Source organism: Delphinapterus leucas, chromosome 21, assembly GCF_059928025.1.
Source record: "Delphinapterus leucas isolate spDelLeu-1000000601 "Yukka" chromosome 21, BTC_Dleu_Yukka2, whole genome shotgun sequence".
Taxonomy (NCBI): domain Eukaryota; kingdom Metazoa; phylum Chordata; class Mammalia; order Artiodactyla; family Monodontidae; genus Delphinapterus; species Delphinapterus leucas.
Window position 1 is genome coordinate 11,620,490 of NC_143149.1, and position 72,089 is coordinate 11,692,578.

The following is a 72,089-nucleotide window of genomic DNA, read 5'->3' on the forward strand; positions in this document are numbered from 1 at the left end:
GGGGGAGGGCAGTGAGGAGACGTCAGACTCTGGCGTCGGGCGAGGGTCTCAGGCACCGTCCACTCCACTCCCTGGTGCCGCCTGGCCTCCTGCGGGGCACCTGGCCCATCGGGGCTCCCAGAGGCAGTGCCACTGTGCCCGTTTCACAGATGATCAGAGTGAGGCTCCGAGGGTGTTTGTGCCCAGGCACTTGTTGGACCAGGAGCTGAGATCCAGGTGGGGAAGCCGGAGGCACCTGCTGTTCTGAGGGGTCTGACGTGTCCCCAGGACTGGTTGGGGGTGCAGGGCCTGGCTTCAGACTCACAGGGACGGGGTCTAAATGCTGGCTTAGACCCCGGGAGGCCACACAGTTTGTCCCTCGTCGCAGAAGGCGTGGCTGGATAGGGTGTGGCTGGCGTGGAATGCGGTGGTGAGGGCCAGGCGAGGCTGTGGGGCGTCTGGGCAGGTGTCCCCACCTGGCGGTCCCTCCTGGACGGGTGGAGCCCCCTGCCCGTATGCACCGGGCAAACGTTTTCATGAAGCGGACGGAGCATGGGATTCAGTGGGGTGAGGAGGCTGTGTAGCTGGTGGACGGGAAGCTGAGAGGCTGGCAGAGTTTGGGAGATGTTCCTGGGGCAGCAGGGGTGCCAGGGCCTCGGAGCGGGAAGTTACTCCGGATCTGCAGGCTCTGTGAGGCTGGTTCAAGGAAAGGGGCTCCTCCTGGACTAAGCTTTTCGCACCTGTCAGCCACCCAGGGTCCTGATGGTGAAGAAGCCAGCGCCCAGCTTCTGTGCATTCACAGCTCATCCAAGAGAAGACCCATCCCCAGTGAAACAGTCATTCTCCTTTTAACAACAGGAAAGGCCACGCTCGGCTGTGAACAAGAGTCCCCACACCTCGGTCACTCTGTGGGTCCTGAGGAATTGGGGGCCCCCGGGTCTCAGTGTGTGTGGGAGTGTTAAGAGTTGTGCTTTTTCTGTACAGCGTGTGCCACTCCTGAGCCTGGTAGCAGCAGGCATGTGCAAGGGAGGCCAGATTACACCTAAACCTCTAAGTGGTGGTTATTTTTCATAATTAACCCGGCACATTTCAATTTGGAAGTGACAAGCATTTCAGTTTTTAAAAACTGTATTATGGAAAAAATCTATGCAAAGGTAAAAACAGTGCAGTGGGCAACTCAGCCACTGAGATTCCACAGTTGCTGAACGTGTCATATTTGCTTCACATGTGTGTTTACCTGATAAACGATTTCAAGGCCGAGATATATATATAAGTAAATTACAGACATCATGACGTTTCACTCCTGAATGCGTACAGCATGCATTTCTAAAAACGAAGCTATTCCCCCAGCATAACTAACTACTACGTCAATAGCACACCTCACAAAATTAACCATTCCCTAACATCATCCAATACCCATAGATACAGTCAGGTTTTCCCAATTGTCTGGAAAATGTCTTTTTAGCTGCTTTTAACTTTGTCCTCAAGACCACGACATGGTGTATGGATTGTGCCTGGCCTGCTGCAGGGGCTCAGCCGATACTAAGGTAGGTGTGAAATGTGGGCATGGTGATGACAAGTTCCCTCCCTCCTCACCTGCCTGCAGTTGCCTCTCTCCGCCTGCAGGAATGTGTGTCTGGGGACTTGCTTCTGTACAAGTCCACCGCTTTGTGCTGGGTTCTGATACTCAAGAGTCCTTTCTCTGGGTATCGGCCAAGTTTCTGATTCTGTCCCAGGCCTCTGTCATCTGTCTGCTGGTCGCCAGTCTCCCTCCAGGGTCTTTGGCCTCAGTGAAGTGGTGGACAAGTTTATGTAATTAGAAGTTAATGTCTCAGCATGACTTTTCAGAATTGCAGAATTTAGTGATAAAGGCAGGGTAGAATTTTAGCTTTCAGGAGAGTTGAATAAATCTGGAAGGGGGTGGTGATGGGAAAAATACCATTTGCTTTGCGTTTTCTTTTTGAGAAGTATTTTTTCTTTAGAGGCTAGGGTTTCAAAATTCTCTTCTCCCTAGAAACTTAGAACTGGCTCAGTAAGCTAGCAGGAGGATGCCAAGAATTTTTGTTCTGTAAGAAATCTCCAAAGCTCAACATGCAGAAGCACCTGGAAGACCAGTTTCCCTTGGGAACCAGTGAGCAGGACCCAGATGAGGGCATTGCTCTCCCCCAGGAGATACGCAGCTCTATTCTAGTACTTCGCTGTTTCTCTCACTTTATAATTTGGGGTGCTTACAGGTCTTCAAAAGGCAATGTGAGATAAAATACTGGAAAGATATCAAAATTTAAGTAATTACCTTGAAGTAGAATTATGGGTAGCATTTTCTTTTTTTTTGTATATTGGCTTTTTAACAAAACTTTTTACAGTGAATATACATTACTTTTGTGATAAAAAAACAGGGCGACGAATGTTGAAAAAGTAACACCTCAGTTTTTAAATGGAAAATAGCAAACATATCCAAAAGAAGAAACAAAATTATATAAATCATGGGTTGGCACACTACAGCCTAGTGGACAAATGTGGCCGTCCCCCTGTACTTACTTATATGGCATACAAGTTAAGAATGTTTACATTTTCAAATGGTAGAACAACTTAAAAGAATAATATACTGTGACACATGAAATCCCACAGAGTTTAATTGGAACACTTGCTATCAATGTCCCCCCCCACGCAGTCCAAGTCTGAGTTAAGGGTATAGATTGTCTATGGCTGCAAGAGAGAATGTGGGCCCTGAAAAGCCAAAAATACTTAACACCTGCCTCCTCACAGAAAATCTGCTGAACCCTGGTGAAAACTCCTTCATGTACACATCCTTCCCCTCTACAGTTTTCAGCTCCTGGCCAATCTTGTTTTATCTTTAGTCACCCCCTAGCCTCAACCAAGAGAATTAATTATGTTAAAGTAAATCCCATAATCCTGTAATTTCATCATCTTCATGTTGTTTAAATTTAAAAGTTGAGAATTTACCAAGAAGATGTAATAATCATAAACATACATGAACAAACATTAGAGCTTCTAAACATATGAAGCAAACACCGAGGAAAGAAGAGCCAGCTCTGTATTATAGTAGGAGACCCCAATACCCCGCTTCAAGAAGAGACAATATCCACCATTAGATCAATCAATTTAATACACGTTATTATACACAGAACAAAGGAAAAACATGATCATTTCAATTGATGCAGAAAAAGCAGCTGACAAAATTCAACACCCTTTCACGATGGAAATACTCAACTAATTCTGAATAGAAGGAAACTGCCCCAACATTATATATACAGCCATATAAAAAGTCCCAGCTGACATCCTCTCAATGCTGAAAGACTGAAAGCTTTTCCTCTAAGATCAGGAACAAGACAAAATGCCCACTCTCACTACTTCTGTTCCACACAGATTGGAAGTCTGCACCAGACAGAGCCATCTGGGCAAGAAAAAGAAATAAAGCATCCAAATTGGAAAGGAAGTATTAAAATTTTCTGTTTGCAGGTGGCATGATCTTACATGTAGAAAATCCTAAAGACAACAACAAAAAATCAACATACAAACATCAGTTGCATTTCTGTACAATAACAATGAAAAATCCAAAGAGGAAATTAAGAAAATTCCATTTTTAATGGCAACAAAAAGAATAAAACACTTAGGAATGAACTGAGTGAAAAAGGCTGAAAGAAAAAGACACAAATAAATGGACGACATCCCATGTTCATGGATTGGAAAACTTCCACCCAAAGCAATCTATAGAGTCAATACAATCCCCACCCAAGTCATAATGGCATATTTGGTCAAATGATTTTCAACAAGGGTGCCAAAACCATTCAGTAGGGAAAGGACAGTCAACACACATTGCTGGGAAAACCACATATCCACATGCAAATGAATGAAGTTGGATCCTTACCTTATTATGCCACGTGCAAAAATTAAAACTATAAAACTCTTAGAAGAAAACATAGGGAGAAAGCTTCATGACATTGGATTTGGCAACGAAATCCTGGATATGACACAAAATGTGCAGGCACCAAAAAAAAGAATAGAGAAATTGGACATCAAAATTAAAAACCTCTGTGCATCCAAGGACACAATCAACAGAGTGAAAAGGCAACCTAGGGAATCGGAGAGAACATTTTCAAGTTGTCTAGCTGATAAGGACTTAGTGTCCAGAGTTGTAGTAGTTCTTTCTATATTCAACAACAAAGCCACATACAACTCAATTAAAAAGAGGGCAAAGGACCTGAATAGACATTTCCCCAAGAAAGACACATAAACAGCCAACAAGCACAGGAGAAGATGCTCAACATCACTTCTCATCAGGGAAATGAAAATCAAAGCCATAAAGAGATATCACCTCCCAACCATGTGGACAACTACTATAAAAAACAAACAAAAAAAGCCCAACCCCACAAGATAACAAGTGTTGGTGAGGATGTAGAGAAATTGGAGCCCCTGGGCACTGTTAGAGGCTGCACCATTTTACACTCCCACCATGGAAAATAGTATGGTGGTTCCTCAAAATATTAACTACATAATTAGCACATGATCCAGCAGTTCCACTTCTGGGTATACATTCAAAAGGAAATGAAACCTTTATCTAGAAGAGAGATGTGTACACCATGTTGACAGCAGCCCAAAGGTGGAAGCAACCCAAGTGCCCATCAACAGACAAACAGAATGTGGTCCAACCACACAATGGAACACTATTCAGCTCACAAGTGAAGGAAGTCCTGAGCGATGCTACAGCACGGGTGAAAAGACAACTACTTTATGATTCCAGTTACATGGTGTGTCTACAGCAGTCAGATCCACAGAGACAAAGTAGATGGTGGGGGCCAGGGGCTGGTGGATGGGGAAGGGGAATCAGTGTTTAATGGGGACAATTTCTGTTTGCAGAGATAAAAAGTGTTCTGCAGGTGACGGTGGTGGTGTTTGCACAACAACGTGAATGTACCTAATGCCACTGGACTGTACACTGAAAAACGGTTAAGATGGCAAATTTTATGTGTATTTTACTGCAATTAAAAATTTTTAATGACATTTGAATTTTCTATGTAGATTAAATAGTAAAAAGCTACTTGCATTTGTCTGTGCAAATTTCTCAAATGACTGTCAAAGAAAAGTGAAAATTTTATCCAAATAAAAACAACATAGTTGAGGTGTCTCTCCTGTCTGACACAGAAGAACAAACACTGTGTGTGAAGAATCTCGCCATCCTGAGCGAGACGCACGTGAAAAGCCCTCTCGCGTCCTCAGGTGGCTGTGCTCTGAGCACCTCTGTTCTCCATGTGGGCCTGAGTCGGTGCTGGGGGCGGGGAGGGCAGCAGGACCCCCAGGAATACGCCTGAGAGATGCATGTGCCGATGACACCCAGAAGGTGCTGGCGAGGGGGCACTGCAGTCACACCTGTGCGGTGGGAAGGAGCAGGCCACACCAGCCATAGCAGGGGTCGGGAAGGTGCACGTGGCACGTCCCTGCTGGGATTCTGGGGGACACCCAGGGGACACTGTTCTCCAAAAGTGAGGGTCTGCTTCCTCTGCAAAAAGGGACAGAAAGCAGAGCTCGTCTGGAGTGAGGTCAGAAGACGCGACCACACCCAGATAGGAGCAGGGGAGTGCGAGCTGAGAAGCAAGTGGATGTCGGGCCTTTCAGCCGAGCAGGTGTCGGCAGCAGGAAATCACTGGGTCCCTCAGGGTTTTCCCTCCCAGGTTTGCAGATCCTTGGGTATCTCACCGGGTGGGGGTGATGCTGCGTTTGGTGGGGAATACAGGAAAGGGAGAGGAGTGAAGCATATGCATTTTCTCACACCGTTAATGAAAGAAAGAAATGTCATAAGCCAAGACAGCTTCTGCCTTTTCATCTATGGTTTTCAGCACACTTCCTTCTGTAACTATGGAGGAAAGCAGCAGATGAAGTTTACAGCCCGTTTATTGCTAGGTTAGGGCCCATGATGAAGAAAATGAGCTCTAACCAAGATGCGTCTCAGCTAAGACAAAACTACCCTATCCCGTTAAAGGCAAAGGATTTTCCAAAAGGGAGGATGTCACTAAACTGAAAACAGACGCTTCTCCTCAGTAACTTCAGTTTCCAAGGAATTATCCTAATGCTTAAAGGAGGACACACACCAATTCTTCACAAACCCTTCCCAGAAAATGGGAGGGAACGCTCCCAAGGCAAGCTCCTTCTAGGAAGCTGTTTTCACCCTGATACCAAAACCAGACAAAGACTCACCAGAAAAGCACAGCTAATCTCTCTTGTGAAAATGCTCAGTAAAACCAGCAAACTAAACTCACCAACTGTGTATGGAAACCACATGGGACGTGGGCCTGAAAATGCAAGGTTGGTTCAACATACAAAAGTCAACACACGACCACCTCTGTAGACGTAGAAAGAGCACTCGACAAAATCTAACATCCTTTCATGGTTAAAAAAAAAACAAAACACGTCAACAAAGCGAGGCTGGATGGGAGCACCTCACCCTGATACAGGCGTCCACAGAGATGCCCAGCATGCACCACACCCACAGGCGAAGGGCAGGGAGCCTCCCAGGAACATGCTAGGATGTGTGTGCACTGCCATCCACGTGCATGGGGGTCTGGCCGGAAAGCTGGGAAGGAGAGGAGGGAGGGAAGAAAGAAGGAAAGGTGAAAAGCCACCTCTATTTGCAGAGGACACGATGTATATCCACGTCCTAAGGAATCTACAAAAATTACTGCTAGGTTTAATTAGTGATTTCAGCAAAGTTACAGGATACAAAATCAGTATACAAACACCTTACATGAGCATTTTGTTTGATTCTGTATGTTTGTTAGAATCTATATGATTCTAAAAGCAGCATTTACAGCAGAAATAACATCAAATCCTTCAATACGGTCCCTAAAGGAGACATGGTTCTCCATGGACAGCCCTGAGCAAACGCACAACAGATGCCATGAAACTCCCAGACTAGCACCGGGACCTGCTGCAGAACCTAATGTGGCTCCTCCTGGCCCATGAGTCACAACCCGGGGGAGAAAATGTACCTCAAGGCAAAGGAAGACGCCACAGACTTCCAGATGCCACTTCCTGAGGGTGGCAGTTCCCGCAGGGGCAGCTCTGGGCCCACTCCTGGCCGTGCTGAGAGGGTAGAGGGCGTGCAGATGACGCATCGTGGGGAGTGACACCGTGCAGCCCGAGTCTGGTGAGCCCTCTGATGGAACCACACTCAGAAATGACACATGAACCTGCAGCTCAGGACGATCCCTCTCTTCCTGTTCACGTCATCTGATCTTCCGTAAATGAGTGATCAGGACCCAGGAACTGTGTGCCTGGAACTCTCTGCCTGCCCCCAAATGTATCCTGCTCACGCCCCCTCCCAGTGCTGCGGGCCTCAGGCACATCTGCTAATAGGTTTTGCCAATGCCTGTGTGCGGTTTTGGGTCCAAGCACATCTGCTGCCTCTGGAAACGGGCTAATTCATAGGGGGAACAGCTGGACTCTTCTCCCAAGACTTTTAATGTTATCTGGGGAAAAAACTCACTTCAAGAGGTTAACGTCCTCCTAAGAAGAAACTTATACAAAAAAGACTAACACCCAAAAAGTAAAACAGGCAAAGAACACAATTAGGTAATTTGCCAAAGCAAAACAAAATACAGGGCTTCCCTAGTGGTGCAGTGGTTAAGAACCCACCTGCCAACGCAGGGGGCACGGGTTCGAGCTCTGGTTGGGGAAGATCCCACATTCCGCAGAGCAGCTAAGCCCACGTGCCACAACTACGGAGCCTGCGTGCTGCAAACACTGAAGCCTATGTGCCTAGAGCCCGTGCTCTGCAACAAGAGAAGCCACCAGAATGAGAAGCACGTGCACCGCAACGAAGAGTAGCCCCCGCTCGCCTCAACTAGAGAAAGCCCGCACACAACAACAAAGACCCAGCTCAGCCAAAAATAAATAAATTTATATATTAAAAAAAATACAGAAACAACTCGCCAATAAGCTTTCAGAAGACATGTCCTACCTCACAGCCTCTTCACGTCCATCTTCGGGGGAGAAAGATGCCGCCTTCCATCCTCGCCAGTGCTCTGGAAACATCCTTACAAACAACTGACTCGTTTCCCTGGTTCTGCTTCTCGTTTATCGTAAGATCATCAGAGGCACAAAGGTGCACATGTGGTGATGCTGATCACAAAGTGATCTGTTCCAGCTGTGTGGTACCAGGTCGCCAGTAAAAACCATATTTTCACAAACACTTTTGAAAAAAAGGCTGGTTATAAAATGAAAACAGTATATATGATGTTTACGGTTTTACGAAAAGCTTTCACCCAATACACACAGAGGGAAACTCTCATTTGACAATTAAGCATAGTCTTGGCTGTGTCAGTTCGGCACAATGTAGTGAAAATACACTCTTTATTTACAAATATGCAAAACAGCAAATTTCCATGTGCTAAGAAGGAAGTAGAAATGACTTTGCTTGGGTCCTTGACCCTGTTCAGTCTCCCCTACACCTGCCGGGGCCATTCCTGCATTCCTTCTGGTAAGCACAGCTATCTCTGGGTGGCAGGGTCATATGCAAGTTTTATTCTTTTATAAACCTTTATTTTCAAAATTTTCTAAAACGTACATGCAATATTTTTAAAATAAAACAATCTTTGAAAGGTTTCAATAGATGATATCAAAATCATTGATACTACTTCCTTCCGTAAGATGCAAAACTGATGAAGTTAAAATCGGTAGATAAACATGATTTATTACTTTGCCTGCAAACGGGGATTCAGAGCACTACAGTGCAGGTCACGCTGGGCTGGCCCCCAGGTCAGGGCCCCTGCCTGCCAGCATCGGGCCATGAGCCCAGGATCACAGCCCCAGACTCACGCCTTTGTGGGTCTCGGATGTCTGCACAATTCACAACCCAACGCTGAGCACCCAGAAGACATGCACATACTTCCCTGGGTTCCTTCTGTACCCAAGAGGATTCATATGGACACGACCAATACAGTTAAAATACATCTCAAGAAAAATAAATATTCTGCACAATGTCCTTACAAGGACCAACGATCTATCCCCGCCCCCGATCACTACAAAATCAGGAAACTATCATTTGACAATTAAGAAGCGTGTGCTTGGCTGTTAGTGTCAGTTCAGCACAGGATGCGGTGCTGAAAATACAGACTCTTTCTGAACCACATTCACAAACATGCAAAGTTGCACATTTTAATGCGCTTAGAAGAAAAGCATTTTTTAAAGAAGGAAGTAGAAATGATTTTCCTTGGGCTCCCTGGCCCCACTTCATGGGTGGAAACAACAGATGCTCCCGCCCGCAGGTGCCAGGGCACTTTTCCACGTCCCTCCACGCCCTCCAGCCTGGGCACCAGGTCACGGCTCGGTCACGGAGGACGCGTCCTACCACGCTGCCCAGGCCACGGCGCGGTTGGGCCCTTAGAACTTGAAGAGGTCGATGAAGTGCTGCGGGGACACGGGCGTGAAGCAGCTGTCGGGGTCAGCAGCCGTGCAGGGGTGGCCCGAGTCCTGCGGGAGGAGTGGGTCGTTACCACACGGGGCGTGTTTCTGGAGGGAACGCAGCTCAGAAGTCGCCAGCTGCTTGTTTAAACACGCCCCGGACCCCACCACAAAGGTGCGTGGACAGCAAGCGATGAGAACTACGAAAATGAAGGCAGCCACACGGCTCCCCAGGGGAGAGACTTCCCGAAGGAATTCCTGCTCCAGTGGATGGGGAGACGGGCCGCCCTGAGTTAGGGCCCCAGAGGGAGCCCTGGGCTCTGCGCCCCCGTCCTGGCCGCGCTCCTCCCCTCCCGCCGTGGGTCAGGGTCCACCCCGGGACCTGCTCTCGGCACCGCCCACCCCACTCACCAGAGGGCCCAGCACTGCGTCCCGCAGCAGAAACGGGGCTCAGGTCAGGAGACAGAGCAGCCTCAGGACTGGGGGCCAGTAAGGCCGGGGACCCGGCGGCCAAGTCTACACCCTCCCTCTGGTCTACAGGGCAGCTCATGGGACCCCCGGTCGTGGTGAAGCAAGCAGGCCAGTCGCACATCAGCAAAGGGTGCGGCCTGAGGGGCACCAGCCTCCTGGGGACGCGCGCAGACGCGGGCAGAGCAGGAGGTACCTCGAGTAATAAAGCAAGGCGGCAGTCCTTGGAGACGGCGGAGAAAGGGTCAGGAAGGAGTGCAGAGAAGGAAGGAAAAAAGGGAAAACAGGGTTATTAGGAAGAGCCAGACTGTACTTAGCATTTAGGCTGGATGTGTATTATTTACGAAAATGGCTAAAATCATCGGGCAGCTGAATCCGAGGCAGCGTCCAGCACCTGGAGGGCCACCTGGGACACTGCCAGTTTCCACTTCCTCGAGTCTCGGACTGACACCTGATGAGGCTGCGGAGCTAAATAACCGTCGGAACTGTTCACTGGAAGTGCACAGAGCGACACTGACACATACGGTTTACACTGCAAATATTTATGGCAGGTTTCTCGGAAGCTCCCTCATTCCCTCTTTGCTGTCTGAGAGTCAACTCCTTGGAATGCAGAGCACGAACCAGACTCCACGCAAGCCCAGGCACCCCAGAGCCTGGATCCCGCGCGGACCCCTGCGCATCCACGGTTTTCAGCTCGAGGTCAGCACCAACCTGCCGCTCTCGCCTCTCGCCGGCCCGGGCACCTGGCCCGGCTTCCCCACCCTCGCTGGAGATGGGAGCTGGCCATCAGCGCGGGCTGGGGCCAGCAGCCTCCCTGCTCCGGCCACAGACCCACGGTGTGGACCTGCAGTGGACACGCCGAGACAAAAAAGGACACGGGGTCCTGATTCCCAGCCTTTAACTGGACTCATTCTGTCCGGCTTCCAACTCACCCAACCCCCAGTGTTGGCCGAAGTTCAATGAAGTCGAGAAACTCAGCTGGAGGACGGTCAGGCGGAAGGAACACGGCGGTCTCGCGTCACTACTCAGCAAGCCGGGAGGGCCGGCCCACGGAAGCCAGACAGACCCCGAGCCGGCACCTGCGCTCGCCTGAGTGACTCGGCTCAGTGACTCCAAGACCGTGGTGCACAGTTCTTAAGCCCAGTATTTCCCCTTCTTTCACTTTGGAGGAGTTACCACAACGGCAGGTAGAAAACTAACCCCCAGACTCCAGAGAGTGAAGCCAGAACAGACAGGACGGCTGGGGCAGCTGAGAGGTCAGAGCCCAGGCCCACGTGGGCGGAAGAGGACGAGTCTGGCAGCGTGCGGGAGCCGGACCATGGCGGGTCCCCACCAGCACCCGGCGGCATCCGATGGTGTCACGCTGCTGTCTCCCCATCAACAGGAAGTGCTGGCGAAGGTGAGTCAAAGCGCAGAGGCCACTTCTGAGCACCAGCCCCGCGCAGGGCAGGGCACTGCTTAACCTTCACGGCTCCACGCGGCAGGTCTGCCCCGACAGGAGGCTTCACGAGGCTGGGAACTAGGGTGAGGCCATGGGATGGTGTGGGATGAGCCGGGGGGGGGGGGAAAGTGCGGTCAGCTGAGGCAACGCAGGGGGCCTTCCTCGGGAGCTGACACTGCAAGCAGTTTCCACCAGAAATTCCAGAGACTCATCTTTTTTTTTTTTTTTTAATTTCCACCCACAGATTCAGAATAAAGTTGGAATGGCCTCTAGGAGAAAAAGCTACAGTGTGACCCCACGGGTGGACCGAACCAGGCCCTGAGGCCTGAGGCTGCATGGACATCGAAGTGCTCAGCTTTCAAGGCAAGACTGAACATTTCAGAGCCAAAAGACCAGCAGGAGACACTTGTTCTGAATTTTCATAAACAAAAGAATCCATAGGCCAATTCTTCTGGAAACCTAAAAAATCACATCTCAATTTTAAAAAATCCAGAACTTCCGTGCTTCTCGATGCCTCAGCATCACATTCTTAAGAACACCAACAGCAGGGAGACTAAGGAGGGTGCGTCTCTGTTCACGACTTCGGAGACAGGGCTCCCACTCTCTCCACACTCTGCAACGGCGTTCTTCGAGGAACGCCCACCACATCCGCCCCAGGAAGAGACACCACTGCTCCCAGCCTCTCTCTGGAATAAAGTGATCTGCTCAGGAGCACAGAAAACCCCGGGGAGGAGCATCAGTTCAGAGCAGCAACCAGACGGTCTCATCTGCTCTGACTCAGCCGTGAAGATGCCTCCTCACGTGTTTTCCACGGGCACCTGCCCGGGTATGCGTTTCTATCCCTGTGATTGGGACCAAGGGCGCACAATAAGGGCTCCGCTCCATGTACTGTAATCCCGCTGACTGATTCGCCTGCGTCCCCGCGCAACGCAGCCGGCACACCAGCGAGAATGAGCGCGAGGTGCCCCTGCCCCAGAGGAACAAGGTTCCACAGAACAGCCACTGCAGCCATGTAACACATTTCTTCTTTTTAATTGTGTGGGAAAAGCCACACTAGAATACAAAACAACCAATTACCAATGACGTGACCTCCTGTTGGTCATGAGTGGGGACAGCAGGACCTGCTCGCCTGCAGCCCAGGAGGTAAAGCTCTGTTGACACAGGGACTCTCACCCCACAACCACGGGTTACAGTTAAAAAAGAGCCACATTACCACGGATATAATCTGAAACGAAAACAATTTAAAGTAGTCATTTCTCTTCCAACAGTTTAGAGTCTGCCATGTAATCCATGCAACAAATTACAGATAAATGAAGAGCAAAAGAAATACACAAACAGCCAAGGCGCTGACCAGGCGGAAGGCCTGCGGCCTTACAGCCACACCCGAGGACACGGAGGGGCAGGCGCAGACCGCCTGCCAGTTTCGCCACTTTTCTCCCTAGTGAAATTTCACCACGTTAACAAGCAAATTCAAACTCAAGGCAAACTATGGAAATGATTTCACTGAGAGGAGGTGCATGGAAGCACCCCACTCCCCCGCCCTGGAAACTTGTTTTTATCAGAGTCTGGACAGGAGAGGAAGGGAGCCAGAGAGGGAGGGGATGGGCCCAGACAACTGCGGACGTGGCTCAGTCTCCACCAAGGACCAGACTTGCTAAGTGTGGCTCAAACACATGAGAAGCCTGGGCACCTTCGTGGGCCTCGCCTCTGCTCCAGGCACAGGGCTGTGAGGAGAAGCCCCCTGGAGGTGCCGTCTTCGGGGGTCCCGACAGTGGAGGCTGAGGCCGAGTGTGGAGGGCAGCTGAGGGGCCCCCTCGGCTTCCAGAAGAGGGTGGGGGATCCTGAGCCTCGACAACAGCAGAAAGCAGCCCCGCCAGGACTCGGGCCGAGGCGCCAGCCAGCGTGCTCACCGCCCTCGGGGACAGCCCCCCCCCCCACCTGCTACCACAGTGCAAGGGGACGGGGTGGGTGGCCCGACGTTCAGGTCCAGCCGCAAGTTGTTCTATGTTTGTGAACCTGTTCCCCTGCCCCAGTCCTTGGTGATACATCATTATCTTATCATAAATACAACTTGCCTTTTTTTTTTTTTTTTTTTTTTACCATTACCGTTAGGTGAATAGTTTGTTTCTCCAAATTTTAATCCTCAAACTCCAAGACTACATCTGAAATTTTTACCTTCCAAAAGAGGATGCTGCAGTGCCGACAAAAGTGCAGTGTGTCTCCGTACTGTTCCTTAGTGGGGTAATGTTTCTGAAGTGCAAAATACATCAACTTCCATTCGATATGACCTTTTTCTGAAAGGATCAAGTGTCTACAAAACTAGACAGACAAAATTCTGTTCAGAATCAGATGGTTTTCATAGCATAACAATTTTTTAAAAGCAGTATACTGCATGAAACATTCAATTATTAGAAATTAAATTTCAAATATAATTCAGCCTATACACTGGAATACCATGCAGCTGTTAAAGAGACTTAAAGGTTCCGATCTGGAATGATGTCCACGACATACTATTAAGCTAAAAGTAAGTTACTACATCATGTATCTGCCAGGGACTTGTAACTAGAACACAAAAAGAACACAACTCAGTAACAGAAAGACAATCCAAATACAAAATGGGCAAAGGACTTGAAAAGACATACAAATGGGCAACAAGCACATGAAAAGATGCTCAGCGCCTCGGGCATCAGGGATGGGAGGAGGAAGCCCCTCACGCCCCCCCGTGAGGCTGTGACCAAACACTCAGAGTAACAGGTGGGGATGGGGGCGTGGAGCAGTCGGGGACTGCCCGATGGGGCGGCGACTTTGAGCAACAGCTTCTCGGTTCCTTGGAATATTAGACTCCACTCCGGGGCGCCCCGCCCCGCCCCGAGAAGGGGGACCATGGCGGCCCCGTGGCCTGGCCGCACCCAGCCTCACCCCCTCCAGCACGCACTTCTCAGTTTCAGGGACTGAACCTGCTCACCTCCAGGACGCCCCTGCCCGCCATGCCCCCCAGAGTGGCCGTGTCCACCTAGGGGACGGGCACGTGACCCCACACATCCCCCAAGCCCGTGTCTGAAGAGACACGTGACATCTGTCCCCTCGGCAAGGACCCCCTGGGGCAGGATTGCATCCTGCCTCATCCGAGACTGTCCCCTGCCCTTCACGCTGCCGTGCGTGTCGTGGATGCCCAGCTGTCGGTGCTTCACTCCAGAAACAACACGGGGCGGGGGGCGAGGAGGGGGGCAACGATGAGGGGGACACACAGGAGTCCGCTGGTCCCCGTGGCTAGTCCCGGTCCTGGGAGGGCAGGGGTGCGGGGAGCGGGTGGCCACCCATGATCCCAGAGGTGACACACCACCCGGAGAGGGGCCTCGAGTTACGGGAAAGACGAGGGGCACGTCCTCGACAGGAAGAACCTGCTCTTGTTCTGCTTCTCTGTTCTGGGCTGTGCTTAGAATCACAGCTCTTTCTCAACATGAAGAACAAGCTTTCCCGTAAGTGATTCTAGTCCATTCCCCGAAGTGGCCAGGCCTGGCCGCTGGGGCCGGAGCCAATGCTCACCTGCTTCTCGCCGAAGTGGTACTGGCAGAGCTTCTTCCACAGCCGCCGGTCCTCGCTAAGCGCGGACAGCGTCGGGGTCACCTGACCCAGAGTGACGATGTCCCACCCATCCGAGAACCTGTACAGGATGTTGCTGAGCATGTGCACGGGAAGGTCGCTGAGCGTCAGGCCGCTGTCCACCTGCTGGGAGGACCCGCGCACTTACTCCAGCGAGAAGGCGCAGGAGCGTGGCACTCACACTGACGTCTGAGGCCCAGGCGACGGGAAGGCCGCCCGCCCCTCCTTCCTCCCCACTTCTCTCCAGATAACGCCCAGCAGCGGCCCTGCCTGGACCTGCGCGACAAGCATTCCCTTCCCTGGGGATCCCGACCACTGACACCCACACTCCCCGAGTTCGCCAGCTGACGAGGCGTCACCACGCATCAGCTACTAGGGGACAGTGGCACCTGGCCACGTCTATCAAGGCCTGGATAGCAGACACGCCCCAGGTGCATGTGTCTTCAGGCAGGTGGCCCTCACAGCACAAGCCTCTGCCCGTGGGAACGAGGTGGGGTCTGTGCGGCGCTCACACCAAGGCCGCCTGGACACTGGATGTCAGATCATCCCTTGTAACTGCAGGGCCTTAATTAGGGAATCACTGCTCTTTGTAAATCCCACATTTAGGTAGCAAATAAATGGCCCAAAGTTACAGTGTTCCAACGCCACCTCTGAAAGCAACCAGAGATAAATAAAACACAACCTAAAACACTTACTTTAGTCAATGGGGTCAACATTTTTCTTGATGAAACTAGTTACCAGAATAAACAAAAAGCATCAGAACTGGAGTGATCTGCGTGCTCCTTTTGAACTACAAACACATGTACACACGCCATGCAACGCACAACACATCAACCCTAGAGAAGCAACCGCAGATGGACAGAGTCACTACTATACAATTTAGCCTTAATTCACTGAACGTTATTTTAGCCTGAAATACCTAATCTCCTACAGAGGTAAATCAACTCACCACCTCATCACCCACAGGATCAGCTCTTTTTAATAATTACCGTCCCCACTGTCTTTCCAATGACACCTATAACCCATTAAAGGGTCTTCTGGTCTTAATCCATCTTAAAACAGTTTAATATTTATGAAATGTAAAGGAAAAAAACCTTTGGAAAAGCTGTAATAGTCTTTCACATGTGCTTAGAAGTAACAACAGTGTTTGTAACAGAAAAACAGAGCGTACTCACTTGTAGGCCAAGAAATGCATACCTCAGTCATCTGAAGATTCTGTAGCTGCTGTTGCCAGTTGAGAATAGTTTCTAACCGGCAAACCCAAATGTTGATATTTCCCACCAGAACGGACTTCCCCACTCCTCTAATTAGAATGCAAAGGGTAGAGCTTAGGTCTTGGAGAAGATCTTTGATTAGGCGAGGGTTTTGGTGGTCATCGAGAACTGGAACAAACAAAAACAAAAACAATGCACTGATACAGTCAACCCCCGCTGTTAAGAATGACCTGCTTTCACAGCCCAAGGGCCCATTAACAGATAACACAGATATACAGAGTGTGATACATACACACAATGGAATATTACTCAGCCTTAAACAGGAAGGAAATTCTGACACGTGCTACGACGTAGATGAAACTTGAAGCCCTTATGATAAGAACCAGCCACAAATGAACAAGTATTGTGTGATTCTCCTTATATGAGGTCCTTAGAATAGTCAAACTCATAGAGACAGAAAGTAGATGGTGGGCGCCAGGGGCTGGGCAGTGGGGGGAGGGTCGTGCTGGTTGGTGTTTATGGGGACAGAGTGTCAGCTCTGCAAGGTGAGCTCTGCTGAGGATGGTGGCCATCGTTGCACAATGATGCGAATGTACTTAATGCCACTGAGCTGTGCACTTAAGAGTGGTTAAGATGGTAAATTTTATGTATATTTAATACAATAAAAAATTATGATCTAATTTCACTGCAACTCCAAAGTGGCATCATTTCTGAGATATCACAAGTAGGATGAGATTTTAAAACTTCAAAGTATTGTCTGATAGTGTATTTTTGGTTGAGTCTACAGTTTTGCCTTTAAACCTGTCAGTCTCTGTTTTCTTTTATACTTAATCATGAGAATGGATATTTAAAATGGCATATATATGCATAAACTCAAAGTTCCGTTTATTACTGGCCACTAATCAGGACCAACATTAAATTAAAATGACAGGCTTAGCTGATGCCTAAGAACTAAGTCACAACCTTGCTAATTATAGAAACACTATACAGCTAAGGTGAGCTGTGACTAGTACCCATGAAACAGTAAGTGTCTTTTTAAAACTCAGGGATTAATTACCTTTCTCTGGGACTTCCCTGGTGGTCCAGCGGTTAAGACGCCGTGCTTCCACTGCAGGGGGCACGGGTCTGATCCCTAATTGGGGAACTAAGATCCCACATGCCACGCAGTGTGGCCCCAAAACAAAAAAAATTGTCTTTCTCATTACAATATGTTCTTCTGTATGCAAAAGCACCTTTTAAAGAACAACAATGACAACATCAAGAACTGAGCAGCCGACCCGAGCCCTTGCCCTTGCCCTGACACCATCACATTATTTGACACCATTAATACTGGGGGGAAATAAAAGAAAAATCCAGTCTCCTTGCACCGAATTTCTAATTAAGATTTAGATTATTAAAAATATCAGTCATCACCTTACCTTTTTGAACGATTTTATCCAGAACGTTGAAGTAGTTCTTCTGGGCCACACCGCTCAGCGAGGTCAGCTGGGACTTTGCGATCAGCTGCAACAGCTGTGAGGGGCGGAGGGGGGGGGAGTTACAGGTGAGCATCACCTCTGAAGGGAAACGCCCCCGAGTGACAGGGAAGGAGAGCGCAGGCCGCAGGCCGTGACACCCTCCCCACGACGACGGCACATCTTTGGGGGTCCACCCAGCATCCTGCCGTGCCCTTTCCTCTGAATGTCCCAGCCTCACACGAGCTGAGCCGGACCTTCCCCAACGGCCTCACATCACGCCTGTCCCTCCGGCCTCCTGCCTGACACACACAGCACTGCCCCTCCCTCCCACAGCTGCTGCCTGGCGTGCCTCCCAGGCTTCTGCACGCGATGCCGGCATGGCGGCCAGTGGGGAAGGCCTGGGAAGGACGGGACAGCCTTCCCGCTTCTCTGCCCCAGTGCTGTCCCCTCCCCTCAGCTGCTCCGGGGAGAGCTGGTTGTCACAAACACGGCTCATCCGTATCAGTCTTCGGTGAACCCACGGCCCACCTCTCTGTACAAACTGGGTCTCAGGAGTCCTGTGTCAGCCGCTTCCCCGCGTCCCCTCACGTCCTGTAATTTCCGCCTCCCACGCGGGGCCTCGCCCTGGGCCACGCGTGTCTCTGGTGTGGTCCAGGGCTGCCTCTGCCAAGTCCTCCCCACCTGGACACATCCATTCACTTCTTCCCATACTGTTTCTGCCCAATCTGAGCCACTGTGGGTAAGCCTTAAACAGATTTTAGAATCTGTGAATTACATCTGCCTACTTCTCTGAAAAAGGAATTTTTCATCCCTCCTTTCCAATCCTCCTAGCTGCCTCTGTGAGTTTCCAGAGGGAGAAAAGAAAATGCTAACTCACATACTCACGCTGCCATGCTGACCGTGTGGAAGTTAAAAAATCACAAATATGACAATCACATGAATTGTGGGGAAAATCATTCCGCAACGTGCAGTGTATTTACATGAGGGTCCTATGCCGCAGTGAGCAGAAGCAACACGCCAGGGCCCTGGCCAGACAGCACCTGAGAAGCCCAAGGCTGCAAGTCAGTCCGGCTCCTCATTTTTTTTTTTTTTAACATCTTTATTGGAGTATCATTGCTTTACAATGGTGTGCCAGTTTCTGCTGTATAACAAAGTGAATCAGCTATACATGTACATATGTCCCCATATCTCCTCCCTCTTGCGTCTCCCTCCCACCCTCCCTGTCCCACCCGTCTAGGTGGTCACAAAGCAAAATGTTAGCGTCTTCCGTCTTCCTTGTTCGACCAGCATCACAATCAGCACCACTTTAACACTGACTCAGACCCTTTCCCCGCCTGCGTTTACAACCAACTTAGAGACCTGAGGCCAGCTTCACTGCTAACGACAGCCGGAAGGGGTGGGGCTCCCAGCGACCCGACAGACCAAGCCACCGGCCCTGGGCAGTGAGTAACAACCAACCTTCCCTGACAGGCTCCCTGCTCTCAAGACCCTCAGGATCTGAGAGAAACAGACCAGAATATGCAAATACATGCCTCTCCTGCTCCGCAAAGAAAAATAAGAGTGCGGAGCCCGTGGGCCGTGGCCCTCAGAGAGCCATCCAGGGAGCCCCCGGGACCCCAGATCTAAGCTACTTCCCTGGTACCACTGCCGCCTCGCTTGTGTGCAGTGCAGGGTCCCGGTGCCCCACGAGGATGCTGCACACGCTGAATCCAGCCCTGAGAACGCACAGACGCTGCGAAGATGGGCACAGGAGGACACAGGCACTCTTTATTTTTAAATAGAGAAATTTTTTTAAAACTTATTTTAACTTCCATATGGTAAATATTAATAGACAAAACCCACATAAGCAAATTTCTTTGGGGTCCTCAGTAGTTTCGAAGTGAGGAGGACCCGACACCAGGTCTTAGTCTGAGAATGGATATTCTGTCACAAAAGAAAGTAAGTATTCCAACCACCCCCTCCTATCATCAACAAAAACTACAGTTTTCTAATATCACGTAAAAAAATCCTTTAGAAAAAGGCTAAACTCACTAGCAGAAGGCGTGGGGTTAGCATGGTGGGTTAGCTAGTTATCCACAGGGCACCCACCAGAAAAACCACCACAGTGGGATGTGCAAACACAAGAGTGACCATGTTAATAGATGACAGTGAAATCTTAGGTTATAATGGTAATTAACATAAAAGTGCAAAAGACAGTTGTTTTTTTTTAATTTATTTTTTGGCTGCTTTGGGTCTTGGTTGCTGCGTGTGGGCTTTCTCTAGTTGTGGCGAGCGGGGGCTCCTCTTCGTTGCAGTACGCAGGCTTCTCATTGCGGTGGCTTCTCTTTGTTGCGGAGCATGGGCTCTAGGTGCGTGGGTTTCAGTAGTTGTGGCACATGGGCTCAGTAGTTGTAGCTCACGGGCTCTAGAGCGCAGGCTCAGTAGCTGTGGCGCACAGGCTTAGTTGCTCCACGGCACGTGGGATCTTCCCAGACCAGGGCTTGAACCCGTGTCCCCTAAATTGGCAGGTGGGTTCTTAACCACTGCGCCACCAGGGAAGCCCTCAGAAGACAATTTACAAAGAAGATATAACCACACATTAGCCTCTATTCAGCTAGATATATAAGACAAAATCTGTTGGAAACCTAAAGAGAATTTGTCAAAAATACAAATATTGTGGGAGATTTTTATACGTCTCTTCAAATTTAACAATTCTAAACAAGTAAGGATGTGGAGGAATTAAATAATATAACCGCCAAACCTTGCTTAATAAATAAGCAGAAAAACTTACATCCTTCAAATAGAGAATCTGCATTTTTCTTATGTGTCAACAGAATATTTACAAAAATTAACTATGAAAATGGCCACAAAGGAAAATTTAACGCATTTCAAAAAAACAGAGATCGTACAGGCCGAACTCTCTCATGATAATATACTAAAGCTAGAATTAAATAAAAGTACGGAAAACCTCAGCTCTCTGAGCTCCCAGGCACGTCTGGAATGCCCAAGCGCACGTGTTACGTGGTCAGGATGACAGCGTGGGTGTGAGGGAAGGACAGAGGGTGACGGTTTCGTGTTCAGGTCGCTCTTTCGTGCAGCACAGGGCACCCTCAATGGGCAGAGGCCGGGGGCCGTGCCGTCTTCACTCCTGGCTTCACGCAGATTTCCACACTGACCCGTTATTACCGAGGCGCTACCGGAAGGGCTGGACATGACTGCCTAATTCTTACAACGCCCCTAGAAGACGTACTGTATTATCACGCTGCACAGCGAGAACTGAGGCCCAGAGATGAGGAAAATGACCCCAAAGTCACACAGTAACAGGGACCGGATTCAGGACTGAAACACTGCAAACTCTTGCTACCTGCGTCCCGCGCACCTCACGCGTGTCAGGACGCAGCGAACAGCTTCCACAGGCTTCAGCGATGTGCAAGTTGATTACCTGATTTTAAAAGTCTTCTCAGTTTTACCGTATTTAATGAAAATATTTACTGTATTTAATGAGACCTAAACTCTGCAATAGCAGATCCTCACCTAGATGTTCACAGAGCCGGAGCACTGCCAGCACCCAGGCTTGTTCGCAGACTCTGTGTCCATGTTGTTATAACTCTCTGGGAAGTGTCAGGAGCTTTCATCAGGTTCTCCCAAGGTCCGTGGCCCCGCTCCTCCCCCAGGGACGAGGGTATCTCATGCAGGGCGAACGCAGGCTGCATCGACAACAAGGGTCCCATCTGGGGGACCAGCTCGGGCAGATGGCCTGTGAGAAGTGACCTCTTTTCGGACTGTCCCTCTTGTCCACCCTCCGTGGGAATTAACACCTCATTTGACTCTCATCCTAGTCACTGACTTCTAATACTGGCAGAAGGAAAAACTGTTATCTTCTATGAATTGAATTGTCACACAATCTATAATTTCAGTTTTGTTAAAAGAATTCTTAGTTCTTGCTTTTGGTCACATTCTACAAGTTACATTGTTGGCAGCATAAATATGCGGGAAGTTAAAGAAAAATGAAGATGGTACTGGACACTTGCAGACTCTGTGCTAGTGACATTTCAAATTTCCAGAGGACATGCCATCTAATCAGCGCACTCCTGCTGGCTGGACACACACATCCCATAAAACGTCAGAGCTACAACATCTAATTTAATTCTCTTGAGGCCAAACTGTCCAGTTAGTGTCCAGTAGTGTTTCCTTTGACTGGAAGCAGGCATCCCTGGGAGGTCCCACGTGGTCTCTTCTCCTTCATGAATCTTGTTCTTAGGAGCAGTTACATATTTTGCTAGCTTACTTTAATCCAACACTTTTTAAAGGGAAAAATTAGAGAAACTCCTGGAGTAAGTAGCCTATACCAATTCTTGAATCAACAAGAAGGACGTTTTTAAAAAAATAAAATGTAAACATATCTTTTTGTGCTAAGGAACTCAGAGGGCATTCCTTTTGTGAAGAATTTGTTTTCTAATAAGGAACTTCCTCCATTTCTAAATACCAGTTTTCTTGAAAAGAGGAGGTGCCTGTAGGTTCAGTAAAACAACTGGCAAATTAATTATTTTAGTCTCTTATGAGCCAGTTCGTATTCAGGTAGAATTTGTGCAGAACGTTTACCGTGGAAAAAATCACCAGAACATCTCACAGGACAACCTGCTCATCCGTCCCCTCATCGCGAGTGGAGCAGCTCCAGGTCTGTTCCAGGTGCTGGGGGTATGTGTGTGGGGGGGGTGCCCAGGGAGTGGGCACGTGACAGGGACCAAGCTGGGCTGTGACCCAAGACACTGCAACGTGGCACACAAAGGCTCAGGTCAGAGATTCTACGGATGGTCCCTCTCAACAGTCGCCCTAAACTCAAAAGGCCACTGTTTTAAAATGTCTCCACGCATGTCAGGAAGTCACTGCTTTCCACGAGAGGAGAACGCTATAGTATCAAGGCAAAGAAGACCTTTAATACATGCATCTCTGCTGTCAGGACCGCCTGTGACCTGAGGCACATCTTGCCCGCTTCTCCTCCCTGAATCTGGGGACAGAGCTGGACCTGCATGGCTGCTGTCCCTCCATCTAAGCCACCCTCAAAAGGTCAGCCAAGCGTAGCAAGCGCTCCTGAGCTGAGCACGTTCAAGAGCTTGTTATGATCCCACCACGAACTCGTCATGGCAGCCTCGGGGCAGATACAAACCCCGTTAGGTGTCGTGGAAGAAGAGATCCCTGGTCAGTAAACTGAGAAAACCAGACACAACCCAACACAGAGGTCTGGCCCCTCCACCCCCTGGCCCTGCTGCTGCCTCGCGGGTCCCTGGAAGCTCGTCCACGACCATGGTCTCCCCCCTCCTGTCCCCTCGTGAACTGTTCATGCCACGTGGTCCTTGGCAGAGATCAGGAAGAAGCTAAACATCTTCACATAACCAGACGGTCCAGCCGGAGACGTCCTTTCCCTTGTTTTCATGATTCCACTATTTAAAGGACCCAGGAAGCACTTGGGAAACAGGAGTTCACGTCCAAAGATTGAGGAGTGTTGGGAAACAAACTCCTGGGGCCAAAGTCCCAGGACCTAAGGAGGCATGTAAAGATGAGCAGACCAGCTCCCCAGCTCAAGGGCAGAGGTCACATGAATACCCGAGTGGCCCCGGCCCTGCACACACTGCACCTGGTGCCCCGCGGTGAGGAGGCCCAACCTGTCCTACCTGACAGACAGGCAAGGGGCCCAAATGACACCCCACCACCACCAATCCCTTACCTCGAACAGAAGGAAAGGGTGTCACTAACACGGAGGAGGTGCATCAGGTACATTTTCACCCAGAGTCGCTATGACGGGCACCTCCTGGGGGACCTCAGTGGCACAGGGACAGCCCTCCCCGTGGAGCCTTCCGACGCGGCCTGGGTTCCGGGTGTGTGGGCCAGCGGCAAGTCTGCAGGAGACCCACGTGTGCGACAACCGTCTGTTCTTTTCACCATCAGTCGGTTTCACGATTCATCAGCAAAACGTGTTCTCATACACACTCCGGTGGCAGCAGGGCCTCCTTCCAGCCTGTGCCAGAAAACGGAAGGCTTCCCGGGCTCTGCTCTTTGTAATTTTTTCACTGACTAGTTTGCAATCATGTCGTCTAACCCACCGTTAACACAGGCTCATTTTCCACATGTTCAAAGTGAGATGGTGTGAGAATATCTGACTATCGTGTAAAGAAGTATGCTTGATCCTTCGCAGAAGACAAAACATGAACAAGCATGACCTCTCCTCTCACAGAGAAAAGCACACGGCGCCCCAGGGGAGAAGTAACGGCCCTTCTGCACGGTTTCCGCGGCTGCCGTGAGGCAGCCCCACGCCGCGCGGGGTACGTCAGCGGCCACCACTCTCAGGGTTCTGAGGTCGCAGGTCCAGACCCCAGTGTCGGCAGGGCCCTGTTACGTTGTGGCCCAGGGAGGGAACCTCCTTGCCTCACTCAGCTCCTAGTGTTGTGGAGCCCCGGGGCCAATCTCTTCACATGGCTTCTCCCTGTGACTGTGGCTCTGTTTCCTCTTCTCTTAAGGACACAGTCATCGGTTTAGGGCCCTTCCCACTCCAGCAGGACCTCATCCTAACTGACTACATGTGCGAAGACCCCACTTCCAAATAAGGTCACGTTCTGAGGCTCCAGGTGGACATGAACCTTGGGGGACACTGTTCAGGCCCGCAGACTCGCTATTTAGAAGTAATTCCTCAAAAACATGATAATTCCTCTAATATAGGAATGTGGAACAGTGAAAAGACTTAAGCAAAACTCTACCACTAAACTTTTCACGCAGGCAACCCATGCGCAAGACGTGAACCCCTTTGTGGCTCAGGTCGGCATCTGCCGCGCACGGTGACCCAGCCCATCGAGCTGGCAGAGGATCAGAAGTGAAGAAGCAGGGAGGGTGCTCTGTGAGCCGTCGAGTCTCCCGGGATGGCCTGTGTACGCCTGGAGCAGGGCCGGGCCCACCACTCAGCTGCCCGACTCCCGGGCCGGAGGCTGGGCCCCGTTCTGACCGCCACCTCCCGCAGTTAATCCTCACACAGGACAAAACTGGAAAGAAAGTGATGAGAGGTGTGCCATCTCGAAGGACAGTGAGAACTCAGGGTCTGTCCACTGAGATCAAGTGGCACATCCGCGCTCATCCCCTTTGCCTCCTGTCACCAGACCTTTTCGCTGCCCCTCTTCCCGCTCACACCGACACCCTCGTCTCTGGCTCTTCGGGGTGGGATCCTGCACGTACACGTCTGTGACAAAACGCGGGCAGTCCCTGGGGGCCGGGCTGAGCTGCAGAGGGGCTGCACTCGCTGTGGCCTTTCAGAGCTCCCCTGGGGTCCATGGGGCCTCCAAGCCCGACCGTTGGTCCCTGGCACCCTTCACTTCAAGAGCCACAGCGCAAAACCAGGAAATCGGCCCTGCTGCATCCTCCTGGCCAAGTCACTCAACAATCCTTTATGTTTACTCATTTGTATAAGTTTCAGGTGCACAACACGGTGCCTGGCAATTGTAAAGCTTATACTCCACTTACAGTTATTACAAACTATGGCTGCATTCCCTGTGCTGCACAATATATCCTTGTAGCCTGTTTATTTTATACCCAGTAGTTTGTTCCTCTTAATCCCCTACCCCTACCCAACAATCCCTCTTAGAAATCCGGTTTCCACAGCCAAACTTCCTTCTAAGTCAGAAAGTTGTTGAAATATCCTTTCAGAATATCGTATGCGCTTCTGGAAAGTCCTACCCCTTTAGTGAAATGTTCTGAATGGAGAAATACTATTCTGCGTGATCCCACCTTGTATAAACATGAATCTTCCATGACCGACTTCTCGTAAGCACCCTAATAAGTGCATCTGTTACACCCTAAGCACACCCTGTATTTATTAATATTTCCTGATCCCCTACTGTGACTAGAGGGTTAGTAGATTCTTTCTGTATGACCCCGAGTACAAGAAGGGACTTAAATAGGTCACAGACGACAGGTTCACCAGCACCGCTGGAAAGGCCTGATCAATTATTAAGCCTCACAGATCCTGCCCTGCCAGCCAGCACCTATTCTCTAAACAGGCCGTGAATGCTAGCAGTGAGTATTAACGTCTGTTAAAATGTTTCTCAACAAATATTTTAATAATTAAGCTACAGAGTTCAACTCTCCTAACGCTACGAATACGACGGTGCAGCACACACAGCCAGCACCCGACACCTCGCGCTGCTCCCTGGGTGACGCGCAGGACGGCCCGCCGCCGGGCACGGCTTCCCCGAGCTCAGGGAGGAGCCTTGGGCAAGCTGGAAGGGCCGTCAAGAGGCTGAGTTACTGTCACAGATAAAACCTGATGCTCCTGTGACCAGGCCTCAAATAAAGCTCAGAGAAACCAAACTGTCAGTGAGTAACACATTCCAATTATTAGGGAAGTTAATGTGAGGAAGTTAAGGTAAGCAAGGTAGAAAAAAGTCACTATTTACAAGCCAAATAAAGTGAATAATGTGTCACAGACGGCAGCAAAGCTCACTGACCACAGGCAGGGAATGAAGTATAAACTCATTTTCCAAATAAAGGTACATAAACGTAACGATTCTGAGAGTTTTTCCCCTATGAGGAACCTACTTTAGGAAGCACAGCGCACCTGGCATGTTTATACATTTCAACTGCTACCCTGTGCTGCTCTCAGGGAGTTTCCTGACAGCCTCTTTGGCCATCGCCCCCAGATGCCGACCCTTCCAGTCCATGCTCTCCTTGAGCCCGCCCCGTCTCTCCCAGAGGACCCGCAGCTGCTGTCCCCGCGGTACTGGGGGGCCTCGGACTCCAGGGAGCCACCATGCATGACCTACACGCCCCACAGAGAGAGACAACCCAACTCTCCCCCAGGAAGGGCTGGCACTGAGGGGCTGCCCAGTTTCCGGGCGTGCAATGACACTACGGACAGACGCCACCTCTCTGCACTGCTGAAACTTCAGTGTGTATCGCTGACAGATGTGACGAGGTCTATGGCTGGAATGTGAATTAGACGATTCCCTGACACTGTTAGTTTGGAAAGACAAGTCAACCTCACAGGATGGGACTGTGCACCTCTCCTAAGGGTGCTCAGCAATGTGGGCACCAACATTCTCATCCCTCCCACCTCAGACCAGGGGACACCAACTACTAGACAGGAGGTAAAGATGCTGACATTCAGTCTCCAATCATGACACGGAGCTAAAAGCCCACTTCAAAGGCCTTTTAAAATACCAACTCTGCTATAAATCTCCCCCTTTGCGGCGAAATAACTACATATGTGCTAATAATTCCAAGTCTTTGGTTAATTTTTCTACTTAAAATTTTCAAAATTCCACCAAGTTTAAGTCTTTGATTTATCTTAATGAAAGTAAGGTCCTAAAACTGACCAAAAATGCTTTTAATTTACTTATACATTACATATAAATGGTATGAATAAGAAGTAAGCTCAATTACGGACCAGATATTAAGAACTGTCCACTCACCAGGGCCAAATCTAAACTGCATCTTGACTGTCATTTTTTTCCCCCAATAAGCGAGTTTCTCAGCACATATTATAAAATAATAACTGCAAATAATCAGTTAAGGAGAGAAAAATTACTAGTGAGTAAAGACCAGTTTTTATTGATTTTCTGGAAATAAACTTAATAGTTCAATAAATTATGCTAAGGGCTTTTCAGTAGCCGGCCAAGACAACATTCTCAATCTATAAATAAGCATTTTTGTGTGAATTACAAGATAGTTTTAACAGCAGTTTAACATAATCGCCATATCGCTGACTACCAACTAGTCTGAAACTAAACATACAGCATCACGCTTGTAACACAAATTCTGCTGAATGGTGGTGAAGAACACGACTGGTTACAAGCGTGCAGACGAAGCTCAGCGGCGGAGGCGGTGTGTGTGTTTACGCACGTGTTAGCCCAGAGCAAGAAGTGGTGTTTGGATTTATCTGTGGCCAGATGGACAAAATGTAACATGAATGAGGTTTCAGAACAGGCCGAATGCACGAGGAGTGTGTGAGAGACCACGCACTCATCCATCCCACCACAGTGCTGAGGGGGCAGCTCACAACCCCATGTTTACAGGTTTCCTTATGATTCCCACCAGCGCCGGCAGGCACTGCCTATGTGATTCAACAGTGACCCTAAATTAGGTGCCATGTTCTGAGGAACATGGCACATGAAATTAGTTCTCTATTCTCCTTTAAAAAGTTGAGTGAGGGGCTTCCCAGGTGGCGCAGTGGTTGAGAGTCCGCCTGCCGACGCAGGGGACACGGGTTCATGCCCCGGTCCAGGAGGATCCCACATGCCGTGGAGCGGCTGGGCCCGTGAGCCATGGTTGCTGAGCCTGCGCGTCTGGAGCCTGTGCTCCGCAACAGGAGAGGCCACAGCAGTGAGAGGCCCGCGTACCGCAAAAAAAAAAAAAAAAAGTTGAGTGAATGCAGCTTGGAAAAACAATGTTTATTCCTCAAAATCAGACTAAAATTTTGAAAATTTGCAAAAGTAACCTAGGTATGAAGATGTTTCAAATATTTTTAAACAGACAACACCAAAAGTGGCTTATTTCATATACAGGATGTGGAAGAGACAATTTAATTTGGATTTGTGTAATTAGAAAACGTCAAATTTCCATTCCTGCCAAAGTATAGGAGAATAAAGACTAAACTTCCATTCCAAACTGCTTATATTTATTTTGACAACTAAAACAATTTATACTGAACACTAAACTCTAATACTAATTTTTATTCTGAAACTATGTAGTAATTATAGATTAGCCTCAGCTTAAAATGCTAATTTTAGATAAACAAAGGGATTTCATATAAAATATTAATACTAATGCTTTTCATATAAATTCTTAGAGGAAATATTACTGCATGCCATCCGAAATGTAAGGAAACTCTTTCATCAGTCATTTCAAAACCACTGCTTGTACATCTACAGCTCTTCTAATATTAAGGAGTGGCCATCTGGACAACACAGCACAAGTTATGGGAAATTGTCTTGTTGAGAAGAACTGCAAGAGACCCTCACTGTCCTGGTAAGTGTGGTGTAAACATGAAAGCAGCAGAGAGGTGCCAAGGACACCACTCCAGCCACTGAGGCCAACTACGATTCAGTGCGATTCATGGGTACTGACCGCACGATGATGCACTAACAGACCCGCAAAGCAGTGTTTCCACCCCAGTGGCGGGGTGCTGAGCGAGAGGGGATCCCACCCCCACAGACAAGGTGGCAGCAAGTGCAGGGGGACATGTCACCCAGAGGTGAGGCACAGAGCACGATCAAAAGAAAGCAAGTGGGGGCATCAGGCCTGCTGGGGAGGCAACAGGAGGAAAGGGAAGGGAGAAGAGACAGTACAGCACGTGGACCCGATCACAGAGAGTCACTAGGGCGAGGGGACAGCACACCATGGCCATGGCATGTGGACCCGATCACAGAGAGTCACTAGGGCAGGGGACAGTGCGCCATGGCACGTGGACCCGATCACAGAGTCACTAGGGCCAGGGGACAGCGCACCATGGCCACGGCAAGTGGACCCGATCACAGAGTCACTAGGGCCAGGGGACAGCACACCATGGCCACGGCACATGGACCCAATCACAGAGTCACTAGGGCCAGGGGACAGCGCACCATGGCCACGGCAAGTGGACCCAATCAGAGACAGTCACTAGGGCCAGGGGACAGCAGGTCATGGCCACGGCACGTGGACCCGATCACAGAGTCACTAGGGCCAGGGGATAGCGCGCCATGGCCACGGCACGTGGACCCGATCACAGAGTCACTGACAGCTGGCTTCATTTGTCTTTGTCTTTCGGAGAAGGCAGACATAAGCAGATCAGTTTGGGAAGGCAACTGGCCTCGGGAAGGGTTTGAAGGAGCAGGAAGCAGGGGCAGGAGGAGGGTGAGGAGGCAAGGACCCCTGATGGGGAGGCCCCACCTGGCGGGAGCGCTCGGCCATCACGGAAGTGCCACAGAGAGAGGCCAGCCGTGTGGGAGGGCCCAGTGGTGCTGGTGGGCCTCGCATAGCGGCCTCAGCAGCTGCCAAAGCCACCAGCCCCGGCGGCCGTTTCTAGAGGCGATGCAGAGAAACACCACTTCACGCGTTAGCACGTGGACACACCACACATTTTACTTTTTAGTTACGTATTTTTTTACACATACTACAAAAGAACCAGCAGAGAAAGTCTACGATCTGCCAGGTACTACTGTCTAGGATGAGGACAACGTCTGAAGAAAGGCTCCTCAGTGAAAAAGAGATCAGCATGTGGACAAAACAAAGATCCCAAGGCTGTTCAGCTGACCAGGTTCAGTAGGACACAGAGCACAGAACGCTCAGACCTTCTCTGGTCAGCAAACCAAGGGCCTGGACCAGCAAGATGAGCAGAAAGCCCAGCACTGAAACCAGGAGGCTCGGTCCTCCCTCCCACGTCTCCGTCCTCCCTCCCGCGTCTCCATCCTGCCCCAGAGTCTCTCTCACGCCCCCACGAGTAAAATCCCTTGTGTGGATCGCGGTCCAGAGTGGCTGGTATTAGACAACTAAGCATGATCTGAAGTATCAAAAAGCACGTGGGTAAACGCTTACTGTGTAACAGACCTCTCTGCTGACAGACGTTTTCCTGGATACTCAAATCTTGGCATTTCTACAAAGTGGAGTCAAACTCCAGTTTGATCTCCTGGAGGGAAGAGGTAGCTGGTGGAGGCCCCTGTCTGGTGCGCAGGCACCTGGGAGAACTCGAACCCTCGGAGGGACTACGGCCTCCACACAGCCCCCACCTGGTGAGGCTGCAGGGAGCACGTGGCTAGGAACCCCAGGTGCTGGTCACATGGATGCCCGGCAAACTCTGACTGGAACCAAACCAAACACTCGGGCTTAAAATCATTTAACCACCCAGTTTTCTGTCCTTCCGGTAGCACTTCCAAATGCCTAGCAGGCATTACAAGGAATATCTTTCCAGAGTCTCACAGCACCATTAAAAATCCAAAATCAACAGCTTTGTGACCCATCACTTACTCTTTGCCTATAATAGTAAGAAGGTGAATAAGTTTGTTAGGCAAATAAAAGCAGACAGTAAATGGAATATATGGCAAGATCCTTTCTTTTCTGAATGTAGGCCAAGACAAAAATTTCCTCTAAAAACATGTTATTTACACAATAAGGCTTCTGTGGAGTTCCATTCGGTATAAATTTCCTTCTTTCTGTTAGCCCACGGTCCCTCTATTAAGCAGGGATCATACTCCGTGAAAAATACAAAGTAGAAAATGCATGTGAAAGGATTCCCAGGATACCTTCTGCCTCCTCTTTGCATCTCCGACAGCGCAACGGGCGGGGAGTGTGCCCCTGCCCCTGCGGGAGCCTGCAGAAGCCACAGCGCCAGCCCGGAGCCTCGCCCGACTGCCCGGCCCCGGGGGGTTCTCTACCAGCGAACAAGCACAACTGTGCGCAGCTGTCAAAAGCATCTGAAATGTTTCACATGAAAATCCTCAAAACGCAGGCGCCCCAAAGTGTCATCAAGTGACTCTGAAATAAAATACTCACTCTGGCCACGTAAGTGAACCTCCGGGCGTCCTGGACCGCACTGAAGAAGTCTAAGCGGTTAAAAGCTTCTCCCAAAGTGCAGTAGCCGTGTCTCTGGAAAAACAGACACAAGTGAAAATCTGTCAAATGAGTCATGAGTCAAAACGAGCGAACAGTTAACGTGAATTAGTCTGCGCAATTTCTTTTTTAATTTTGGCAAAGGATATTCGTTTTTATTATGATCTACTCCATATTTAGCTGAAAATAGAGTAAAATTAAAACAATGCTAAATTTAAGTCATTATATAATCAAGACACTACGCATTGACATTTCTACACCACTTAATGACAAGGATAAATATTGATTAAATATTTGTCAATTTCCTTTGTTGGCATGCATTTGGGGGGGACAAAATTAAGCCTAAAATCATAAAATAACTGGATGTATTCTAGGCTGTGCAACTACAAATACATAAATCATGCTTGGCCACTATGAAGAAGCATCTGCTATAACTACACGTTGGAATTCGATTCCTCTGCGGGGAGTCCTGTGTGCCTGCAGGCCTGGACATACGCCCAGCCGCTCAGGATCAAGGCCGCGAGGCACCTGAGTGGGGTGGGGTTCTGAATACCAGCATGTGGGTGCAAAGGGCTAGAGGTGACGGGACGTGACCGTGGGCAGTGATATGCCCTATATTCCATACTGGTTTGTACAGATCTCTACCCCAGGTTTCAGAAGACATTTTAAACTCAATCTTCTGTATTGGAATACTTAGAACATAAAGAGATCTTCAATGCACAGTTGTGAGTATAGATAAAGTGGGGAATAATCACAGAAAACATGAGGTGACAAACACGCCTCACATTTCAAACAGAGGACAGGAGAGGGGCCAGAGGGGGAGCTGGAGGGGAAATCCTTAGTCTCTGACAGAAGACGCACCGTGAGGGCTGATTTGGTTTTACATCCAAATCCCAACAACACTCTCAATGTGTGCACAAGCCTACAAGATACACTTATTTAAAACATTCATTATGTATTTTTACTGAATATCCACTAAGTACAAAATATTTTCCTGGGAGCTGTGGAGGAAGCCAAGATTAACTGGTTATCGATCACAACCTGAAATCAATCACAGCCGGGAACTATTCTCTTTCTCAGTGAACAGAATTCCAAACACTGGTGTTCCTTCCAGGCAGTCACCCATCTCACAACAGCCTCTTCTTTGGGGGGAAATAAAATCACACGTTTGAAGCACACAAGCAGCAAACACCTGGCTGGCCCCAGGTGAGAAGACCAAAGGCGTGATGTGATGCGGAGAGAGATGGGACCAGCTCCAAGTCCTGGCCCCTGCCTGTGCCGGTTCCCAGGACCCACGCAACACTCTGCAGACTCACCGCAAGTTCCCCCGCTGCCGCGTGTGCAGCCGAAGCTGGACCTCTGTTCTGTAATCAGTGTCGTGACACCCAGCAAATGAAATGTCTAACAGTCTTTCTTTCTTTTTTTTAAAATAAATTTATTTTATTTATTTATTTTTGGCTGCATTGGGTCTTCATTGCTGCGTGCGGGCTCTCTCTAGTTGCGGCGAGCAGGGGCTACTCTTTGTTGCAGTGCAAGGGCTTCTCATTGCGGTGGCTTCTCTTGATGCAGAGCACAGGCTCGATGCGCACAGGCTTCAGTAGTTGTGGCATGCAGGCTCAGTAGTTGTGGCTCGCGGTCTAGAGTACAGGCTCAGTAGTTGTAGTGCACGGGCTTAGTTGCTCCGCAGCATGTGGGATTTTCCCGGACCAGGGCTAGAACCCGTGTCCCCTGAGTTGGCAGGTGGATTCTTAACCACTGCACCACCAGGGAAGTCCAAATGTCTAACAGTCTTTCATAAGCTCAAACTAGGTCAGATTCGCCAAACACCTTCCAATGGTGTACTGGAGTGTATGTTACGGGTTAGAGTGGTTTCATACCCATTTAACAATGTTAACCATCGCCAAATAGGTTGGATAAATTTTCTATCTCAGAATCTAATCCTTAAGCTTCTAGGAAGCTGGGCTGGTTTCAGAACACCCACTATTAACACTTCTGGAACCCTTAACTTACGCTAACATAATACATGCTAAACAACCGCTCCCTGAGTATTTTCCCCCATTGTTGCAAAATAAGGCCAATGCAGAGTTTCTCAGACAACAGATGGAAGCAAGCTTCTCCAGATACCGAGAGAAAAAAGAAACATGCAGAGTTGAGGTGAACAGACCTTTTGCAAAAGAAAGGCGGGCAGGGCTCAACTGCTCTTTGCAGATTCCAGCTTAACTACCATCACCTTAGCTGCTACTCTACAAAATAAATGAGGGGTTTACAAACTGTTCTCACCAACCCAAAACACAGGAGAGCCAAGACACAGCCCTACTAGTACCAGAGGCTCACTATGAACAGCTTTTGGGGAGGGCAGGGAAGGAAACATCAAAGTACCTGGGGGTCCATACTTCTTCTGAAACAGCCCTCCGCTGATTCAGATTCGTACGGGGCATTGACATACACCACACACACGAAACACTGTCTCAAGACCCTCTTATGCTTTCACCTCTTAGAATGTGGACACAGGTGTGATATTGCAAAAGAAACAATTTAATGTAACATCACATATTCAACAGTAACAATACAAAACATACTCTTATTTATAATAGAATACTTACTTCTCTTGTGCTTTCTTTATGGACATAGATCCATTTTTCACGATAAAAACCTAGAATAAAAATTAACTTCTTTTTAAAAGCTGGTGAATCATTACAAAATGAAGATTTTAAGGAACTTCAACAGTGGCACATGCTAACAAAATTATCTGACATCATATAGATAAGAGATGCTTTGACTTGGCTAAATGCAACCAGAATTGCTTCGTTTCCTAATATCAGTTTAAGAGGTACTGAAACATCTTTACGTGAAAGATGATTTATGACAGTACCACGTCTAGGTAACTTGGAAGAAAAAAGTGTCACCAAGTGACTGCAGTCATATCCAAATACAAATGGTTATAAAAGTGCATTTGGTATATACCCTAATAAAAGTTCTCTTCCTCTTTCATGGCCCCGTATGGTGTTCCATTTAAATACACTTTCCAAGTAACTCACATCCCAGAGCTTTGAGGATCACGAGTACATTGTCCACGGCGGCCTCCAGAGGGCGCACGACTGAATTCACTAACAGGGTCTCAGGGACTCAAGTCTGGGCGTCTGCACAGGGGCCCTTTCAGAGCCTCCCCATCCCCGTCCCACCTGCATGGCTCCAGTTTTGACCATGTCTACCTTCTGCTCCGAACCAGCAGCGTCTCCTGCACCAAAGCCCAACGTCAAGGTCCCTAAGGTTCGGCCTTACTGCTTGGGAGTGAATGGACCTGAATTCAGGACTGCTATTCAACATTCAGACACAGAGGCTGTTTTGTAGGTTTTCCTGTCTTTGGTTTCCTTGTAGCAAATCTTACTAATGACTTACTCAACTAAATGGTTGAGCTGCAAATATCTGACCACTAAGTCAGTGGGCAACTGTGGATACAGTGCTGCTACGTGTATAACTGTATCAGCATTTACGTCATAAGACAGCACTGTCAATGCCATTCAATTTATCAACATATTCAACAAGTAAATATGAAATTATTAATGAAAATGTTCTTACACTGAGTATTTTTGTCATTTCTAAAATGGTCCTTTTTCCTTTTTTTGGATGCATATTCATGCTCTTCATTATTGAATATTTCTTCATCTTCACTATTTAAGATACTGAAATAAAGATACATTTTATTAAAATATTTTTACAGGGGTTTCTTCATCTGGATTTTCTTTTGTTAAAAAGAAAAAAGAAATATTTCGTTTGCAATTCAGGAGCCCAGAATAAAAATCATGTTAAATTCTGAAAGCAATCCTTAATTTTCAAAGCAACAAATCACAGGTTTGAAATTACAAGGCTAATGTCTACTTTTTTGTTGTTGTTGTTTGTTTGTTTGTTTGTTTTTTGCGGTACGCGGGCTTCTCACTGTTGTGGCCTCTCCCGTTGCGGAGCACAGACTCCGGACGTGCAGGCTCAGCGGCCATGGCTCACGGGCCCAGCCGCTCCGCGGCATGTGGGATCTTCCCAGACCGGGGCACGAACCCGTGTCCCCTGCATCGGCAGGCAGACTCTCAACCACTGCGCCACCAGGGAAGCCCCATGTCTACGTTTTTTGCTTGTTTTGAGAAACCTGAGATTTATCCTGGTTCTTATCAGAATCCTGTATCAGGAAGTGATGCACAAGTTTTAGAATCGCCTAAGGGTTTTGAAATGCTCGACCAAGGTAGTTTCAGACTTTAAAACTTATAGTTTTATAGTTTATACTCTGGAAAAAAGTTAATGTGACAACATGATACCTAATACTAATGATTTGCTATATCCCTGACCCAGTGCTGAGTAAACTCAACATTTCTCTTTGTCCCCATACTTCCAAAGACTTAACTGCAACTACTACTGTATTTCCTTACTAAGCATCAACCAACTAATGCTACCTGTTAAGGTGCTTAACTGAAGCCAGATGAAGTGAAACATTTCTTTTTTCCACTTAAATACATCTAACTCAAAGCTTTCCCATTTTTTTCTTTTGGATAAAATAAAATCATAAGGTAATAACTAAACAACTTGAACACATTTTCTTTTTTTAAAAACTTTCTTCCTTGAAGTAAAAAATAAATAAATAAGACTATGCAAAAAGCAGTCCACCCCCTCAAAACTGAAGATGCACACAATTTTTATTTTCAGCACACTCACAGCTGGATTGTTTTCAGTCTGACAGCAAGCAGGGGCTCTGTGGAGATGAGCTGGCTAGCGGAGGGCCAGGGACTGATACTCAAAGCAGACGGAGTAACCCTGCTGGCTGCCTCGTCGCCACTCTTTGACAAGAAAATTGTACACAAGCTCCTTCCACTAACCTGTATTCACTTTTAATCAAAACAGCTGATCTTCCCAAATGAATCCATTTATCACCATCAGAATAGACTTAAACAACACTGGCAATAGTCGTAAATCATGAAGACAAGCAAAAGTGCATTTAGAAAAAACAAACAACTTAACATTCAGTGGCAGGCGTTAAATAATACCAATTCATAGAAATGGGTTGATCCTGGCTGTATCTCACATTGGTTTGTTGTCATTGATTCAAACACTGAAGGTAGAAGATTTCAAATGTGAACAGCTTTTCCAACTACAATCACAAAGGCATCAAGGGAAAGCAGAAGTACACTGCTCTCCAGAAACAGCATCACAGAAAGGAAACCAGGCACCAGGAGAGGAGGGAGCTGCCCGGTATCTCCTGGGAGAGGGAGCCGTGTCTGGCTAGGCCCAGGCAAGCGAGGGGCACTGGGCAAGCGCCCATGTGTGCTCTGCCCTGACTCTGCCCTGGGAGGGCTGGGCCGTCTGAAGGGAGGCAACAGGCCCGGGGACAGACGTACAGGAAGGAAGCACAGACATCTATACATTTCAACCGTGTTGACTTACGAAGGCGACACTCTCAGCCCTCCACGCCCACCGCTCGGCACTCCACCAGCACCCCGTCACCCTCTCTCTCAGGAATGTTTTTCTGATAAACCCACCGAAGGTGCATGGCTTCCCCACACCCCACGTCCATGTCCAACCAAGACAAGGATACGTATGGAGAAGAACCATCGAAAACATCTCCTGACGTGCAGGTAAACAGCAAGGACCTGCTGTATAGCATAGGGAGCTGTATTCACTACCTTGCAACAACATATAGTGGAAAATAATTAGAAAAAGGGTACGTACGGATATACGTGTAACTGAGTCACTCTGCTGTACACCTGAAGCTAACACATACTGTAAATCAACTCTACTTCAATCAAAAAAAATCTCCTGACAGAAATAACCAAGGGCCGAGGAAAGAAGTTACTCTCTTCTCCTAACTCACGCCTTGAAGTCAGCCTGCGGCTTTTAACACTGTCCAAGGGTGACCTCACCTTTTCCCACCTTAGGATCCTCACCCTAGTGATGACCCATTAGACAACTGGTGACATTTTTCTCAAGAGTCACATAACATGGTCTTAAGCTTCAACCCCAGACCTTTCTCGGGCCAGCACAATACTCTGTGATGGGCTATCACCTTCCAATCATTTCCACCCAATTCTAGGAAATAAGACAAGGGAGGGTAAACCTCCGGGTTTGAACATGGTTAATCGGCAGTTCGTAACTGTAATGTTGTAAGACAAGTCACAGAAGTTTTGTAATTAGTAAGAAAAATTACCAACATTTGTGAATGATTTACATTTTAATATTTATAAAGGTAATTTGTGCTAATAAAAAAAAAAACAAGTATAAAATGAAAAGTCTCCCTTGCCAATCTCACGCCTGAGAATTGGGTAAATTTTCATTATTTCTATCTTCACTTGTTCTGGTTGCTAATTTTATAATTCAAACCAAACCAAAACAAAAAACCCAGGCACATACCTCTGTTTTGAGCTGCCTGTAAGAGACAAGGAATTAACCTCATTACTACCCTCCCCTCCATTCTGGGTGGCAATTCATCATTCAACGATCATCAACTCATGACCCATCTAACCTCATCTCTCTCTCCACCCATTTCTTGGCAGGGGACTCACTTCAATTATTTTGACATAAATCCCAGACCGGCTATCATTTCAGGTGTTAAGTGTCTCAGGATGATACTTAGTCCTGCTGTGATCTGTGTAATTAGTGTTTCTTCATGGATGAGTTCTCCAGGGCGTTCCCATCAGCATCCAATGTCTCTTAAAGGTGCCCAGAGGGCAGGGACTCCTGCTGGACTAACCCCCGGCTGGGGGATGCGCAGGCACTGCTGCCTGGGTGCCCCTGCCTGGCCCTCAGGGAGAGATGGGGAATAGGTGGGCTGTGCTGTTGGCCCGTGTGTATCCCAGGTCTGGAACTGCGGGCACCCCGGCCACCTATGGTGCTGCCCCGACCACATCACTGCTCAGGGCTGGCGTCAGATACCTCCACGGCCTGGGGGAGGGAGGGATGCCCAGCACGTGTTCTGTCGGTAGTTCTGTTGGTGGCTCCTACTGCATTTCTCAAGTAAATACCCCGAGGCTGTCCCTGGGAGGAGCCCCCTGCTGCAGCCACCTCCTTGGCAATACCATCCCACACTATCCCCACCCCACACTCTCCCCACCGGGAAGCCCTTCGGCTACAGACCATGCAAGCGTGTCTCACAGACTCCTTACCCTTTCGGGTGCACCAAGACACTGAGAGTTGCGCCCCCCATTTTCTCTCAAGTACAATGTATATTTACAGTATTTAAGATAATACATACCTTTTTTTAAATCATTTCTAGGATTTTGCATAGGAGGGGAAACTGCAGCATCCATCCCCACCCAATTGCTTGAAATCAGAATCTTAAAAACTGTACTAAACCAGAAATATTTATTACTGCCTTGGGTTAAATAGTGGCCCCCTCAAATATGTCTAAGTCCTAACCCCTGGAACTTGTGAATATGAGGGTCTTCGCAGATATAATTACATGAAGGATCTCAAGACAAAATCATCCTGGATTAACCAGATGGGCCCTAAATCTTATATGGGGAGAGGCCACACAGGAGAGACACGGGGGGATGGCGGGTGACAGCAGCCAAGGGACAACAGCCGAGTGACAGCAGAGGCAGAGACTGGAGCTGAAGGACAGCGAGCATTGCTGGCAACCCCAGAAGCTAGAAATTCTCCCAAAAAGCCTCCAGAAGGGACCACCCCTGCTGACACCTGCATTTCGGACTTCTGGTCTCCACACTGCAAGGAAAAAATTTCTGTTGTCTTATACCACTGGGTTTTCAGTATGGCAACCCTAGAAAACTAATACAATTCTCTATCTTCTTAAATTACTTCAGTTGGTATTGCTCTTGAAAGCACATATGGGCTATCAATTCTACCATACAAATAGAGGAGACTCTGGGAAGAAAAACGCAGCGAAATGAAATATTTAACATACCAAAGTAAACATGACAAACAAAATGTGATCATTTTACCAAAAAACAAAACAGAGGAACCCCTCAGACACAGTCACCAGTAACTGACTGCCAAGCTGACTTCCACGGGCGTTTCTCTCAGTGAAAGAAACTTCTCTCCCAGCAGGGCCACAGTCTCTGCTCTAACAGTCCCAGGTTACTGTTTTCAGTTGTATGTCGGTCACCTATTAAACTTAGCTTTTTATCCTCACATTACCGACAAAGGGTCAGGGTTATATTACTTTCTCCTGCTGGCCAAATGTTCACATTTGTTTTCCTGATATAAAGTCACTTTTGCATCAGTGTATTATTAGCTTCTCTCGCAAAAAAGATATTAAAAAAAGGTCCAATTTTTTTAAGTTAAAAAAAAAATGCAAAACCTGTCTGGTTTTAGCATTAGCACTTCTGTCCTAAACATCTCATGTGACATGCTTAAGGAATCTGATGCAGACATGATGCATGAAGGGAGCAGCAGGCAGGTGGCAGGATGGGATACTGAAGACCAAGGTGGACAGCGGCCCAGGCAGCCCCACGGCTCTGCCAGCGGGAGAAGCAGTGGACACCCCCATGCAACTTGACGAGGGGAACACCGTCTTTCAGAGGTTCCAGAGGGAGCCCTCTTGGAGAAGGGCCACGTAAGAAGTCCAAGCACAGCAGCTGCAGACTCCATGAGAGAGAGCCCGGAAGGCACGAGGGCATAGCGGCCACCCTCTGCATTCCACCGATGCCCCGCAGGCGTGCTCTGATGGCTTGCCTCCAACCTGCTGCCTTGCCTGAATGACAGACCCACCGAGCACCTCATGACGGTCACACTCCCGCTTACTCTAAGAGTGCACGTCCATAACGTGAGAAAGACACAAAGGCCTGACAGCAGTTCTGCAGGAGGAATCACAGGCCAGGAATGGAATGGGTTCAGGTGACATAGTTAACATACTCAAGTGAGTCAAGGATTTATCATTTAGATAAACCCAGTCTTAAAGGTAAAGGTCGCAACAAACGTTATGAATGTGCATGAACAGAGAAGTACGGCAACCAGGAAATTAGTGGAGAATCCACTACAGAATGAGCTCGGGAGGCCACCAGGACTAGAGATGCAGAGGCAAGAAGTCTGGTGTTAAACAAGTAACATGTATGTACTTGTAGAATTACATGTTTCTACACGTACACGAAGGGTCCATGATGACAGAAAAGACACAGCAAGTGATGGCTATAAGACACATAGCAGAGAACAATGACTAACAAGGTAGGAGAGGGCAGGGGAGACAGGTCAGCAGCTAACTGCAATATTACACACTGTACGGAGCCAACAGTCAGTGTTCAAAAAGAAGAAACCAAGGATACCACACAAAGGTATTAGCATAAAGGTGAAAATAAGAGGTAAAAAACTTCCTAAATATCAAAAGAGTAAAAGCAAATAAAACACAAGGGGCCAGACTCTCTGTTGTGTGTATGAGAGAGGTGAACATAAATAAAGACAGACAGATACAGATGCAAACGTGTACTGTACATCCAAAACATTAATTTCAGGGAACTGAGGCCAAACGGAGCAGTAAGCGTGAAGGGGGTTGGCTCACTTTTAAAGGAAAAGTGTTTGGGGTTGGCTCACAAAGCAAAACAAACACCATACCGAATACGCACACATATAAAAGGATGGGGAAGTACACATCAGCATGTACAGACCCAAGAAAGACAAGTGTGACAGGAAGCTTTATAGCATTAAATACATATATCGATAAAAAAGTAAATAATATAAACATACAGCTTGAAAAAGCTAGAAAAAGAGTAAGTGAACAAAAAGACAGAACTGTTAAAGATAAAAACAGGTGGGGCCTTCCCTGGTGGTCCAGGGTCTAAGGCTCCACGCTCCCAGTGCAGGGGGCCCGGGTTCAATCTCTGCTCAGGGAACTAGATCCCACATGCCGTAACTAAAAGATCCTGTGTGCCGTAACTGAAAGATCCTGTGTGCCGTAACTGAAAGATCCTGTGTGCCGTAACTAAAAGATCCTGTGTGCCGTAACTAAAAGATCCGGTATGCTGCAACTAAGACCCAGTGCAGCCAAATAAATTAAAAAAAAAAAAAAAAAGATAAAACAGGTATTAATAAATAGTAAAAGAGTAGAACTGAAAAATAAGCCCCAAAGCTGGTTCACTGGACAAAACAAACCAGCAAGATAAACCACTAGATATCTTATCAGACAAAACAGAGAAAGTATACTATATAAAAATAATGACAAGAAGAAAATTACAAACACAGACAGGAAATTTTAAAAATTGTAAAAGGCTACTTTGTACAACTCTTTGTTGGGAAGAAATGAAACAAGTTTTTTAAAAATATAAATTTAACAAATAAAAAAATATCAGATTTTTCCCTTAGAGCTAGTTAAATACAAAGTTCATTTAAGAAGAAAGCGAGGAAGAATTAGGAGACAATTCAGAACAAGAACAGCAGTGGGAGAAGTCTAGTCCTACCTGATATTAAAACAAATTATAAAGCCTCATGAAAACTGCTTCTGGTCCAGTTCAAGATGGTGACAAAGGAGGACCCCAAACTCACCTCCTCACAGACACACGGAATTGACAGCTACATATGGAACAATTTTCTCTGGGGAAAACCCCCAAACCAGCAGAGCACCCCTACACTTCAGCTGAACAAGAAAACAACACATTTAAGTGGGTAGGAGAGGCCCTGACACATCTCACCACAAACCTCAGCCCCGAGGGGCTGTCCAGAGTCGGGAGGGAACTCCCAGCCTGGAGCTTCTCTCTGAGGAGTGAGGGACGTGAACTCACATCAGCACCCCAACTTTTAAGACCTGCACCTGAGAGACAAGCCCCCAGACATCCAGTGAGAGCTCTCCACCAGCTGCCTCCAGAACACAGTACAGAGACCTCAGCCCAAAATGCACCAGCTTCCCTGTGAAAGAGGCCTGTCAGTTTACCTTCAGCTATGGCCGGAGGGGCAGGGTGCTAATGAAATACTCATCTGGGGGCTGACTGCAACCCTCTCTAGAGACAGGAGCCTGGCAGGCACCACATTCATACTCTCTCCCTGCCCCACTGTGGGTCATCAGCATCTCTGAGTGAGGAACAATGCACACATCTGGTACGCGGACTGTCATGGCTGCTGCCCAGAGAACCCAACCCTTGATAGCCTGGCTCTGGTGGCCAGTGGCGCTGTGTTCATGGGTTCAACAGGACAATAGCAGAGAAGGAAACCATTCTTAACTGGCTACCCCAGGGCTCAACTCAGAGGAAACCGACAGAAAAGCCCACCTCCCAGTCTTCCCCTGAGAGGTATATGTGCATACTTCAAAACCTGCTGCCTCAGGGTCTGACTTCCAATCAGCTTGAATCTAGGTAACAACTGATATACTCCCCTTTGCGACACTGACAGGTCTTGGCACACCCTCAACTACTGAGAGAGACTAAAAATAAAGTAGGCTGATTGGACAATCACAGAGGTTTGAGAGACAACCAAGAGCTGGGGCAGGGTTGAACAGTAAGGTTCATCTCCTACACCAGGCCACTCCTTCAAGACTGGAGGAGGTGGCTGTTTTATCTAATGCACAGAAACCAACACAGAGAGTCAAGGAAAATGAAGAAACAGAGGACTATGTTCCAAATCAAAGAACGAGATAAAACCTCAGGGAAAAAAACCTTAATAAAATGGAAATAAGTAATTTACCTGATAAAGGTTCAAAATAATGGTCATGAAGATGCTCACTGAGCTCTGGAGAAGGATAAATGATGAACAAAATAAGAATTTCAACAAAGAGAAAATATAAGAGTACCTAATAGATGTCACAAAGCAGAAGAATACAATAACTGAACTGAAAAATACAACAGAGGGGTTTCAAAGCAGACTAAATGAAGCAGAAGAAAATATCAGTGACTCAAAGACAGGGAGTGGAACTTACCCAATCAGAGCAGCCAAAAGAAAAAAGAATGAAAAAGAATGAAGATACCTTAAGGCATTCTGGGACAACATCAAGCAGACCAACATTCACATTACAGGGGTCCCAGAGGAGAAGAGAGAAAGAGGCAGAAAACTTACTTGAAGAAATAATGGCTGAAAACTTCCCTAACCTGGAGAAAGAAACACACATTCAGATCCAGGAAGCTCAGAGAGTTCCATATAAGATGAACCCAAAGAAAGCCACACCAAGATACATTATGATTAAAGTGTCGAAAGTTAAAAACAAGAGAAGAGTCTTAAAAGCAGCAAGAGAAAAGCAATTCCTTACATACAAGGGAATCTCCATAAGAATATCAGCAGATTTTTCAGTAGCAACTCTGTAGGCCAGAAGGGAGTGGAACAATATATTCAAAGTGCTGGAAAAAAAACAAAAAACCTACCAACCAAGAATACTCTACTCAGTAAATTGTCCTTCAGAATTGAGAAGAAATAAAGAATTTTCCAGAGAAGCAAAAGTTAAAGGAGTTCATCATGACTAGAACAGCCCTACAAGAAATATTAAAGGGATGCCTTTAAGCCGAAATGAAAGGGTGCTAAATACAAAGAGGGAAACATGAAAGTATAAATCTCACTTGTAAAGGTAAAAATACAGTAAAGTTAAGAATAATCTAATGTAAAGGCAGTGGGTTAATCACTCATAAAGACAGTATGCAGGTTAAAAAACAAAAATATTAGTAGTAAAAATAACTATGACTACAATAATTTGTTAATGGATACACAACATAGAAAGATGTAAATCGACACCAAAAATATAAAACGTGGAGGGAGAGTAAAAATGTAGCTTTAGAATGCATTCAAAACATAAGATGTTATCAACTTAAAACAGACTATTACAAATACAAGTTGTTTTATGTAAGGCCTGTGGTAACCACGAAGCAAAAATCTATAGTAGATACACAGAAGATAAAGACACAGGGAACTAAGCATACCACTAAAGAAAGTCATCAAACCACAAAGGAAGTAAACAAGAGAAGAAGAAAGGAACAAAGGAATTACAAAACAGCCAGAAATTAACAAAATGGCAATAAGTACATACCAATCAATATTTACATTAAATGTAAATGGACTAAATTCTCCAATTGAAAGACACAGAGTGGCTGCATGGATTAAAAAAACAAGACCAATATATATGCTGCCTACAAGACACTCACTTCAGATGCAAGGACACACTAAGACTGAAAGTGAAGGAGTGGAAAAAGATAGTCCAGGCAAATGAAAACCAAAAGAAAACTGGGGTAGCTAAACTTACATCAGAAATAGACAAAATAGACTTTAAGACAAAGACTCTAATAAGAGACAAAGGAGGTCATTATATAATGATAAGCAGATCAACCCAACAAGAGGATATAACATTTGTAAACACAGGAGCACCTAAATAAATAAAACAAATATTAACAGACCTAAAAGGAGAAATAGACAGCAATACAACAATAGGAGGTGACTTAAATGACATATTAGACCACATGGACTTAACAGACATATATAGAACATTCCATCCAAAAACAAGAGAATACACATTCTTCTCAAGAGCACAGGAAACATTCTCCAGGATGGATCATATTATAAGGCCACAAAACAAGTCTCAATAAATTTAAAAAAGACTGAAATCATATCAAGCACATTTCTGACCCTGATGATATGAAACAAGAAAGCAATTACAAGACAAAGACTGGAAAATGCACAAATATGTGTAGATTAAACACATGTTAATGAACAACCAATGGGCCAAAGAAGAATTCAAAGGAGAAATGAAAAAAATACCTTGAGACAAATGAAAATGGAAATACAACATACCAAAACTTAGGGTATACAGCAAAAGCAATTCTCAGAGGAAAGTTCATAGTGATAAGTGCCTACACCAAGAAACAAGAGAAACCTTAAATAATGTAACTTTATATTTCAAGGAACTAGAAAAGAGGAACAAAGCGTAAAAACAATGGAAAAGGGCTTCCCTGGTGGCACAGTGGTTGAGAGTCCGCCTGCCGATGCAGGGGACACGGGTTCGTGCCCCGGTCCAGGAAGATCCCACATGCCACGGAGCGGCTGGGCCGGTGAGCCATGGCCGCTGAGCCTGCGCGTCTGGAGCCTGTGCTCTGCAACAGGAGAGGCCACAACAGTGAGAGGCCCAGGTACCGCCAAAAAAAAAAAAAAAAAAACCACAATGGAAAAAATAGTAGGAAGACAATGGAAAAGATCAATGAAACTAAGAGCTGGTTCTCTGAAAAGATAAACAAAATTGACAAACATTTAGCAAGACTCACCAAGGAGAAAAGAGAGAGGACTCAGAGTCAGAAATGAAAGAGGAGACATCACAGCTCACACCACTGAAATAAAGGATCTTAAGAGACTACTATGAACAATTATATGCCAACACATTGGACAACCCTGGAGAAATGGTTAAGTTCCCAGAAACTCACAACCTACCAAGACTAAATAATGAGGAAAGAGAAAATCTGAACAGACTGATTAAGAGTAAGGAGATTGAATCAGTAACCAAAAACCTCCCAACAAACAAAAGTCCAGGACCAGAGAGCTTCACTAGTGAATTCTAACAAACATTTAAAGAATAATTAATACCAATCCTTTTCAAAGTCTCCCAAAAAAATCAAAGAGGAGGGAACACTTCCCAAAGTCATTTTGTGAGGCCAGCATTACCCTGATACCAAAACCACACAAGCAAACCACAAGAAAATTACAGGCCAATACCAATGATGAACACAGATGCAAAAATCCTCAACAAAACACTAGCAAACTGAATTCAACAATACATTAAAAGGTTCATATACCATAACCAGGTGAGATTTATTCTAGGGATGCAAGGACGGTTCAACATCCGCAAATTAAACAGTGTAAGACACCACATGAACAAAATGAAGTAAAAAAAATCATAGGATCGCTCAATAGAAGCAAAAAAGCGTTTGTCAAAATTCAACATCCATTTACAATAAAACTCTCAATAAAGAGGGTATAGAGGGAACGTACCTTACCATAATAAAGGCCATATATGATAAGCCCACAGCTATCATCATGCTCAGTGGTGAAAAGCTGAAAAGGGGAGTTCCGTTTGCTCCACATCTGCATCACCATTTATTGTCAGCCTTTTTAATTCCAGCTATTCTGGTGGGTGGATAGTTCTACCTCACTGTGGCTTTTTTAAAAGCCTTTATTTTTTAGAGCAGTTTTAGGTTTACAACAAAACCAAGAAGAAGGTGCACATCACTGGGGTTTTAATTTAGTTTCCTTGATAACTAAAGATTTGAACTTTTATCTTACTGGCCATTTGCATGTTTGTCCAAGTCATTCTCCCAGTTGATAATTGAGTTGCTTGTCTCTACTAAGTTGCCAAAATCCTGGAAGAACAGCTGTCAGTGTAACAGCTGAGTTCAACCAGGACACAGAAGCCACATCAATTATTTTAACTGAGAAACTTAAAATGAAAATGTACAAATATATACAAAACATTGTTAACTAGGTAACCTAAAAGCCGAAAAGAACACTGAAGCATTCCAGAGGTAGTGACTGCAAATAGCTGTCACCACACTGCACTGGGAGAGCGAAGGGCACAGGCTGGAACCAGCAGGAGGAAGCACTGTTGGCTGGTGCTGGAGTCTGAGCTCAGATGAGAAGCCTCGAGGGCCTGGGATCCACCTGCGGGGTGGGGTGGGGGCACCAGCATCTGGTGTTGAAGGGACACGATAAGCCAGGTCTGCAAATGTCAGAAAAGCTGGGAGGGACAGTCCAGTGCTGCCGACCTGGGGGGACAGGTACAGAAAGGCCCCAGCAGCAGCTGCCCCAGTCCCACCCCACAGGCCCCGTGGCACCCTCCCCAGGCAGGGCCTAGCAGGGCCCACCGGCTGCAGCGTCACAGGGAGGTGTGAGCAGGTAGAACGGAGCCGAGAAAACAGCTTAGTGACAGCTTACAAAACACGATACTTTCTCCCAGTCACTGGCTTGCCTGTTGATGTTCTCAATGGTGACTTTTTAAAGCAACTTTCAAAGATCGGTTTAGACTTCAAGAAGAGTTGCAAAAATAGTACAAAGTCCCCACCCCCAGCTTCCCCACCATCTCACATGAATGCAGGACGGCAACCAAAGCCAGGAGTGGATGCTGGCACAGTACCGCTGACTCGCCCACAGACCTGTGTCTCGCCAGCCTCCCGCTGGTGCCCTTCGCTGTTCCAGGACCCCATCCGGACCTATGCGATCAGGGTACACGCTGCCCCTGTGTCTTGCTCCTGGTCATGTCACCTGGATCACTCGGTTAAGGTGGGATCTGCCAGGGTTCTCAACTGTAAAGCTACTGTTTTCCCTTTGTGAATTCATAGATATTTTGGAGGACGCTTTGCAAATATTGCTCTTCCTTAACATCTCACCCACTAATCTCAGCATCTATCAGTGGACTCGGCCTGCAGCCATCATTACTGTGGTGTCCTAATGGTGACACTCGACTTCCCTATTCCTTCCACATTCACTAACTGGAATTATTCTGTCAGGAAGAGCTGTCCCTTCTTCCCCACTTATTCATGTGTTATATCCCCATAAACTCAGGGGTATTTATCTTCTCCTTTGAGTTATAATCCAATACCACCATTATTTGCTTTTTGCTCAAATGGCTCCAGCTTTGGCCACTGGACTGCTTTCAGGTTGGCCTCTGCCCTTTTGACATCTGACATATTCCCATCCGCACCCCCCCTTTTTTTTTTTAAGTATTTCCTTACTTTTGGACACCACAAGATGCTCTAGGCTCAGCTTACTATTTCCGTAACCCAGCTCTGGAATCAACCACTTCCCCAGGAACCCTTCAAAACAAAGATCCTGGTGTTCAGTCTGCTCATTGCTACTGGGGCACCACCGCTCTCGGCCTCCCAGAAGACAGAGCTGGGGAACATGTTATATTAATTCACCTACACACCGATCCCTATCTACCCACCCACCCACCCACAAGAGCAACAACCGCATGAGTAACACTGACACCACCACCACCAATCCAGCACCACAAGGTACAGTCTAGCATGATTTTGTGACTTCCTTCTCCAAAGTGAGAGATCTGGCTGTCATTATCTGCATCTATTTACTCGCTCTGCTCAACCCTAGTATACATGATAAATAGTTTCAGAACTGCTAACCCACACCCTGGGGCATGAGAAGCACATGTACCACCTAGAGTGTCTGTCTATAGCCTGACAATATCCTGTCAACATGGTTTTCCCAAGTTCCCAGGTCAGCTCCTTTCTTCCACACCCACCTCAGTGTGGTTATGGGGTTCGTCTGTAACACAATCACATCCATCTGTCACAGTTGACATCATTTGGGTGACCAGCTCCCCGTCACACACATCCTGGTTGGTTTTTTTTTTAAGATTTACACAGAGCAAAATTTGCTTTTCGTGCTGCACAACTCCAGGGGTTTTGACGAATGCAGAGTCGTAAAGGGACCGGCGCCTTCCCTACAGGGCAGCTCTACGACTCCCCAAAAAGCCTCCTGCCATCTGTGTAATCAACTCCTTCCCCTACCTCTAGACCCCTCGCATCCACTGGTCTGTTTTTCACCTCTTTTTCCAGAAGGCCATATAAATGGAATCACACAATATGAAGCCTCTTGGGTTTAGTTTTTCTCACTAAGCAAGATGAAACTAAGATTCATCACGTTGTGTCAATCAACGGTTTGTTCCTTTCGCTCCTGAGTGGCCCTCCCCTGGAGAGCTGAAGAGCATGGGTGATGTCCAAGCTTTGGCAATTACTGGAAAAAAGCTGCTATTAACGTTCACATACTGGTATTGTGTAAACATAAACTTCCATTTTCCTTGGGTAAATACCTAGGACTGAGATGCTGGGTCATACGGCAGCTATATGTTTAACTTAATAAAAAAGTACCAAACTAGTCAGCAAAGTGGCTGTGCCATTCTACACTCCCATCAAGCTTACGAGAGGACATTCTTGCCAGCACTCGGCACTGCCCTCACCAGCACCTGTAACGTTCTGTTGTTTGTTAACTGTAGCCGCTGTGGTAGGTGTGTCATGGCACCTTATCTGGAAGGTGAACACTTTCTCCACACTTCTGTCTAGGCCACGTCGGCTGTCTCACTCCCCTGGAACTTCCGGTACGTTTCTAGCTGGTCTGCTGCTGACCCCTCATTGCACTGTGATCTCAGGCTCGCCGCGACGTGTGTCTTCCCAGATTGCCTGCACTTCCCTGCTGACTAATGACGTTGAGCTTATTCTTCTCTGCCCAGATTTACTTCCAAGAAATAAAAAATGGGAAAAAAGGATGAGCAGTGTGGTCAGATGAACACGCACTGACAGCAGGAGCAGAAATAGATACCACCTCGTTGGAAAATGGAAGGTGGGCCTGCCCGTGACCCAGCAGCTCCACTCCCGGGCACGAGCCCTGAGGATCTCGCGCATGCACAGGAAGGTACACGGTCAGACTCCACTGTCATCAGACGAACGGCCACACCCCAGCTGCGCAGGCTGAACACCTGCCTGCCTTTGCCGACGCCCCCCGCACTGCCCACCCACTCCACCTCTCAGCAACCTACCAGCTCCACTTGCAAAACATCTGAATCTGAGTACTTCTCATCACCCGCCACCTCCATCCTCTCTGAGCCACAGTCATTTCTCACTTGGGTCATTACACAGGCTCTTAGGAATGCGTCTATCTGCTCTGCCTCACGTCTCTGCAGCCCATTTCCAACAAAAAAGCCAGAAGGAGCCTGTTAAAACACAAACCTGAACAAAAGCCCCCTCTCTCTGCTCCAAACCACTGACCCGTCTAGCTCTGAGAAAACCCTGCTGGCCCTTCATGACCGGCCATGGCCACGCTGGCATCTGGTCCCCTGCTGCCCCTCATCCCACCCACCTTGCTGTCCCCGCTGCTCCCGAGTTCATGACACCTGCCTCGGGGTCTCTGCTCTCCCTTCCCCACCTGGGCCGCCCTCTCGGTGCCCAAGGTGTCATTCAGCTGACCCTTCTCAGAAAGGCCCCCCCGCGACACTTCCATGTACCACCCCCACCCCAACGGTCTCCCCTCCCACCCCAGGTTTTTTCCTTCACAGCGCTTAAGACACGGAACAGACCACACGGAGCTCCTTTTGTCCTTCATCTGACTGTCCCACTAGAATGCAAGCTCCTCCAGGCATGGGTTTTGCCTCTTTCTGTTTACTGCTGGATCCCAGCACTGGGAATACACAGTAAATGCCTGACATACGGTATAGACTGAGCACATACAACAGCATGTGTAATCACAAAACCAGAGGCATCTCAGGTCTGGCTCATGGAGGGATTTATCTACACACCAAAGGAGCACAGGCAGGACTCAGGCTCCTTCTGTTTCCAAGGAGCCCCCTCTGGAGAGGAGGGGACAGCCACATCCTTTCTGTGGACAAGCAAAGCAAAGTCACCTTCTCCTGGTCCCTCACTGTGAAGGGTCTGGAGTAAGCACTGGGCTGGGAAGACCAACACTCTCTCCGTTCACAGAAGGTAATTAATAAAAACATCTCTGATCCACACATCTTTGTGTGTTCTAGATGAAGCTGATAAAGATTCAGGATGAACTTAACAAAGATGAAAACTAAAAGTCCAACTGCAAGGGTCTGAGAACAATTCATTTACAATGGTCCCACCATGTTCTCTGGCAGGGAGTGAGTGAGTTGCCCACGGTCCCATCCTGTTTGTAAAGTTTATGTAAGGTTGGTAATTACATATACCATTTGTATAAAGAGAAGGCACCCAGACTTGCGAGGCACCTGGATGGGAGCAAGGTGTCTTCACTCCACCTGTGGTGGAGAGTCCACGGCTGCTGTGACACAGCCTCTGTCCCTGTGAGGACACCCACACAGAGAGGCCTCTGCCAGCACCACTTATATTTCAAATGATTTTCAAATAAGTGTGAATAGGAGTGGGTGAGTGGGAGTGTCTGTGGGGAAGGGGGGAAGGGAGACAGGAGAACATGGAGTTTATCACGCAAAGGTCTTGATTGTATGCCTCTAATTCTATGCATATACGAGAAAAAAGTATTCTTCGATATTCACAACATGTTTGGAATGAGGGGAAATAAAGAATACATGAGGAAAAAAACACATGCAAATTCCTTAGTGTAGAAGTAGCAGTAACATTCTACTTCATGCATCACAGCTTTTTTTAAACTGACATTTTAGAATTCAGAATGGCAGAGAAATGCCACAATATAAATTCAACGAACACTGTGTGTTATCCTTCCTATAATCTTAAATATAAAATTAATTTCTGCTTTAAATACCGCAAACCCCAATCTCCAGTCTAAAGGTACCAAATTCCTAACAGAAAAACAGATGACCTGTCAGTTCGAAATACACAACTGATAGTTATGCAAATGTGAGATAAACACATGCAGTAAAATGGATGACTAGACCCGTGACACTTTGGAGGAAGAGGTCTGCAGACCTCCCCAATCCTCCAAATGCTCAAATACACTTGTGACGGGGATTGCGGGTAAGCACACCACGGCCACGCGGGCCTGCTCCTGCATCCATGCAATCTCTCACTTTCATCTGGAGAAAGACCACAACCCCCAGCCTGCCCTGCAGCTCCCACTCCAGCCCGTGAGGTTTGGAACAGGTACCCTCCTCCTCTACCTTGCCAAGCGCAACGCGGAGGTGAGGGCAGAACTCCACCCTGAACCCCGCCAACGAGGCTACCCTCTGGGGATGGCAGAGCTAAAGGCCACCTTACCAACTCAGGCCTCTGACAGAGAAGACTATACTCCTGTCTCGTGCCAAGCCACTGTCACCGTGGGCCTCTGACGCAGGCCGCCAAAACTACATCTTTTAATTCCTTCAGGTTCCTCAGCTGTAATGGGAGGTTAATAAGAATAATACCTATCTCTCGGACTACTGTAAGGGTTAAACGTCTCAAATTAAAAAGAAGACGGCAGCATCTGTGCATGGGCACTAGGCGATCTACCAGGCTCAGACTTTGGCTAGTAACTTGTTTCCTTACACCAGCCTTGTGCAGGTGCGGGGGGGGACTCTCAGCCAAGCAGTAAGTCATGGGCTCCAACAGGTGAAGCCGTAAGAGTCAGGCGGGGACGGTGTGGCTCTGCTGAGCTGCGACTCACGTGCCGTGGCTGGCGCCACACCGGTCATTCTCTCCTTCAAGTCCCTCACTCCAGGGTTCACATCTTTTCCAGCCGTCTTCTGTTTTAATCCAGCTCCATCCAGGAGATCTCCAGTCCTGGCCCAAAAATGGCATAGCTCTCCTATAATTTAAGTTAAAAATGTATGTGTAATTGATGTAAGTTTCTTTTCATTTAGAACATTTATTCGTTAACTTTAATGAATACAATTCTTAATATTTAAATGTCTGCACGTGCCTTACATGCCAGCTAGACACTGAGGTGAAACACTGAAGGTAACACAGGACTTCAGTTGTACTAAAATAAGACGGATGGGGACTGGTGGATTTATTAGCCCAACCCTGCACGTGTCATGAAAGATTTCCCAGAGGTGACGTCTCAGCTCATGCCTGAAGAACAAGCAGTCAGGGAGTGAGGAAGAAAAGGAATATGACACCGAAGAGAAAACTCATGCCAGAAATTAGAAGCAACAGAACATGAAACACTGATGCTCAGCCCTGTACACAGTCCAGTCTGCCTGAGGCTGACCAGGTAAGGGGGGAGTGGGGAGTGGCTGGAAGTGAGAATGGAGAGGCCACTGGGGGCAAACAAAGTCAAAGGAGCTGGACTGCACTCTGAGGACACCAAGCGGCCGAGAAAGGAAGCTCCACTCCGCAGGGAGACAGTTCAACCAGACCTGAGCTTCACAAAGACCTCAGGGCTACTCAGTCTCTGCCAGCGCCTAGTGCCTTCCTAGTAATAAATGCTGTCTGAAATTACTTACATGGCTACAGTCTGCCTTCCTCAAGAAAACGCGATGTCTTGTTCAACTCTGTATCCCAACACTTGGAACGATGCCCGGCGCACAAGGGTAGCTCAGCAATCACTGAATGAATGGCTCAGAGGGGAGGGTAAGGCTGGAGAGCAAGGCAGGAAAACCGCCAGCATCTAGACTGTACAGACAGAGACCAGACGGCGTGGGGACAGAAGAAAGCCAAGGGGCCAGCTTCAAGGGTCGCTGACACTGAAGGGACAAGCAGGTGAAGACGAGCCGCGAGAAAGGACACCGAACAGGAAAAGCCACGGACGTAGGGGAAGTGGGAAGGCAAGAGAAGAATGGGTTTAAGAAAGAAATGATCAACAGAGAGGCAAGTGTTATAAAGAAGCCAGTACGGTAAGAATTAAAAAGTATACATCGTGTTTAGCTACAAAAAGGTAGTTGATGACTCAACAAAAAGTTTCCATAGAGTAATGTGTTATATTAATCTCATGTCCGACAACATAGATTTGGGATATTTCACTAATGTGGAAGTATCATATCACATCATATCATAGAGTACACAAGAGATGAAAGTGTTCAAATACCATCTCCCAAATATATTTAATGTAACTAACAAAAAATAGGCCATTAAATAGGCATTTATACTGGCTTAGAAGAGACAAAAAAATTTCAGAGGGAAATTATAACTCTTCAACAATATTCCTGTGTCAACTACAAGCGCTCAACATGAAACGTATGATGAAGTAATTTTCCTTTGTACCAAGAGGATCTCAAAACCTTGCTAAACTAAGTAATAATCAGAACACATCGTTTTCAGTCATATATTGTTTAACTGAAATTCTTTCTTTAGAAGATAATTAAAAATAATTCCTTAAATTTCAAAACTATTTTGATAAGCCTCATCTCACACACTTGTTTCACAACTACTGATCACCCTAAAATGCAAAAGCCACCACCCATGTCTAGTCCATCCAGATTATTTAAGGTTGTCTCCAATAGCAGGTGTCTGATACTTTTTCATGACGCTTCAGACAGAAGCCAGAGAATACTTTTACGAAAGAAGGCAAGTACCATGATGTAGTAGATGATGCTTAAATGACAAATTTAGTCTCATAAAACACAAACAACAGAAGAATGTCTTTGAGGACCACCTCTGACAATTGCCAAAGTTTATCTCTCAATATCATATTTAAACTGCGTTTAAAAAAAATCAAGTGGCAACTGTGCACAATATTGCTAATAGGTCAAATACAGTATTACTTCAATGACAAACATATAAACACAGACTAAATGTGTCATTACCTTATGTGTCCCTTCCCTAAGGGTATACCAGTAAACCCTTGAGGAACTAAAAAAACAAATGAAAACCCCCTCCACACACAATATATGTAAGTATATTTAAAATATATTAAAAATATATGCGTAAAAAAAATATATATATATGCGTATGTGCAGTCAAAATGTACAAACCAACAGTCATAAAATAAATAAGCACTAAGGATGTAATGTACAAAACGATAATTAACACTGCTGCACATTATATTTGAAAGTTATTAAAACAGTAAATCTTAAGTTTACTAAGAGTTCTCATCATGAGGAAAAATATTTTTTCTTTTTCTTTAATGTTGTATCTATAGGAGATGATAGATGTTCACTAAACCTATTGTGGTAATCATTTCATGATGTATGCAAGTCAAATCATCAAGATGTACACCTTAAACTTACATAGTGCTATATGTCAGTTATATCTCAATAAAACCGGGGCAGGGGGGATGTTATGTAGAAAACTGTCCCTTGAAGAATTCTCTGTAACAGGAACAAACTGTAACAACTATAAACAATTAAAATATCTAAAAGAGGTTTTGTTAAATATATTTGTTATTACACTGGGATTGTAAATGGCTATTAACAATAATTGTGCAAATATATGTTAACATGAAAAGATATTCACAGTATATTAAGTGAAAGCAAAGCAAGTTTTAGGAAAATATATGTGATACTTCTGTGTATTTCTACATGCAGGCACAAATTTATATATGTGTGTATAGAAAAAAATCTGAAAGCAGATATAGCAAAATGTAAACAGTGAATATCTCTGCATGTTTGAATTTCAAGTGATTTTACATTATTTTTTATTTGAGGCATTTTTATTTTTAATATTTCTTTTATTAGATGAAAATGTATTACCCACGTGACAAGTTTTATAGAACACGACTTGCTGATCTGAAAGGCAGAAATGGTGACATTGTTAACCTATATTATTTGATTCCTGATGCAGTTGAAGAATTGTCCCCAGTATGTTTCCTTTTTTCTTTTGTGATCTGTATGCTCACAGACTTTACAAATTTATTATTTTAGTTTTTTCCTTTCTTGTAGAATTTAGAAGTCTTCATATATTTAAATTAATAAAATTGGTTTCTCATTAAATATATACATATATATAAATGTGCATACATGCAATCTTGTAATATGAGTACTAAATGAGTGGTAAAGAGAGAATAACTAAAAGAAACTCAGAGTAAAAAGCAAACCACCTGGGAAACCTCTGAAGAGAAACTAGGACATGAGCTTGGCCTTAAAGCATGGTTAGATCTTAAGTGAATGAAGAAAGGAAAAAAATACCAATCACAGAAATGGTGGGTGAAAAAAATGAAGACAGGAATACATGTGACATGTTTGAGAATAAGCGGAATAGGCTGGCTGAAATAGAGAACAGATTGGAAAGGGGACTAGGAGAACGCAGAATATCAAAATTGTTTGGACTTTATTCTCTAAATAATTTAAAGTTTTTGAGCAATCCAGCAATGTGAGCAGTGCTATTTTCATAATAATTTGCCAGGGTGTGAAGGACAGACTGAAGGGGAGAACAGAGGCAGAAAGAAAAACTACTTAACAGAAACTTCTTACCAACACCTCCGATAACAAGATATTTTAAGACTTGATGACACACATTGTACTTGCCTATTTAGACACCATGCCCACTCACCAGTTAATGCACTTATATTCAGGCCTCACAAGCAATCCCTATAACATTTACACTGTTTCTGCAGTAAAGTTAAGAGTCAGCTAGGGGTTTCCTGTAAGATAATTGATTCCTTTACAACTACCAAAACTCTACAGATCATTCATATTGACTTTAACAACTCTGTGAGAAACAAATATAGTTAGCCTGAATTTTTCAGCTGCTAAGTGTTTATATTTCCATGGGTTGGAAGGAGTGAAATGCAGCTAACTGGACCATGGAAATAAAAATAGTACATTTCCAAGAGTTTTATTTTCAACACAGAGGAAAAGATTTGTTTCAAAATAAATGTGTGTATTCCATTCCATATAGGTGTATAATCTTTATACTTATGCTTTACACTTGCATATAACTTTTTTTAAATTGAAGTATAGTTGATTTACAGTGTTGTGTGAGCTTCAGGTGTACAGCAAAGTGATTCAATTATGTACATTTTTTTTCATATTCTTTCCCATCATAGGTTATTATAATATATAACCTTATATAGTACTTATATGTAATCTTTATACTTTATGCTTTAGTTCATGAACTAAAGCAGAGATTCTGGAAGCACAGATATTACAAACAATAACAAAAAAGCCATCAGGGAAAAGAAAAAAAACAGAAAGAAAAAACACACGAGTTGCAATGTGAAAGGCTTGGGTCTCAAATTTTCAAAAATAGTCCCAGTCTGAAGCATCTAACAAGTCTGTAAATTGAAAAATACTGTTAAACTTTTGGAATGATGACAACCCATCATTTTTTATGGAAATGTATTTATCTGTTCTGCTAAAAGATCTGAATTGCTATCATGTTATAAATTTAATTAAAATCACCTTTGTTTTGATAATTTCCAAATACAAAAATAAGAACTAGAAATTACTCCTGAAAATTATTAAATGTGTAAGAGCAACTACTCAAAAGTGGCTACTCTTGTAAAATAGCTGGTACAATCTGCAATTTTGTGCACATTTCATGCCAACTAATGTCAGAGAACATATGGGGCCATCTGCTGTAGATCTTCCCTCAATCTCTATTTTATATGGCAGGACATGGGGGTGAAGCACTGCAGGAGAACAGGGCTTCATGAAGTTCATTTGCCAGTGGAAACTCCTGCACAAGACAAGAAATGTCTTTCCTTCAACAAGCACACTTTCCGTTAACTAATGATAACAGCAGCAAACATTTACTAGATCTCAGTATGGGTTAGGCATCACCCTAGACAATTTACCTCTATTATCTGATTGAGTCCTCACACTACCGTATAAGGTAGGAAATGTTGCAATCCGCATTTAAAAGTTTTAAATCTCTATTTTATAGATGAAGAAACTGAGGCAAAAAGTTTGGTGGAGCTGGGATTTACAGTCATGGAATCTCAATTCACAATCCATGCTCTACCACTATATTTTTAAAACAGCAATTCCTGAACACCCTATTAGAAACAGATGTCATAAAACTGCAGGGGTTTTTTTCTTACATTTTTTAGCTTATATGTCATACATCATCAGATATGATCTAAAGTAATGATTGATCTAAATATAAAAACACTAAGACAAGGAAAACATGACAGGAAACAGCTCTAAAAAATCTGAAAAGGTTACATGTATAACAGTACTTACTCTCCTCAATTACTAAACTGATTTTCAGAACAATAAAGCCTATACCTGTAGAGCAAAAGCTATGGCTATACACATTACAAACAGATAAGAAACAAACAAGTTACAGTGAAAATAAAAGGCACTTTCATATTCAGAGAAAAAAAGCTGGCAAAGGAGTTTCTCTTCCAGTATTTCTTATACTGGAAATTTCATCATAAATTTTGAGAAAATAATTTGCATTGTTCTGAGATAAGAATGACTGATCCTCAATTTGATAAGCATTTGGCTTTTTCTATTGCTTTCTCTTCCTTACAAGATTTCCAAATAATTGAGGGTCAAACATGAATAAGGCTTATAAATGTGGAAGAATCTGATCCAGAAAGACCATCAAGAAATGGTAAACCGAGGGCTGAGAATCAGAAATGGGGTTTACTGCAAGAAGGCCTGAGAGATAATCACAGATGCCTCACGGAAATGGAAAACCTTCCCGTAAGAGGGGAAAGTGGAACACGAAAGAATAAGGTATAACGTGTCTTCTGTGATTAGGGCTGGAGGTAAGGATTTGGAAGAGGTAAGAAAGGAGGGCTCCGCAGGAAAAGGCACGATTCCCCACACTCCTTCAAGATGAGTCTGAGCAGGGCCAGGGCTGGGAGAAGGGTCCAAACGGAGCTTACCGCGAAGAGAAGGACGCAAAATTGAAACGCGTCCGCTCAAGAAAAATAGGAAAGGCAACCGAAGAGGGGCCGGAGCAGAACGGGGGCAGAGGACGGACGCCGGGAGGACTAGGGCAGGCCCTGGCAGGTGCCCGCGCGGGAGGGTCTGGGGAGGACGAGGCCGGAGGGCAGACGCCGGAGACGCCGGGCCGGGGAAGGGTGGTCCGGGAGGCCCCGGGCCGGGGGAGGAGGGGGCCGACCCGGTGGGAGCGGGTTTAGGCGGGGGCGGGAGGGGACCTGGGCTGCGGGACGCGGAGGGTGGGCGTGGGGCTGAGGACGGGTGGGCCGCGCCGTGTGGCGGGCAGACTGCCTCCGTGCCCACCTGATGCGCGGACGCCCATAGTCCCCACCTAGCGCGCGCGGCGTCCCAGTCCTTACCTGGCGCGCCGACGGTCCCGGCCCCACCTGGCGCACTGACAACCCCCAGCCGGCACCTGACGGCGGCCCGTCCGGATTTATTGCCGGAAATCGCCCACCGCCTACCCGGGAGCGCCGCGGGGAAGCCCCGCCCCCGGCCGCGCTGATTGGCCAGCGCGGCTCCGCGCGGCTGTGTTGCTACCCTGATCCCTGAGTCGGCGGAGCGCGCGCGTGCGCAGTGGGCGTCGCCCTCCCGGGCCCCCCCGTGCCGCTGCCCGCGCGTGCGCAGTGGGTGCGGCCCGTGGGGCTGGTGGGGGAGGTGGAGGCGTCGTCCGGGCGCTGAGAAGCCCCAGGTGCTGAGGGAGCAGAGAAGGTGTAGGTCACCTAGGTCGTGACTACCGGGCCGACTGCAGACAGACACTCCAATCCGCTCACCCCAGCCTGCTCAGCTTTCCAACTCAACCTGAATTTCGGGAATGCAGCTTCGATTTGCCCCCAATCCCCCTGTGCACCTCATTACCTTGTATACTGAGTTTTAAGGCCCAAGTACTTTGTATTTATAAACGATTTATTGGGGTTTTCCCAGTTAGGAGACAAGAATGTGGGGTTCCGGAGGGCAGGGTAGGAGCAGGGCCCCCGGTTCTGGCCAGTGCGAGCTCTCTCGGCCGGGTCGGAGCAGGACCGAGAGGCGTGGGCATTAACTAAGGCCTGAACCTCTGTGTCTCACTTTCCCCGCAAGTAAAATGGAGCCGGCAGCGGGGCTTACCTCACAGGATCTTTATGAAAATTGAATTAACATGGTCAAACATTCAAAACAGTACCTGGGGTATGGTGAGCAGGACATAAGTATTTGATCTTAGTATTTTTCTTTTTGTAAAATGTGTAAAATATAGTAGGTATTCATATTTTAGAAAAATAATTTTGTAAATTATTCCTCATGTGCTTATTACAATGGTGTTCTTTGACTACATGCTTTTAAAATAATGGGAAAGTGATTATGGACAGAGGTCAGCAGTGTTGCTTGCATATCCTCAATGTAAGAGCCGCCCCCTTCTTTTCCTAGTTTTAGGTATCGTCCATGGATGAGCGTTCGGTTCTTTCCAATATTTTGCCGTTAAAAATAAATGAGAAATAAATAAATGAGTAGCTGTATGCGTGAGTGGTTTTGGTTTATTTTTTAAATTTGTGGGGTGGTGTGTTTGCGGGTAAATTACTATCATTGGAATTGTTGGGCCAAAGACAAGTGCAAGTGGAGTTGTGGTCGACATTGCCAGGGCAAGAGCCCCGCCGGCACCCCACGGGGCTTAGAGGAGTATGAAGTCTAGACTAATTGGCCAACGTCCACATAGCTCCTTGTGAAGGAGTTCCATTGGCTGGATTGAGAGGAAGCAAAGTGACAGCCATCCGCAGAGAAACACAGGGGCCCCCCAAGTGGTTCAGGTCAATTCCGTCCAGCAAATATCTCTGAGAGCGCACTTAGCTTTCCGCTTGTAAGAGGAGCATGTTCACGGCCCTCTAGAAACTTCACCAGTGGAGGAGGAGAAAGCAGCAGAGGGGCAGGAAGATGCTCCGCAAAGACAGGGTGTGGCTGGGCACTGTGGAGCCCCGGGAGTGAGGGGAGAGCCCCTGGGAGGGAGCCTGGAGGTGAGGGGGGAGTTGCCGTGGGGTGGGCGCAGCTTCAGGAGCAGTGACCCAGAGGGAGGGGCCTACCTACCAGACTGTGCCAGCGTCCCTTCATCTAACAAGTCTATCAACTGGGACGACGGAGAATTTCGAGTTCTTTATTTTCCTAAAAATAATCCAATTGTGATTCGATCCAAGGATTTGGGGACACTTAAACACATTGTTGCAGCCCCTCCCCAAAGTTGGGGTCCGCTGTAGCGGTGAGCTGGGGCAGTCACTGGTCACAGGCGTGCTGGTGCCTCCACGCCTCACCGGGGGCTTGGGGTGCGGCCAGCACGGGGCCCCCATGCGTCCTGAAGGCTGCTACACCGCTGGGGAGTGTGTCCCTGATCCTCTGGAGACAAGCTCAGCTTTGCTCCATCCAGGCTCAGAGAATTGTCTCTTTTTCCATGCTCCACCCTGTCTGAAACACATAAGATGTTTAATGGCATCTTTATACAACACATGAAGACTAATTCTATTTTCTATGCAATGATAATACTGGGGTGCAAAATAAAAACCAAACCAAACCACCCAAATAAAACCCTGTCACCTTGGTGCAGACTTGGTAGAGCAGTAGGTACATTAGGGTGACCACACAGACCACATGCTGGGTACCGTGGCAGGCGGTGAGGATGTGAAGTTGAAATCCCTGATTTTCAGGAGCTCACTGTTTGAGGCAGATATAGGATGGCAAATACACAGTGAGAAAATGGGGTGATGGCTATAAAGACGTACAAAATATGGAGAGGCCTGGGGCAAAAGCACCTCTCTGACAGATGCCTCCAGGCCAGCAGGCATCTATGGCCAGGGCAGAAGAGGAGATAGCTTGTGTTTGCTGGCTTGTTTCAGATCTCCTCTCGGTCTTAGGCCTCCTTATCTTTCAAATAGGAATCGGAATAGAATCTTAGGATCCTGAACTAAGAGGTGGCCAGGAGCACGTGGTAAGCTTGGGACGGAGGGATGGGAAGGCTGACTGCACAGCCACCTGCAGGCACCTCATCCCTCCACTTTTGAAACTCTGTACTTGCCTGACAAGACATGTCATCATCAGGCTTCATCCTGAGAGCAGCCAGTTTGCAAGCCCACAACTCCTCATCCAGCTCCAAACCCTCTCTGTTCGCCTGGCGCAGAGCTGAAGCCAAATCCGGCCTCTGTGGGCAGCATGCCATTAACCATTAACTTCTCCCACCTGGTGGGGGGTCTCAGTACCTGCCAAACAGCTCAAAGACGTTGTTCTGTGTATCCCTTGATGGGGAACCAGGACCCTGCCCCAAGGCTGCTCTATTGTTTCTCTTGAGTTCCCCTCCCTTCCCTAATTAACAACTGCTTGAATCTGCCCCATGGAACTCATGGAAGGTCATGGAGGCTGACTGAAGCCTGTTTCCTATAATCAAAGAAATGGGGACACAGGAAGGATTTTGTGCCCAGGAACCCCACTGGGCCCTGCTCGGTATCAAGGCTGTCTCTAACTCCACTCATGGACATGTTTACATTAATACAGATGCCCCAGCACATTCCACCCTAAGTTTTTATCAAAGATAAATGAAAACATGGCCACGAGGAGCGTGTACAATAATGTTCGTAGCAGTTTATTCCTTGGAACAACCTAGATATCTGTTTGCAAGGAAGTGGACTAACAGACTGGAATATTCAAGCCATGGAAAGAGAATGAGCCCGCTGATACGTGCGACAACGTGGACGCTTGTCAAGAATAGTATCTTAGTGAAGGAACGCAGACACGGAAGTATATGCCGTGTGACTCCATTCGTGTGAAATGCGATAGAATCACGCCCGTGGTGGCTTTACGGGGCCAGGGTAGGGACAGGGCAGCCTTCTGGGGTGATGAGAGTGTCTGGTGTAGTTTGGGATGAGACTATGCCTGTGTTAAATATCACTGAGGATTTCACTGCAAGTATGTTAAACCTCGATAAGCCAATACATATTTTTTCTTTGGGAGGAACATTTCTATCTGACATATTCCTGGCCAAATTTTACGCAACATATTGAATTAAAAAAATCAAACAAGCAGCAAATATGTTGAGGGCTTACCCCACACCCAGAATCATATTAAGAGTTGTGGGAACTGCAGAAATGTAGAAACCTTCCCTGTCCGCTAGGAGCTTGTGCTCTGTGATTGAGGCAGGAAATACATGTAAGAAGTGTTAGCAATCGAACATTTAAACGAAAATTCAAAAGACCCCAAGGAAGGGCCAGGTCATTTGCACACGTGAACTTTGATGGGGGGGTCACAGGTGCAGGGAAATCACTTTAGCCTGAGCAGTCATAAGAAGATACTAAAATTCACTTTGGCAGGTGAGGGGGAAAAACATAGTTTCATAACTTAATATGGACTCTAACAGGGCAGACGTTTTCGGTAACATCTCTTAGAGCCATGCTCCCTTTCCTCTAATGTAAATCTCAGAAAGCAGGCACTTCAATCTAGAAACAAAAATGGTAAATCTCTAAGTCTCTCCCAGTTCTGGTGTCTTGAAATTCCATCCACGAATTCAAGGGAGCATCTCCATGAAGTCCCGAGTTATTCTCAGCCTGCCCACATGACCCCACTCCTCAAGGCTCAGACCAACCCTCTCTTTATATGCTGATAACAATGACAGCTTTGATAATGACAGTGATGGTGTAAATGGCTAAACTTTACTTACTGTTCACTGAACACCAGGCTGTGCTCAAGCACTCTGCTTGCCTTATGCTCCAAATAACCCTAAAAGGTCAATCCTGTTATTACTGTGTCTTGAAGATGAGGCCCCGAGGCTTTGAGACAGCCCAGTAACCTTGCTGGGACCCCACAAGTAGGCAGACATGGATCCAGGGTGTGACTTGGCTTGTCTGACGCCATCACTGTGTGTCCACCTCCCTGGGAGGCGCCCCCCTGAGAGGCCTGTTTTAGGTGATCCTCTTTCCCCCAGCCCTCCAGTGCTTGAGTCTTTACCAGTCACTAGACAACCACAGTTTCCTGTAACTTCTTTCAGTTACTTACATACCAGCTCGCCCTGCCCTCGACTTACAGAAACATCTCAGCTTTGCATGAAGACCACGAGCTCTCTGAAGGCAGGGACTAGGGTCTGACACTTTACAGAGCCCTGAAAGTAGAGTTCTCGGTGGAGAGGGGAGGGAGAGGCTGGCTGCCCGTCCAGCCAACATCGTTTGATCTACACAACACGACCACGGCTGGAACACTGGGAACAAGTCCCCTTCAGAGTCACCTCAGATGTGGTATTGAAGTTGGCTTGTCCTCTGCATGGTTATTTCCAAGCTGGCATGTGCTTCTCTTGGTTCTATATCGCTTTCTGTGAGATCCAAGCAATGGCATAAACTTCGATAGATCGTTAGAACCAAGAGAGAACTCTGTGTGGAGCCTAATCTGTCCTTGTAGATAAGGCCACACCTTCAAGACTCAGCTGGGGGAGGAACGACAGAGCTGGGGCCGAGCCTCCCATGCCAAACATGGTTTTCTTCCCCTAACACAGCAGATGGTCTCTGTGTCTGCTGTCCTCTGAGCCTGGGAGTCCCAGATCGCTCTCCCCACGTCCACCAAATGCGAGACCACCATGGGCTGGGCGTGGTCGCTAAGGTGTCTGTAGCCTTTTATCAACAGCATTGCTGGGCTGCTCTCTGACTGACCCAGACTTCCAGTCACCTTAGGTCACCCTGGTCTCCTGCCCATCATGACTCTGTCCCTCTGCTGAATGGGGGACGACTGACCATACCCTCCTGGGAGGAAGCACAGAGGTGCAGCCTCTGGGTGAGATGAGCAAAATCTATTAAGGGGACCCTTCTTCGAAAGGAGAGGCATGAGAAGATCCTCTCATGTCCAGCCATGAGAATTTTCCGTGTTTCTGCTTAGGGTCACTAGTTGTACAAATGAAGGCAATGTGCCACAGATGCCCCATCACCAGGGCTACAGTAAAAACCTAATAAATGGAAAACAGCAACATTGCCTGATGAACAACTGGGTTTTTCCAAGCAATTTTGTCAGCAGAAGTTTACTGCTTTTTGATAGAATTGAAAATAAACAGGGGCTTCCCTGGTGGCGCAGTGGTTAAGAGTCTGCCTGCCAATGCAGGCGACACGGGTTCCAGCCCTGGTCCGGGAAGATCCCACATGCCACAGAGCAGCTGGGCCCGTGCACCACAACTACTGAGCCCGTGTGCCATAACTACTGAAGCCCACGTACCTAGAGCCGCAGCAAGAGAGGCCGCCACGATGAGAGGCCCACGCACAGCAACAAAGAGTAGCCCCTGCTGGCTGCAACTGGAGAAAGCCCACATGCAGCAACAAAGACCCAACGCAGCCTAAATAAATAAATAAATTTTAAAAATGAAAAAAAATTTTAAAAAAGAAAAGAAACAATAGAAAGGCAGTATTTTAAATACACCTGGATTTTAGTAAATCATTGTGGTAATGTGCTACCTAATTTTGGAAAATTAATTCTGGTTTGGCTATCAGCAATAAAATGATGAAATGATTAATGGGCTCCATAATCATTCTTCCAATAATGCCTGGGAGAAAATGAAGCTAAAGCAAATCTAATTTAGAAAAGCAAGTGGAATTGAATGGTTGAAAATGTCAACAGAAGTGATTCTCATCTGTTGGAAAATAGTGTCTAATGCACACGTGGAACTATATAACCAGAACACAGAAATTTAGCTTCTCTGTTCACATGAAAACCTCAGCTTCATCTGAAATGCTGAGGATGGCAGGACAGAAAGAGGATGAATTCGCGCCGTTAGGGAGTCTGCATCTGCGGGACCGAGTTGATAAAGGCAGCCACAGCCAGGAGAGTAGGTGTGTACGAGGGCCAGAATTTGTTTCTGTGCACACCAGGACCCACACTCACAGAGATGTCTAAACAGAGGAGGCACTTCCTGGCCCCGTGACGGCTCACCGTTTTTCTATCTGCTGGCCCACAGAGCCTCATTCCAGGTGTCTCAATCCACCTCCACGGACAGGGGAAGCAAAGAACAGCAAAAATACCAACAATTTTGCTCAGTCTTTCTACAAATGCTCTTTGCTTTTACTGCAACATGAAACCCAGAGCAACGCAAGTGACGTGAGCCACCGGTGGGTGTAGCATCACTGAAAGCCTAACATTTGAGGAGTACCTAAGGCATGGTACATAACCGCCTGCAACTTCTCTGCTGAAGTCATTCTTCCGAGAAGAACTTCTCTGCTATGTCTGAGTGGGCAGAAGTAAAGAAAAGCAAATGCCAAAGCTAGGACCATGCTTAGGCAGGGAGCCCAATCCCAGGTGCATATTTTAGAGATACAGTGGGGAAACCTTGAGGCACAACCAAACCGAGGAGGGGACTTACACGTGTCCAGAGCTGTGGAGGGCAGTGGAGGGTCCCCAGTGTAGCTACTGGGTTGGGACTTGGTGGGGTTTCGTGCGCAGCTGGGCTCTCTCGTCTCTGTGGCCCAGGGCTCTGATGTGTAGGCAGCTGCCGATGGAGATCCCAAGGACTAGTGTGCTGCTGAAGCGACCCTGTCAGGTTGCGCCGGTGACGCAGCAAAGTCTAGAGACAGGAGCTTACTTTCTGTTTCTTGGTTCCACTGCCTCATGTTGACTCGTTGCAGCAAAATACAGCAAACATATACCCTTTCTTCTGCTTCTCATTCCAGCTCTAAAACTCCTACTTCTTTTCAAGGCAACGTGGATGTTCTAACTAGTGCAAAGTCACATACAAGGGAGTAGATAAACGGAAGTCAGGGAGATTCATGTTTCAAGATATTATCCTTCCCTACCGGGAGGAAAGGTGCTGTTGGAAAATATTCAGCCAGCGTTCTAAGCCAGAGAGCCTCATAGGTCCATGGAAATTGCATGTATTTTAAAGAAAAATCTTGAGAGGAAAATAAATAAGCTACTTTATATAGATGCTTCTCCTTTGACTGAAGGACAATTGTGCTGTCTACAATAGTTGTTAGAGCTATAAAACCTTAAAAGGGCATTTATAAGAAGGAAACACAGACTTGCTGTGATTCCTGCTGTTACAAGTGAAATGCCCCCTTGCTCTGCCTTGTCTTATCCTGGGATGGAAGGCAAATTGCCCGGTAGACAGTGTCTGCACAAGATCTTGCGAAAGCTGGGCCTTCAGGTGACTTGCAAGTATCATATGTTTACATATGATGGCTTCCTAACTTATCAAGCCTCCGCTCACAGGTTGCCTTCTCATTAGACCTACCTTTAATATTTCAGTTAAAATTGCAACGTTCCCCAGACACTCAGAAACCCCCTCACACTGGTCTATTTTTCACCCTTATTAATGTATTAATAAATTTATTAATTTATTAATTACCCCAGGATGTAAGCTTCACCGGGGCAGAATTTTCTTTTTTTCTCTTTTGTTCACCAATGCATCCTGGCTCCCAGGACAGTGCCTGGTACATACTAGACACTTAGATACTTGCTGAATAAATAACTGAATGAACAAATCAATGAAGCACATCCTTCATATAAAAAATGTTAAATATGCATGTTCATGTTCTAGACCAGAAGATTCTACTGATCTCACAACAGAATTGAAGGAATACACCAGGACGGTTGGTAAATGGAGATATTTCCAGATTATGTTGCTTATTTACTTGATAAAGTTTGATGTTACTATGGCCTGAAAGTTTGTCCCCTCAAAATCCACAAGTTGAAATCCTAATGCCTGATGAGATGGCATTAGGAGGTGGGGCCTTTGGGAGGTGCTTGAACCCCGAAGGCCGAGCTCTCATGAATGGGATTAGTGCCTTGTAAAGCTACCATTGTCTGTGCTTTGCCTGAAGCTTTTCCTGTATTAACTAGAGATTCAAGGTGGGGATGGCGGGAGAGGATGAGGAATGAGGGAAATATGAGCACAAACAATAAGAGGCAGAAGAAAATCAAAAGACAATAGAAGACAAAAAGGTGGAGCAGGACAACACAGCTTGTGGTTTATAAAGCAGACACAGCACACGTGAAAAGATCAAACACCCGTGTCAGCCGCTGTTGGTTAAAGAGGCTGTAATGAGCTACCTTGGGAAATCTATGTCACACACATGACATGAGTACTATGGAAAAGGAGACCAAGAACCAAACTCTAAAAAATGGGCAAGAATGTCTTTCTAAACTTGTTGCTTAGAAAGGAGACAGATTTTTCAGTTGTATTCCTCTTTATCGTATTTTAAAATTATTGATCACTATTATTTTATTACTGAAACAATACAGTAGATGGAATATACTATACGCTTAACGAAAAATAGAAAATACAGACAAGCGTAAAGAATAAATATCTACAAACCATCCATAATTCCACCACTTGGAAACAACCACTCTTGTTTTTAAAAGAGGCCCTGTTTTGAAGCCTCAGATAGCTATGCAGGAAACGTTCACCTTTGGAAGAGGGAAGGTCCACCATGGGGCACACGTGCCGTTAACTGTGTTCACGTGTTTCTCTGCACGGGCCCTCAAACTACTTACATTAGAATCATCTGGTGCGTTTATTTAGCTGCAGCATCCCAGGCACACCTGTGGCTTCTCAGTCAGAATTTCTGGGGCTGAGGTCTGGGCAGCAGCTAATCTACAAGCTACTCAGGAGGTTCTAAGGCCCAGTACGGTTTCAACTGCTGGTCCAAACGAACGTTTCCCAAGCTCGCCACGATGTGTGTGCAAGGATCACCCAACGAGCTTGTGAAAGCTGCCGTTCCACCCCCATGAGATTCTCTTCGCTTTGATCATGGTAAAACCCGCATACTTCTGTTACCCAAAGTCTTTCTGGTTGATTCTCTGCAGCCAGATTTGGAAGCCCCTGCTTTAGATCAGTTGTTTCCTATTTTTGTTAAGCCCTCAAACTCTTTGTTCCAATGACCGGGCTTTCAATTAATGTGTAAAACAAGCGAAAGCAATTACTGTTTGAATCAGAGAAATCTGGGCAAAACTTGTGCCCCCCGCGGTGCCCAGAGGTCTCCCCATCCTGCAGCCTAAACACCGCTGCTGGGTGGGGGAGACCCGGCGGGTGACGGCGCACAGGGCCCGACCTCTGTGGTCTGCAGTTGTCATGTGTTTGACGCTCCACAGGGGACACAGCAGAGAGGCTGGCATCTCATAACCAACCCACGAACTTTCACAGAACAGCTGAGGTCTAAGAGGGGCGAGGTCTAAGAGGGGCAAGGCCCAGTTCACACAGACGTCCACTGTGTCTGGAACTCAGTCCAGTGTCAGCGCCAAATGTGACACAAGAGGACAGAATCAAAACGCAATTGCTCCGGCTCTGTAAACACTGTGTGCGCGTGGAAAACATTTGCTCGACGTCCTGTACAATGCTGGTCTCTGAGCACAAACAAGGGCTTTTCCAGGGAATGGCGTCAAGAGAACAGGACCGCAATTTCTAAAACAAAACTAAATGTTAAATTACCCTTGCCCGCTTGACCCGGTGTCAGTTCCCCAACAGTGCTTTTCACAGTGGCAACAGGAAAATGGTAAAAGTATTTCAGATGGTATTTTGGTTAAGAGAAGGGCAAAAATAAAAAGAAAATAGCATTCTACAGCAGGGCCTTGCCAAAAGTGCAGCAAATCAGAATTCTCCGGCTCTTCCGGCTTCCTGGGGTTTAATTTAACCTGTGCTTTGGCATTCCTTCTGCCCGCCAGTCTCCCCAGAAGAGGTGAGATGGCTCAATGAAATTTCACGCATTCATACCATCCGGGTTAAGGTACAGAAAACCACATGCTTTTTCTAGCAACTACAGGCATTTATCTTGGCAAAGCCAGTGGAAAGAGGTCTGTATTACACACTAGATCCCTCTCTACCTCCTCAGATGTGGCGGGATCCCCATAGGGAAGGATGGAACGTTCAAACTGGGGTAGTTGAAGGAGTATTTAATAAAGGGACTATGTACACCGGTGTGGACAGGGTTTAGGAAACCCAGGAGGGACGGCGTAGTCCCTGGGGCTGGGGAACGCGAGCGCCAGTCCTGTGTTCACCCTGGGTGAGGAGAGTCAATGCCAGGGAATAAGGCCGCAGAGGTGGGACCGCCTGAGCTACGCATCCATTCCTGGTGACAGGGAAGACCTCCTGATAACCCAGGAAAAGCGGTTTATGGTTATGGAAACATAGTAATGTTTCGTTATTGCTGGAGTAGATGCCACGATGCTGTTTATAGTGGATTTGCACGTGAACTTCCATTCTTTTTACGGCTCTCACAAGGTGGTTTGTTAAATGTATAACTTAAACAATTTACCGTTTAGAAGTGAGGCATAGGAGAGGCAGTTCCCCTTAAACAAGGTCTCAGACGTGCAGTGTTTTCCGCTGGAATCCCCTGTTCGTCGGAGCCCTGTCGATAGGACGTGGGTGTGGGGCAAGCTGGTGAGGCAGGAGTTAGATGGCCCCAGGCTGAGCAGCTGGAGTCTGTCCCCCTGGACAGATACTCCAAGACGAAGACAGCAGCAGGAGGGAGGAGGACCTGAGCCCAGCCCAGATAAGAGATAACGAGACCTCATATTCCTTCCCGATTACACATGTGCAGAAAGGCTCCTGGGGGTCAACAGGAGGGGGCGCCACCCCATAGTAGGTGATGTCAACCTACCCGTAGGCCTCTGTGCTAGAATCCATCTTGGCTAAGAGATGCACGCACACACAGGGCAGGACCTTGAGATAAACCAAATACAGACTCAGAGCCAGACAGAGCAAGATGATTGGCCAGAGGAAACCCGGAAGAACTGCCGAATATAAGTGATTCAAACTACCACGAGGGCGCCACTCTCTGAGTCCATCCATGTGTCTATCCACATGTACTCTTTTTCCTCCTAATAAATACTTTACTTGTTTCACTGTTTTCCGTCTCTGTGGAAATTCATTTCTACAAAGCCGAAGGGCCAGGGCCTTGTCACTGGCTGCTGGTCTAGTGGCCAGGATTCAGCGCCCTCACTGCCGCGGCCCGACTTCAATCTCTGGCCAGGAGCCAAAATCCTGCCTCAGGCTGCTTCAGGCCGAGGCCACCTGAGATCAAGACGTGCAGTGTTTTCCACTGGAATCCCCTGTGCCTAGGAGCCCAGTCCAAGGGACGAGCGTGCATGGGGGCAGGCACGTGGGTTTGGTGGGCAGAGGCCTGGGGAGCAGCGATGCAGGTGTGGAGGACAGGGGGCGGGATGTGGGCGTCGGGGGGAGTGTGATTACATCTCAGGTTTGAGGGTGCCAGCGACTGGGATCGTGACCTTCACAAGAGCCTTTCACTTCTGTTTTCTTCCCACCTCAGGTGAGACCTTGGGTTTGCCCTGTGATCTCAGTTCTCTGAGGGGTATAAGAAGCACTGTTGATTTTCAATTTGTTCGCTTTTTACTTGTAAAACCACAGGGGTGGCACCATCCAGGCTGCTTACCTGCTAGCCTGGACCCTGGAGACTGGCAGGCGACGCCCTGAGCTCAGGCATGACTCAGCTCCGGGCCTGGCGACTCTGGAAGGCTGTAGATTTGCGTCCTCCTTCCGGCCGCAGGTCCGGCCCTGCGCAGCCCTGGGGCCCCACCCTGCTCCCCATACTGGCCGCCTGCTGTGGGTCCTGCCTGTTGGGCATGCAGACAGCCTCTAGAGCTAGAAAAAACAAAGACGTGGATTCTCCTCTGGGCGCCAGAAGGAACCCTCCCCTGCCAACACCTAGTAGGACCCTGACCTCCGGAGCTGTAAGATAAAGGAGGTTGATGATGGGGTTGGGGGGACCGGGTGGGAGAGGAGGAAGCTGGGCAAATGCTCTCCCTGCGGGCAGCTCCCACCTGCAGCCAGCCCATCCGTGGCCCCTGGGGCTCGCGGCTTCCTGGGCTCTAGGTTGGGCCGTCGGCCCCCTTCTGAGGGAGCAGACTTCTCAGCAGAGGCCCTTGGCCGCTCAAGCCCTCGGTATCAGCCAGACCTTCCGTCAGGGACAGAGCCCCTCCTGGGCCACCTGCTCGCACACCCGCCAGCATGCTGTGTGCCTCTCTGTTCACCCAGGTAATTATTCACCCTCCCCTATGGGCCATCGCTGCAATGTCTCCTAGGGAAGAAAAACAAATCCAATGGAAACAAAGCAAAAGCAGATTTTTTAAAAAGAAAAAAAGACCACCCTGAGGGCTGTCAGCAGCAGCTTCATAGGTCGGTTCACCGGACTCCAGAGGCAGCTTTTGGGCTTTGAACAATCCCCCTCGGCCCTGAGATGAGGTTAAGACACCCCCGCAGAGAGCACAAGGCTGGGGCAACAGTTCTTTCACCGTAGACTCTTTCCTGCTAGTCTTCCTTCCAATCTCCAGTGGGAAGAAGGGGATAAAACCTAAAAGTGTGAGGTAGGCATTCCATCCTTTAAAATATGCGGATACATAAAAATCCAGCCTTCACATGAGTTTGGAGCACTAAACCCACCTTGCAAAGGATTCTTAACAAGTCTTCAAGCAAATGGAGTTAAATCTAATTAGGCACAGCTTTAAATATTACTGAAAGCAAAGGCCCACGTACGTGACTACAATAAATGACAGTGAGGCATCCGCTCTATTTAAAACACAGTAAGCGATGGTATTTAGCAGCACAGTGGCCGAGGGCGTGGGTAGGGGCTGGGGTGGAGTTCAGGCTGGAATGCTCGGGAGGCCGCAGGGCGGCTTTAAATACAGCTCTTGTGGTTGGGATTAACAGATACACACTACTACATATAAAATAGATAACCAACAAGGACCTACTGTGTAGCACAGGGAACTACTCAATATTCTGTAATAACCTATAAGGGAAAATGTGGTGCTCCAAGGACAAAGGACAGCCCAGCCTGAAAAAGCTGTGTTACGGACCCCACCAGACTCTCTCGCCCTCCGCGCCATGTTGCGATGGGAACGAAATTCCTGAGCCCACCTGGTCAACGGGACTGTTCCTCTTTCGTCCCAAA

The 72,089-nt window shown here is 47.1% G+C and overlaps 1 protein-coding gene across 8 annotated transcripts; it reads right to left on the minus strand.

Moving 5' to 3' along the window:
• Positions 1 to 1,095: 1,095 nt before the first annotated feature.
• FBXO25 (F-box protein 25) lies at positions 1,096 to 58,681 on the minus strand. 8 transcript variants are annotated; one of them, XM_022570895.2, is made up of 11 exons: positions 58,575 to 58,679; positions 52,107 to 52,247; positions 34,701 to 34,804; positions 33,725 to 33,774; positions 31,065 to 31,157; positions 17,541 to 17,634; positions 16,106 to 16,290; positions 14,852 to 15,034; positions 13,481 to 13,624; positions 10,061 to 10,087; positions 1,096 to 9,465 (listed from the first exon to the last, which is right to left on the minus strand). In XM_022570895.2, exons 2-11 carry the CDS (start codon positions 52,238 to 52,240, stop codon positions 9,376 to 9,378), a joined length of 1,104 nt encoding a protein of 367 aa, XP_022426603.1. In that variant the 5' UTR covers positions 52,241 to 52,247; positions 58,575 to 58,679; the 3' UTR covers positions 1,096 to 9,375. The 8 variants fall into 8 exon arrangements, with proteins under 8 accessions (XP_022426603.1, XP_022426600.2, XP_022426599.2 ...); XM_022570892.3 differs by having other exon boundaries at positions 1,096 to 10,087; positions 14,852 to 15,031; positions 58,575 to 58,681; XM_022570891.3 differs by having other exon boundaries at positions 1,096 to 10,087; positions 58,575 to 58,681.
• Between the last annotated feature and the right edge of the window lie 13,408 nt (positions 58,682 to 72,089).

Bases quoted from the DNA above. Each gene is read 5' to 3' on its own strand.
- FBXO25 (XM_022570891.3), bottom strand. From the start codon at position 52,240: ATGCCATTTTTGGGCCAGGACTGGAGATCTCCTGGATGGAGCTGGATT. The intron at 16,291-17,540 runs GTAAGGTGATGA...TGTTTGTTCCAG, and splicing joins GGATAAAATCGTTCAAAAAG to TTCTCGATGACCACCAAAAC. The intron at 13,625-14,851 runs GTGAGCATTGGC...TTGTCTGTCTAG, and splicing joins ACCACTTCGGCGAGAAGCAG to TTTTGTAGACACTTGATCCT.